General features: G+C 42.8%; 1 protein-coding gene across 1 annotated transcript; it reads left to right on the top strand.

The window, feature by feature from the left end:
- Window positions 1-26,806: 26,806 nt before the first annotated feature.
- On the top strand, window positions 26,807-55,568 carry FAM83A (family with sequence similarity 83 member A). The gene is made up of 4 exons (XM_077271180.1): window positions 26,807-27,489; window positions 36,480-36,647; window positions 37,697-37,821; window positions 53,092-55,568. The coding sequence occupies exons 1-4, from the start codon at window positions 27,004-27,006 to the stop codon at window positions 53,648-53,650; spliced, it is 1,338 nt and encodes a 445-aa protein (XP_077127295.1). The 5' UTR covers window positions 26,807-27,003; the 3' UTR covers window positions 53,651-55,568.
- Window positions 55,569-72,089: the final 16,521 nt, after the last annotated feature.

Here is a 72,089-nt window from a genome sequence, read left to right as displayed (position 1 = left end):
ACCTGCAGCTTTCCGGATAATCCCCCACAATGTACTGTGCACATATATATATTTTTTTTTTTGTGTGTGAAAGTTGATTAACCAGTTTCTTGTATTAGATGCATCTGATTTTCGTTACCTGTCTCATGGGGCTAGAATGTTGCCTTCAGCCCTTGTAAATGTACAAATAAACCGAGTGACTAACCACAATTTTATGTTCTCTGTAATGTCTATCGTCTCATTATACTGATTACTCCGGGTTGAGTTGATATCATTCGGGCTGGTTTGTATAAACGGTACAATTACTAGTCTGAAAAGGAAAAACACCAGTAATAGAACAAATTATAGAGGAGCTTTCACCGCTCCTGATATATTGACAACTGGGTGTTATCATTTGTGGGGATATCCCTGCCCAGCCCCCAAATTTGTCCAATCAGTAATCATAAGAGAATGAGAATATTTCTAGAAGGAATTAGAGGGACGGTACAAAATAGAATTTTTGGAGGAGAAACTCTCCAATCAAAACTCTTTTGTGAACTCCTTATGGATTTGGGGGAGTTTCTGCTGCAAAGACTTCTAAAAAAAAAAAAAAGAAAAAAGAAACATCAGTGAACAGAGCCTAAACTTTTGTTCAAAGTGACATGGACTTTCATTTTTCCCTCCAAGAGTTTTTGAAAACCTCTTCAGGAAGAAAGAGAAAGCTGATAAAACTCTCCATGTAATTTATTTCTATCCACTTTGCTATTCTTTAGAGTTTTTCAGGAGTATTTAAAGCAGTATTTGAGAGTTTCTCCTTCAAAAACTGGAAAAAAAAAAAACTCAGTGTGAACATACTCTCAAAAGAGTTTTATACAACTGATGTCTTTGGTCCAGGCCATCAGTGTGGGATCTGCCGAGGAATGAAATAAGGGATCTGCTGAGGAAGGAAATAATGACCCCATGATCACTGCTGATCAGCAAAATCGAGGGGTCCAGGCTATGCTAAGCGTCACAGGTTCTTTCACTGCAGGTCGTCTGAAACTGCCCTTACACTGACTCAAGAGTTCAAGGGAACCTGTCATCTGATTCATGCTGCTCAAACCACAGCGGCATGAGAGCCAGTCGTGTATGTTTTACTTGGAATGCTGATGTGTTTCAGAGCAAGTCTACTTTAAAAAAGCCGGGGACCTTGTGTATCAGATGACTAGTCTGAGGCAGGTCCCTGGTGGTATCCACCTTACTCCCCTAGACTGGTCTCTCCCTATCCACTGTCCGGTTTCCGTTAAGAGATAAACTGAGATATGCCACATAGGGAAAGGTATAGCATAACAGCATGTCAAGAAGTCAAAATATATTGCCTGAATCTCGAAACATATGATTAATACTGTATATCCGAAGCTGCACTCCTTATAGAGGCGCACTAGGTGCAGTACTTGCCTAGGGCTGCGCAGAATAACACTAGATTTTGGCAATCATATCATCTGATAGTAATACCTTGCGACAAATGATAAGTTTACTCCTCGTGAGTGACGAGTATAATTGACCATGTTGAGCAGTGCCTGCACGAAAAGTAAAAGGACGATGGATTGATCGGAGGACCACCTGCCCTTATTTTCTGATGTTATGTACTTGGGTTTGTCTGTAAGCTAACATATTGTTTCGAGCCATGGTGACTTGATGGATGAACGATCTGTAGGAAGAGCAATCTTGTGCAAGCCTAGATAGGTCTCCATCGTTATCTTTCATCGGACCAAGCCATCGGGGTGATTGGCCTTCTTTTTCGCCTTGTTCTTTCTATTTTTCCGACCATGATGTCCTTCTCCAGAGATAGCTTAGTGATAATTTCTTCCAGGGACATGTCTGGCTTGATTTGGTCCTTCTCCAGCACCACATTTTGAAGGTGTCGATTCTTCTTCTGTCTTACTTCTTTATCATCCAGGTTTCGCATCCATATGTTACCATAGAAAAGACCAAACCATGTACAGCCGTGTTTTCATCACCAGTGAAATGTTCCTCGAATTGAAGACCTTGTCCAGTAACTTCACTCTGGATTTGCCCATAGCTATTCTATTGACTTCAGTGTCATCGCTCCACCTTGAGTGATCATCGATCCCGGGAGATTGAAGTCCTTCCAACTCATAGCCATCCATCTCAAATGTGTCCGGATCTTACCTGGCAGTTGAGGATACTAAATTATAGTATGTAATCAAAATTTAAAATCATTCTTTATGATATTTTTTTTTCTTCTTTTACTTTTTTTTAAGTTATAAAATAATGCTGAAACAAAACTTTTACTTTTTATTTTTTGCAATAAATACATTGTATTAAAGGGTTTGACATGACCATAGATCAAGAAGATCCACAATCCACAAACTAGTTGATAGCCGCTCTAGTAGCCGGATGTGAATAGTGCATGGAGCATTAACCGTGCAGCTCCTTTGTTTAGTGGCCAAGAAGGTGCAGTACCTAGATGCGGCCACTATAATTTAGGGAGCGCTGTTTACATGCCGCAGTCAGAACAGATAACCGCTGATCAGTGGGTGTTGGTTTGCGTGTGTCCCCCTAACCTGCACCAATCTGATATTGATGACCTATCAATGTGGTAGTCCCAGACAATCCCTTTAACCCCTTACTAACATCGGCATAATAGTATGCCAATGTCGGTATCCCTCCCTTTGATGTGGGTTCCGGAGGTGAGCCCACATCTTTTCCGGGACATGTCAGCTGTTTTGAACGGCTGACATGTGCCTACAATAGCCGCGAGTGCAATCACGATCTACCCGCAGCTATTAACTAGTTAAATGCCACACTTGGATTTTTTTTTCCCATTTTCTTGTACAAGACATGGTAAAACCAATGGTGTTGTTTTAAAAGTACAACTCGTCCTGCCAAAAAACAAGCCCTCACATGGCCATATTGATGGAAAAATAAAAAAGGTTATTGCTCTGGGAAGGAGGGGAGTGAAAAACGCAAAACCGAAAAAAAAACAGGTCATGAGAAAGACATAAAATAAGTTGACCTAAATTGTTATATTCACAACTTTAACAACCTGTACAATAAATGCATAAACTAATATATGATGATCTTCAAACAGCTGGAAAAAAAATGGCAGGATGAGTTTTTTACAGACGTTTTAGCAAAATAAAAAAAGTATATATATCCTCCTAACACTATGAAAAAGAATTCAAATTTATGTGCACATATTGAGTATTTGCAATAGGTTTTTATGCAGCAAAAAAACAAAGTGTTAACTGGAAAAATCCTTTTTAAAATATGAAATACATGTGTTTTTGATGCTTTATTAATTGCATTTTTTTCACATTCATTTGAACGGGTGAAAAATGCTGCAAAAACGCTGAAAGAATGGACATGCTGCAAATTGGAAAAAAAAAAAAAGCTTTGGTTCAAATCTGCAAGGAAAATATAATCGAGTCCATGAGATCTCAGAAATGTCATTCACTTTCCCTGAACTGTAAAATGCTGCATTTTTTTCCACTGGGAAAACAGGTGGCAAAAATGCAGTATGTGATTAAACCCTAAGGGTATGTGCACACGTTGTGGATTTGCCTGTGGAATGTTCCTCTCTTGGCAGAAAACACAGGTAAAAATCTGCGCCGATTTGATGCGTGTTTGATGCAGATTTTCATAGGGTTTTTTCATGCAGATTTGTATGCGTTTTTGTAAGCTAAATAAAGATATATTATTTAACAAAAAAAAAATTGTGATGCAATTTTTGTCCAACCTCTTCATTTACATACTCCATTGAAGACCATAACATCATCACATACCATGTTCACATATAATGTTTACACACACAAAACAACTATAAGTGAATATCTATAGATATATCTATAGATAGAAAAAATCTGCATTAGGCCGGGTCACTCTTGTGAGAAACTCGCACGAGTCTTGCACCTCAATACCCGACACTGCCACCGGCACTCGGACCGGAGCGTTCAGCTACATAGAAATACATGCAGTCCGGTCCCGAGTGCCTGCGGCAGTGCCGAGTATTGAGGTGCGAGACTCGTGTGAGTTTCTCGCAAGTGTGACCCCAGCCTTAAACACAATATCTGTTTAATTTAAAAAGAAAAAAAATGGCGTGGGCTCTCACACAGTTTTCAAAACCAGAAAGGGAAAGCCTGTGACTGGGGGCCGATGTTTATAGCCTGGGAAGGGGGTAATACCCATGGAGCTTCACAGGCTATTAAAATCAGCTTACAGCTGTATACTTAGCCTTTACTGGCTATTAAAATAGGGGGGTCCCCCTATAATTTATAACCAGAAAAGGCTATGCAGACAACTGCGGACAGGTGTTTAGAACCTAGGAAGGGACCATGGATATTGAAAGCTACAAACACCAGCACACAGCAACCCCAGAAATGGCGCATCTCTATGATGCTCCAGTTCCGTCACTTAGCCTCGATCTTCCCACTGCCCAGTAGTGGTGGTATATGCGGTAATAGTTGGGGGGTTGATGTCACCTTTGTATTGTAAGGTGATATCAAGCCTGGCTTAGTAATGGAGAGGTGTCAATAAGTCACCTATCCATTACCAATCCTATAGTTGTTACAGGGTTAAATAAAGACACAGCCAGAATAAAGTATTTTAATTAAACAAAGCACTAAACACAGTTTGCCATCTTTATTATTCTGCTAATCCAGGCGATGCACTCGATCTCCTGCAAAAAAATAAAAAATAAATAAACCAACACAAATACTCCCTGTTCCGATGTAGTCCATTTAATAATGAGTGTCCCACAACGGTCTCCCGTGTAGAGCGGTCACATCAGGGGATGTGACTGCCCTACTTGGCCTCCAGTGACACACTTGCGAGTAAAATAAACTCTTCTAAAATTCTTCAGCTTCAGGAAAAAACACTTATCCCAAAAAAAAATGTCCTGAATTGGCTTCTGCCTAAAAAAAAAAGTTTTTGAAAAAGTAAAAAAAAAACTTATTTGGCCAAATAACTTTTTTAGCAGGTATTCTCCACAACAGAAAAATAATCCACGTGAAAAAACAAATGCAACTCTGGCATTGTAGGGTTTTTTTTGTTTTTTTTTTACGGCATTCATAATGTGGTAAAAAATTACCTAAAAACGTGATTCTACAGGTCGGTGCGATTATCCTAATACCAAACTAGCAACAATGTTTTTTATTTATTGAAGTGATTAAAGAAAATAAGATTATTTTTTTTTACTCCGCCATTTTCTGAGTCTTGCAACATTTTTTGGTTGTTGTTGAGGGCTTGTTTTGATTGCTTATTTATTGGATTTTCTTAGGGAGGTTTATTTATTTACTTTTCTCTTAATGGTGTTTACCGTACAGGAACATTAATTTTAGGTTTGATAGATTGGACTTTAATGGTTGCAACGATACCAAACTTTCTATTTTTTCCTTTATTTTCAATGTGGGATGGAGGGGTAATTTGAGATTTGAGTTGATTTTTTTATTTAAATTTTTTTTATTTTGTTCTTTAGTTTTTGTTTTAATTCTCATTACTTTTTAGTCCGCTAAAGTATTGCAGCATATAGTAAACTTCATGGTCTCCCATGAAGCTCAGCCCGTGGATTGGTTTACACAACCGATTTCTCCATATATGTGAAAAACGGACCTTTTTTTCTGATTAGAGTGACATCAGTTTTTCTCAATTTGTGGAGAAAAAAAGTTTCTCCACCTGCTCCATTCTGTCCGTCCATGAAATTCGGACCACATTCACGTCATCCAAGTGAAGTCTAATTTTTTCATGGACCCATTGACTTGCATTGCCGATATAGATTTGACACTTGCATCAAAATCTGACATCTCTTCGGTATTTTCTCCCTCCTAAAGAAAAAATCGGACATGTGCACAGCCCCACAGAATATCATGGGTACGAGTGCTGTCCATAAGAACCACAGATGGCACTCGACCGAGGAAATCTGACTGTCGTAGTAAGACAAGGGTTAAATGGTTACCAGCTGAGAACGGAGCTCAGCTCTGGTCGCTGCTGTTAGAGACTAATGCTGTGTAACATAACCGACACTCGCACATGTGGACGGACCTCCCTCCATATTTGCAGACCCCTGCCCATGACTTTTATTCACATTCTAATAGGGGAAGGGGTTAATCTTATTAAAAATCCATAGGGTTGTTAATTTGGTTTACTGCTCTTTGTCTAGATTACCAGCCCTTGCTGCAGTGCTTACAAGCTCTTTTTAATAGAGCTTGTAAGCACTGATCTAAAGATGGCTGAAACGCCCAATCCGGCAAAATAAAATGTTCCTGCGTTGCGAAGACGACGCAGCTTCTGACAGCGCACAACTCGGAACAGCGATGCAACCTGATCTGACCTGTCAATCTTCAGGAGTGCAACGCCCTGAGCAAGGAAGGCGGCAGACAGGGGTGCAGCTGCTCGGAGATAAAACTTTAGAACGACCCTTTAATTTATATTCATGTCTTTTTCTCCTAAATCTGGACTGATCAGTTCATATGTTTCCCATTTTTTAGGATTTCTGGGTTACTTTGTATCACTCGTTTTGTACCTGTTTTATTATTTTTCTTCATTTACATATAATTTTTAGAATTTTTCAGATTCCATGAATAGGGTCGTGCAGTCCCAGACACAGACCGTGGATTGGAGTGACCCCATAAATCAGTCATGATGTGAATGACTACCTACAGCGCTACTGCTGTGTGAGAAATAAAGGTGGCGTGACAGTTATATGACACATGATTAATGAAGACGATGGTCTTAAATTGATAGGAGCGCTTCTCCCTGAGGGAGAATCTACAACCTGTCTGTAGTACAGTATACACATCCCAATACTGCTAAAGTGACTGATCAAAATGAAGGAAACAAAACAGATTTGGCCATTGTTGAAACATGTTTCATATCATCGTGTCATTCAGGTCTAACACTATATTCATTTTTTTTTTTTTATATCTGTTCATAAGTGTGAAAGTTGCTTTTTCTGATACAATGCTGTAAGTGAGAAATGTGTGTCCTACTGTCCTTTAATATTATGTAAATCAGGTTTTTATGTGTTTTATACAACCCTTTTTGCAGTCTCATTATCAGCACAGACACGTTAATATACAGTAGATAACACAGGATTCACCATTCACAATAGGTGATGTCACAGCTCACCTCCTCCTCCTCCTGTACAATGACTGATAACCCCTCTATATACAGTAGATAACACAGGATCCACCATTCACAATAGGTGATGTCACAGCTCACCTCCTCCCCCTCCTGTACAATGACTGATAACACCTCTATATACAGTAGATAACACAGGATCCACCATTCACAATAGGTGATGTCACAGCTCACCTCCTCCTCCTGTACAATGACTGATAACCCCTCTATATACAGTAGATAACACAGGATCCACCATTCACAATAGGTGATGTCACAGCTCACCTCCTCCCCCTCCTGTACAATGACTGATAACACCTCTATATACAGTAGATAACACAGGATCCACCATTCACAATAGGTGATGTCACAGCTCACCTTCTCCTCCTGTACAATGACTGATAACACCTCTATATACAGTAGATAACACAGGATCCACCATTCACAATAGTTGATGTCACAGCTCACCTCCTCCTGTACAATGACTGATTACACCTCTATATACAGTAGATAACATGGGATCCACCATTCACAATAGGTGATGTCACAGCTCACCTCCTCCTCCTGTACAATGACTGATAACACCTCTATATACAGTAGATAACACCGGAGCCACCATTCACAATAGGTGATGTCACAGCTCACCTCCTCCTGTACAATGACTGATAACACCTCTATATACAGTAGATAACACAGGATCCACCATTCACAATAGGTGATATCACAGCTCACCTCCTCCTCCTGTACAATGACCTTTGTGCAGATTACAGCATGCTTAGATAATGCTTTTATCCAAACAAATAGGGTTTAGGTCTGTCTATTTCTGGTACTGTCCATGAGAAGTGCAGATAGTGAGTCTGATATCAAAATTAAGGCAAGGTTTGAAAATTGCATGATATATGAAAAAAATAGAAAAAAACCTTTTCTTTTTTTCAATACATTTAACAAAGAAACCTGATTTAAACACAAGGTCATTTTCTGATGACACGTTCTTTTCATGACCCAGGCTGATTGTTCCCTGCATCGTCCCTGATTACATCCATAACTGTACAGGAGCGACCTACATTCGTCACATTACTACAGTGTTGACGCCGTTAATAAAGAGTTGTCCGGGAGTATAATCTTTATATAAACTGATATAAGGCTATGTTCACACATTGAGTTTTTTTCTGCAGCCAAAATTGCTCTTTTAGCTGTAAAGCTACTTACAAAAATCTGGTTTTGCTACAGGTTTTTTTTTTTTTGCTGTCTCTCCTGTATGGTGATAAATGTTCTCCGAATTTGCAATATTCGCCGATTAATCCATCGAATATTCGCCAAACATAACCGAACGCCATTCACGTCAATGGGAGGCAAAAACAAACACATGCACAACACCTTAGAGCGACCCCGAATGCTGCCAAAACACATCAAATGAGGGACAGACATCAGGAAAGTGGCCTCAATTCACTCTTCACTTACAGTACAGATTTTAGCATGGTGCTGCCGCAATCAGGGGTCTGGGACGGCAGTTACAGCTTTCAATTGAACGTCACAATAAGACGAGGAGGGTGAGGGATCGGTGTAGGCTTCCTGTGCTGGGCGGCGGCGCAAGTGCAGCGCCCCAGAGTCCTGGTCGTTGCAGTACTGTGGCTCCGCCGCTAAGGGGGGCTATGGTGCGTCCGATGGCACTGAAGGAGTTCATCTGACCAGGTATCACAGACACCAATACATTTCACCGCCGGGCCTCCAGGGGGAGCTAAGGGTTCTATTCATTAGGCCACTCCTCACATACTGGTAAAACTGGGGGTCAGGCAGGAAGTTAGAGAGAAAGCTGACTGGGTTGGAACCAGGCAACACCTTGTGGCAGAGGGTGTTGTGAGGGAAGATTCAGTAGGGCCCCTGTCGGGGGTGGGATCCTGACAGAGGCCTGGCAACTGGACAGAACGTAACGGGACCGTGCCTGCTCAGTATAGCGGCGGTGCCCAAAGAAAGGAATAGAAGCGAGATATATTGTGCTGAGTGAGAAACGAGATCAAAGCAAGAAGGAGAATACCAGTAGGAGTCGTGCTGCAAGACCGAGGCAACATCCTACTGAGGCGCACAACCGGCGGCCGGAACGCCGAGGAAGTATTACTATATTCAGCTTCAGGCAATACTTCAAACCAACGGCAGGACAGTCAGTCAAAGGCGGGCTGTCTCACCTATATCACCTATGCAGTCTTGGGGGGCAACTTGTGGAGAGGGGCGACTCTAGGGTCCCGGAAGAGCTCCGAGCCTACCCGTCATACGGGTGCCGTCCTAACCGTAACACCAGGGAGGGACGGAGGATTAGCAGAACATCATCTAATCGAGTTGTGAGGGAACTTAAGAAACGGACACAACAGTTGTGGGGACTTTCCGTAAGCACAGCAGGGAAGGACCGCAACACATAGCGCTAGCAGGTAGGCACAGATTTCCACCTGCAAGGAGAACTCTGGAGGTGCCATTGGACCGGCCGGACTTGCGCAGCCTGGTGAACCGTATTCCGGACTGAGGACTCAGAGATCTTCAGTAAAGAGGTAAAGAGACTGCAACCTGGTGTCCTCGTTATTTACTGCACCACACCACCACCACCATCCATATCTATCATTTACTGTACGCCCCTTCAGCAGGGTCACGGACCGGGCCTAGCCACCGTGACAACCCCAGAGCAGAGACTCAGAGGCCCGGTACCGGGTACCCCTCGGCCCTGCGGCAGTGGGGGCGCTACAATTTGGCGTCACGAACAGGATTTACTTAAGCCTGAAGAATCAGGTCATGTGTGCCTTAGAACTGTGATTTACTGTGCTTGGACTGTACTTTATTGCAAGGGCTGTGCTGTGCCATTTGCCGCCAAAACCGCCGCCATTACAGCACTAAGGAGAGCGCAGGAGAAGAAGAAGGGCGTGGAAGTGGGCGTGAACAAGCTGAAGAGCGCGAAAGACAATGGCCGCCCAGTCTAAATATTTCGGCCCCTTGTGGACGTGTCTGTCAGCAGCCGAGATCCGCCTCCTGATCCTCAATGGTGGGCAGAGACAGAGAAAACGAAACCGCCCACGAAGGAGAGAGCGGGAAAAGGACCAGGAAGAAGGAGTCAGCAACATGGAGGACGCCATGGTCAGCCGCCCGGAGCCGGAGCGTGGGGTCGGAGCCGAGGACTCCCCCAGCTACCCGGAGGGGCACCGCAGCCAGACCTCCACAGTTGACGCTGACCTCCTGCAGACCGGAGCAGACGAGCTGATCCACCAACTCCTGCAGACGCAGCTGAGCACTGAGGCCGGGTGGAAGAAGACCATCATCGGGAGCCTCACCAGACATCTGTCGGCAGCCTCATCTGGTCCGGAGCAGGAAAGACGTTCCAGCGCTCCAAAGCCAGAAAGCAAGGCCCTGCCGGAAAGCGAGATGCTGCAAGCAGAGATGACAACGCCACAGCGCAAGGCCCTGCAACTGATGTTCCAGACCCCAGCGGAGACGGAGCAGATCGGCACCGGAGGAACCGCATCTGAAGCAGGTAGGAAGAACGACCCTGCCCTGATGACTGACGCCACTCCCGTGACTGCTAGTGCCACAGCTGCTGACTCCGTTACAGTGACTGATCTTGCAACAGCCGCTACCTCTGCTGCAGCAAATGCCCATACTCAAGCTGCGCAGACTTCCATTGCTGCGCATGATTTAACCGTACATGAAAGACGGATTAACGGCGTGTGTCCAGCACTGGGTGTAACCCTGGACCTCACCTTTCCCAGGCCAGGAAGGGTTAAGTGCCAGGTGCAGCCCTGGAAGCCGTCCAACTAAACCTCGGAGAACCGAAGATTGTAAATAGTTAACTGTTTGCTTCCCTGCTTTTTGCTGTTTTAAACCCAACTAGGGTTAAACTCTTAAAGGGATCCCTTTGTTTACCCGGGATCCCTTCTTTTGCTTTTTGCTTTTGTTTCCTGTTTATTCGTCATTGAAAGAACTGCTGGAATCATAAACAGTGCATGATACAAACTGCTTGTAAATAGTTTGCACCTTCTTAAAGGTGCTCCCTACTGGTTTTACTTAAAGAAGGACTCTTTGCGAAGATACCGCACCGGAGTCCTTACTGTGTACGGACTGGTAGCTGGAGAAGCTGCGCTACCTCATAAAGACTTGGTCCCCTCTTAAAGGGGATGTTCATATGTCGCACTTACGAGTAGTATTGCCTTAAGATGGTTAGATGGCAAAAATGTTTTGAAGGAAAGTTAATGATGATGCTGATATGTAAAGGTTATATGTAACTAACTCGTTGAAAGAAAGAAATGTTTAATAATGTGTTTTGAAGTAAGGTAACTATTGGAAAGGTGCAGTAGACCCGTAGGGGTAGACATGAAGTCCTGCATAAGTAAAAGTTAGAAGAAAGATGCAGCAGACCCATAGGGGTAGACATAGCGTCCTGCATGTTTGTCAGTAAGAAAAGTAATGATGGAAGTTTAATGTTTGATAATGTTGATAGAAAAATGAGGACAGAAAGTGAACCCGTAGGGGTTAGTGGCGAGTCCTCCTAGGAGCCATCCAGAGATGGCTCAGTGCTCTCAAACTGAAAGAAATGTTATGTTCTATACTGTGTATAGTAGTTGAAAAGGCAGTAGGCCCGGGCTGAAAGGGGCGGTCCTGTAAAGAAAGGAGAGGCAGTAGGTCTGGAGCCGTTAGGACAGGCGGTCCTGCAGATTTAACGAAGGAGAATGAAAGAGAAAGAGTTAATTAATATTATAATGTTTATAAGTAAAGTCTTTAGTGGATAGGAAGTATACGTCCTTAAAGGCAATGTTCACTTATTATTCAAAAGTTTGCACTGAGTAGAATACCCGGTTGGGTAACAGGAGTTGTTTATAGCCTGTAATTTATAATGTTTAACCATGTTTGTAACGCTCAAGTGTCCTTACCTCCCATAAAGGGAAGCTCTGTTCAAGCTTACTTATTGTTATTGCAGTTTCAAAATTGTATGTCTTTTTGCTAATCTGTATTGTTTTCTTCCCAGTCCAGGAGTACTGGATTTAACCGGGGGGGAGTGCAGCGCCCCAGAGTCCTGGTCGTTGCAGTACTGTGGCTCCGCCGCTAAGGGGAGCTATGGTGCGTCCGATGGCACTGAAGGAGTTCATCTGACCAGGTATCACAGACACCAATACATTTCACAGCCGGGCCTCCAGGGGGAGCTAAGGGTTCTATTCATTAGGCCACTCCTCACATACTGGTAAAACTGGGGGTCAGGCAGGAAGTTAGAGAGAAAGCTGACTGGGTTGGAACCAGGCAACACCTTGTGGCAGAGGGTGTTGTGAGGGAAGATTCGGTAGGGCCCCTGTCGGGGGTGGGATCCTGACAGAGGCTTGGCAACTGGACAGAACGTAACGGGACCGTGCCTGCTCAGTATAGCGGCGGTGCCCAAAGAAAGGAATAGAAGCGAGATATATTGTGCTGAGTGAGAAACGAGATCAAAGCAAGAAGGAGAATACCAGTAGGAGTCGTGCTGCAAGACCGAGGCTACATCCTACTGAGGCGCACAACCGGCGGCTGGAACGCCGAGGAAGTATTACTATATTCAGCTTCAGGCAATACTTCAAACCAACAGCAGGACAGTCAGTCAAAGGCGGGCTGTCTCACCTATATCACCTATGCAGTCTTGGGGGGCAACTTGTGGAGAGGGGCGACTCTAGGGTCCCGGAAGAGCTCCGAGCCTACCCGTCATACGGGTGCCGTCCTAACCGTAACACCAGGGAGGGACGGAGGATTAGCAGAACATCATCTAATCGAGTTGTGAGGGAACTTAAGAAACGGACACAACAGTTGTGGGGACTTTCCGTAAGCACAGCAGGGAAGGACCGCAACACATAGCGCTAGCAGGTAGGCACAGATTTCCACCTGCAAGGAGAACTCTGGAGGTGCCATTGGACCGGCCGGACTTGCGCAGCCTGGTGAACCGTATTCCGGACTGAGGACTCAGAGATCTTCAGTAAAGAGGTAAAGAGACTGCAACCTGGTGTCCTCGTTATTTACTGCACCGCACCACCACCACCATCCATATCTATCATTTACTGTACGCCCCTTCAGCAGGGTCACGGACCGGGCCTAGCCACCGTGACAACCCCAGAGCAGAGACTCAGAGGCCCGGTACCGGGTACCCCTCGGCCCTGCGGCAGTGGGGGCGCTACACAAATATCAGTTTTGTAGACTACTATTGTCAGAAAAATTTAAGGATAGTAACACGGGTAGTTGAGTCCAAGGAAGTGGAGGCCTGACGGTCTCAGAGGCCTACTGCTACTGGCAACACGCATGAAGGAGACCCAACCAGTAGTGTTCACATTTCCAAAAATTATTGGCAGACACCACCAAAGTGGCATCAATTTCACCACAGTAGAAATAGTATAATAGGGACCGACAGGTCTTGCATTACACCCAATCCAGCAGATGGACACCCAACCAGAAGTGTTCACATTTTTAAAACTGAGGGCCTGACACCACCGGAGGGGAATAACTGTCACGAGAATAGAAATAGTATAATTGGGACCGAGACGTCTTCCACTACAGCTAACCCAGCAGATGTAGATCAACCATGACTGTTCACATTTCCACAAATTTGTGTTAACAGCAGCAGCCATAGAAGCGACACTAAAGATATCACAGAGTGCAGTTACGTGACACTAATGCATCACACTAAAAAATGCAACATCTCCTAGTCTGTACAGTCTGAGATTGGGGTGCAAAAGTCCTTGGAGATCCATGACTTGTTCATCTTAATGAAAGTTAGGCGATCTACACTTTCTACACTTTGAGCTGCGCTTAACCTTTCAGGACACCAACAGCAGCGCTGAAGACACATTATGAGAGAACGCTGGGTAACTGGCCCGATAAAACCTCCAAGGCGTGTGAAGACCAAAATGTGAAAGGGTCCAAACCCTCCCTGATGGTATTAATATTTCGTTCTAGATACTCCTGCACCATCCTCTCCATTCGTTCACCACGTGTAAGACTTGGACTCTGTTGTGCTGGTGTACGAGTTGGTCTAAAAAAAGTGTCAAAGGACTCACAGAAATTGCTTCTTCCACTTCCGCTGCTGCTGCTAATGTTTTGGCGTTGACGAAATGACATGCCGGAGCTTGGAAGTCTCGAGTTGCGATGCACACTGTGTGCTTCACTGCTGTTTTGGGGAAAAGCTCTCTTAAGGTTGATTTAAAAGCTTGTTTCGATACTCCAGCATTCGCTGGTCCCTTTCTAGGGCAGGAATCTGGCTAAATTTGGTTTTATAATGTGGATCTAACAAAGTGGCAACCCAGTAGTTAGCAGTATTGCTAATCATAAGTATATGGGGATCATGTTGCCGATATTGCAGCAAGAAGGCACTCAGGACTATGTTGGGCTCTACCATGAGCTACGAGCCCATGCTGTGTTGGTGGCTGGGTAACAATGAGGCTCGTTTCCTCCGTCCCCTCCCGCCAACCACGAGCAACAGAGAGGGGAGGATTATCCTCTTCATCTGACAGTTGCTCGCTCATCACCTCTTCCTCCTCCATTTGTTCCTTGGATCTTGCACCTTCGATGACAGTTTGTCTGTTATCACCAGCCCCCTGAAATCACAATAATACACACATCCTTGGCACCCACCTGTGTGATGACAGTCTTAAACTTATAGACAATATTATTTATCCCTTCCACATCCTCCTCTGCTTCCTTCTCTTCTTCTGGGACCACCATCTCCTCCCACAGGCTATTCAAAGTCTGCTCCAGCATAAAGATGACCGGATTAGTGAGGTTGATGATGGCACCGTCAGCGCTAACCATCTTAGCAACCATTTAGTAGCCAGAGTCACCCAGTGTCCAGTCAGCGAGATGTAACGCCCTTGTCCTTGCTTACTCGTCCAAGTGTCTGTGGTGAGATGCACCCTGGCAGGCAGAGATTTTGTCAAGGAACGTGTGATGTTGTCTGCGACATGCTGGTGTAGCGCAGGCACAGCTTTCTTAGAAAAGTAATGGGGACTGGGTAATTTGTCCTGGGAGACTGCGGCCGCCATCAGCTTTTGGAAACCGTCTTAACAGGCGGAAAGGCAGCATTTCGGTAGCCAACAAATTCGAGATGGTGTAGTTCAACCTCTTTAGCTTTGTCATGCATAGGAGGAAACAATCTTTTACGTGATCACAACTGCGGGACCGAGAGCTTGCTGCTGTGCTGAGAGAGGGTGGAGTACAGTGAACCGGACAAACTGCTGGACCGTGAGAGAGGTGCGGGCGGAGATGTTATTGTGGATTGAGAAACTTGTGGTGTGCTCGTTCTCTGAGATTGGTCAAAAACAGTAGGCATGTACGCTTCCGTTGCAGCTTAAGGCAGCCTCTCTGTCAGCGTGACTAGAGCGGGTAAAGAACCCGAGGTTCTGCGGTCGAAGACCTGTATTTCCATAGTTGGCATGGTAACAGAGGAGGAGGAAGAAGCCGCAGATGCGATTGATGGGGTGGCTCCTCTTTGTTAAAAACCTCATGCATACGTCCTTTATTTCTTGTGATATTTGGTTTTTAAATTTATGTTCAATAAACTTTATTGATTTTATTTTCTCATGTTAGTGGTTTATGGATACTTCGTGTTCATCTTCAGGTTATATATGATGTAATCCACTATAAATACATATATATGTGTTAATGGAGAGACAAGCAAAGACATGTCTCTAGCCAGCTTTATTATCCTTTTATGCTTTTCGAATATTTGTCTTTATATTTCCTTAGGTTTTGCTGCATTTTTGTTGCAAAATCCTGATACCTGCGTTTTTGCACTTACCCATTGCTTTCTGTGGGTGAAAAAAACACTGCAAAAATGCTGAAAGAAGTGACATGCTGCCGCTTTCAAAAAATGCAGCGGTTTTCTAATCCAGTGAGGAAAAAAAAAAAGTGGTCGGTCGGGCCTTCCGTGTGATTGACAGCTTTGCCTTCTCTTATGCCACAGTCCTTTGCTGCCAAAATTGCTACATGCAGCCTGTATCCCTGAAGAAGAAAATATAATTTGTGTGCGTGTGTTTGAAATAAAATAATAATAAAAAATAATAAGAATTTAATTATATAGGAAATATAATGAAGATTAACAGAAACAAAATATTACCAATCACTAATCTCTGTCCTGTAACGCCGCTCCGCCTTAGAAGTCGTCGCCACTCTGATCACCCAAGATGGAAGTTTTCAATCCTGAAGTGCAGATCAATGGTGGATCATATAAGGAACAATGTGTAATAACACAAAAAATAATAATGATCGCTGCACCGTACAACACCATTTATCTGGGCGCCGTACGGCACAATTATTTTAATGTCCGCAGACATTTTTCTTTTTTTTTTTTCATCCAGCAAGACATAGAGATATACATATATATATATATAATTTTATACTAATGTTGCAGTATGAGGCTTTGTTTGCTACAAGATTAATTCTAATATTTTTAGCACTGTTTTGAGGTGCATACAGAATATAGAATGCACACAGAGAGTGCATACAGCTTATAGAATTTTTTTTCTCTGCAAACTATTTTTTGTTTATATTTTATTCTGCTCAAGATTCACCCCAAAATCACCCCTTGAATGAATTATCCGGATGCTTAATATGTCTAGGGCTTTTGTTTTGTTTTATGTAATAAAAATGTATTTTACATTTTTTAAAAAAGGATTTAAGGATTTTTTCAGATTTTTTTTTGCCATGGGGAACTTTTATTTTTAAAAACTTTTTATTATTTTGCAGGTGTTGTTGTACATGTTTCTATTTTAATAATATGTCCATACAAATCTCAGGGGAGCTTTTTTTTCTTTATTTAATTTTTCATTTTTTCCCAACTTTCACTGGGGCACCCATAAAAGCATTCGTTACAGAGGCAAAAAGCCCCCTTCTGTGCCAGTCATCATTGGCAGACCTGATCTTGGGCTGATTAGTAGGACACAGCAGCTCTGTTATGGCAGCAGGCACTCAGCGATTATGTGATTGTCAGGTCCTACAGAAACATTGGCAGTGCCGTTGCTTCTGTCCTCTCCATAGTGCACACTGACAGCTATATAACCGGCAAAAAATAAGACAGAAGCGGTAATAAACCCCTCCTGTTTTCTCCCCAGGTTTCCCCTCTGTGTCTGACAACCTGAGGTCCAGGACCATGTACTGTAAATTTACGGCATTTGATTAAAAATGTAAAATGTCACCCATTGTGGATAATTAAATTGGACTCTGCACTCTCATTTGGCCTCCATAGCACAGCACAAAAACAATCACTTCATTATGTCTTTATTCTCCATACATTTCAGATGTTTACATAGTAATTAAACGCCTATTCTGTACTTGCCTTTTCCTCCTTTGGCCAGAACATGACCTCAACCTGTTTTCCCTGATCCGCTCCGAGCCCCATAGGCATTGTAGGTGTACTCAATCTCCAGAAGTGAGTAAACTATAGCATGATCTGTCACTGTCAGTCCCACAGCTCAGAAAACAAACCCGCCTATATATCTATTGGATGTATACATGTCGCACCTAGCATATACTGGAAAGCACGTGGAGCACATGTACGTGTGGTACCTATGTGGCCTCTGCTGGGCTCCATACATAGCACTGAAGCATTTGGATATGAGCAGGAGGCTGATTTTCTCCAAAAAACGTGATCACCTGTCTATAATGCAATGAAACTGAGCTGTGATACCAGACTCAGACCATCGTAGGGTTTGTCCAGTTTCACAGATTTATGGCATGGCCACAGGTAGTAGGTAGATGGATATAAGTGCTAAGGACCGGCCACCTTTCCGTTCCCGGACAGCACACAACTTCCCAAGATAGAAATGGATCCAAGTGTTGGACGGCTTATCTTATGGATGGATGAGAAATGTAATTTGTGACATGGTCTCTGTGTCATACAGTCTCTATAGGGTATATTCATTATGTCAGATTTCTGGGACTTAAGGTTGTAATCCAGCTCCGCTCTCTTCTGTATCAGAAGATAAGTGGGGCTGATAATGCCACATCTACAGACATCGGCCGGCTCTGTTTACGCACACGATGTGGAAGTGAGCAGAGCCAGAATATCCCTAACGACACGGTCCCTAACGAAGTCGCCCGCTCTGCTTACCTCTCAATGTGGAAGAGAGCGAAGCCAGATTATCCCTGAAGACGTGATGTCACCTGCTCTGCTCACCAATGTAAAGTGCCCAGTCGAGGTAGCTGTGGGTGAGCTGCTGCTTCCACTCGCTCTGGCACTCTACAAACAATACGTGTCCCCGTCCCGGTGTGCTGCTATGTGTGGGAGGCATCACGCTTACTTCTGGCCTGTAGGCCTCCATTTTCTTCAGGTTTTTCTCTTCTGGAACCTTGACGGCAGTCAATTCAGGGGACACACGATTAGTAAAAACAGTCAAACTTTTACTGAACAAATGGCAGTCTTTACAAAACGGCATATAGGATACACAGGTAGTGGACACAACTTCAACTGTGGTTTTCGGTATGGGCAGAGTGTCCCTTGTGCTATCTTCCCTAGCACTAGGAACCCTTCTCCACCTCTAGCAGAGCACCTGGATTGCAATACCTCCCGCCTCTTACAGTTTGGGTCCATCTTTCCCTGTAACTTCACAGGATGAGTGCGCCCAAGGCCCACAACATCTATCTCGGGGTTTCCCCAGGCTGGCAAAATTAATCATGTTGAAGTGTGTTTTTGGCAATCTACTGCCCCACCTATTAGGCCCACGTTGTCCCTAACATCCTATTGCGTGAGACTGCTGCTGTCACTTCACACTACCGTCCTCTACAGAACAGTCACTTCCTGAACTTAGCACTAACTCTCAATTTCCCCTCCCCAAACTGGGCCAGCCATTACAGTTAACCCTTCCTAGGCTAGACTGCAGCCCCAGATAACAAGCATGAATATAAAATACATTTAACCCCATAAAGTATCAGGGAGCAGACCATCAGCTTCATAACTCCTACACCTCCTGATATCGAAGAGAATGGAGCCATATTATCCCTGAAGACATGATGTCACGCGTTCTGCTCACCTCCTGATATGGCAGACAGCAGAGCTGGATTATCACTTTAAAAATAAAAATCCATTCTAAGCAATTGAATTGGTTTTCTCCAAGTCCCATCTTGATGACAGGGGCACCAGCAAAAATGTCTGCAACATATCTAGTAGTACTGATCTTTTTTTATGTGACAAACGGACCTTTGGGCCTCCTCAGCCAACATGACCTTGGTGTGAAAACTTCATCCTGGTGAGATTCCTGGTCCTTGTATGGACCTTTATTCCTGAACCAGCCGTGGGTCTCCTCATCCAAGCTATAGCAGCCTCATATATGCCTATAAAGCTGGTAGTTCGGGGTTAGAGACCCATGGCAGTCCAGATATTGAGGTCCGTACACGGATTGTGAAACTTGGAGACATGATGCCAACCTAAGTCAGTCTTCTGTTCCTTTCATGCTTATTATGACTAATATCGAGAAAGCACCCATATAATAAGGTAACAATACCTAGATTGAATCCAAACTCGCTAAATCCAGAAATCCTAGCTAAAGTTTACAGACCGAAGAATGAACACTAGGACTGGCGCACCTCAGCATCACAGAATCCTAAGGTGGGCCTTGGTTCTGACACAAAACTGACTGATTTCTTCCTTGTGTATAGCATTAGACTTTATTTAACAATAAGTAATAAAATAAAAACCTAAAAACGATATACAATCGTAAACAAAAAAGTACAAAAAATAATATACAATAAAAAAAAAATAAAGTACAAAAAAAAAAAGTAAACTGGTAAAATCTGGTGAGCTCTGCTCTCAGCACCTCCAACATCAGAATACCAACAATATCAATTCATAGAAAACTGATGACAATTTGCATAGCAATGTGTTCTGCGGGCGCAATCAACAACTCAACACAATGTTCTGCTTTTAAGATTCCTAGAATCATTTCTGTAATACAAGAGTTACGAAATCCTGAGGATAGATTTACACAAATCAATCACATCCCTACATGCATACACTGATATCTACACACAGAGGTGTTCACAAGGAGTGGAGGCTATAGGGACACACCTTGCAAACTTATCGCAGATTTAATTTTATGCTTATCGTATTTCATATCTCTGAATCTTCTGAGAATGGGACAAAATGAAAAAGAGAACATGGTAATGTATGCTAATCTTAGCCATCAAAGTCTGACTCTTTAAAAGATTTACAGTGGGTATGGAAAGGATTCAGACCCCTTTAAATTTTTTCACGCTTTGTTTCATTGCAACCATTTGGTAAATTCAAAAAAGTTCATTTTTTTCTCATTAGTTTACACTCTGCACCCCATCTTGACTGAAAAAAAGCAGAAGAAGTAGTAGTTTTTGCAAATTTATTAAAAAAGAAAAAATGCAATATCACATGGTCATAAGTATTCAGACCCTTTGCTCAGTATTGAGTAGAAGCACCTTTTGAGCCATTACAGCCATGAGTCTTCTTGGGAATGATGCAACAAGTTATTCACACCTGGATTTGGGCATCCTCTGCCATTCTTCCTTGCAGATCCTCTCCAGTTCCGTCAGGTTGGATGGTGAACGTTGGTGGACAGCCATTTTCAGGTCTCTCCAGAGATGATCAATTGGGTTTAGGTCAGGGCTCTGGCTGGGCCATTCAAGAATGGTCACAGAGTTGTTCTGAAGCCACTCCTTTGTTCTTTTAGCTGTGTGCTTAGGGTCATTGTCTTGTTGGAAGGTGAAACTTCGGCCAAGTCTGAGGTCCAGAGCACTCAGGAAGAGGTTTTCATCCAGGATATCTCTGTACTTGGCCACATTCATGTTTACTTCAATGACAACCAGTCGTCCTGTCCCTGTAGCTGAAAAACACCCCCATAGCATGACGCTGCCACCACCATCTTTCACTGTTGGGATTGTATTGGGCAGGTGATGAGCAGTGCCTGGTTTTCTCCACACATGCCGCTTAGAATTATCACCAAAAATGTCTATCTTTGTCTCATCAGACCAGAGAATCTTATATCTCGAAGTCTGGGAGTCCTTCATGTGTTTTTTTTAGCAAACTCTATGGGGGCTTTCATATGTCTTAGGCCTCTTTCACGTCAGTGTCTCCGGTACGTGTAGTGACAGTTTTCTCACGTACCGGAGACACTGACACACGTAGACCTATTAAAATGAATGGGTCTATGCACATGTGCGTGTTTTCACACGGACCGTATGTCCGTGCTGAAAACACGTCGACATGTCCGTTTTCTACCGGCAGCACGGACCACAATACGGACAGCACACGTGCACACGGAGAACAGTGTGCACTCTCCTCCATGTGCACGTACTGCCCGCAGGAGAGACAGCGCTACAGTAAGCGCTGTCCCCCCCCCCCCCCCCGCGTGTGGTGCTGAAGGCGGCATTCATCTCTTCTTCCCCAGCGTTCGTTGGAGGGAAGAGATGAAAGATCTTCTTTTTTTTGGGGGGGGGGGGGGTGAAAAATAAATTTTGCATGTGCCCTCGCCTCCCCCCTCAGTGCGCCGCCTGGCCCCTTGCCGCAGAAATACTCACCTAGCTCCCGCGACATCTCCTCTGTCCTCTCCGCGCTGGCAGCTTCTCCTGTGTGAGCGGTCACGTGGGACCGCTCATTACAGTCAGGGAATATTCACTGACTGTAATGAGCGCTCCCACGTGACCGCTCACACAGGAGAAGCTGCCAGCGCGGAGAGGACAGAGGAGACGTCGCAGGAGCTGGCCGGTTGAGTATTTCTGCGGCAAGGGGCCAGGCGGCGCACTGAGGGGGGACGCGGACGCACATGCAAACTTTATTTCCCCCCCCAAAAAAAAAACAAACAAAGATCTTTCATCTCTTCTCTCCAACGAACGCTGGGGAAGAAGAGATGAATTCTGCCTTCAGCACCACATGCGGGGGGGACAGCGCTTAGTGTAGTGCTGTCTCTCCTGCACGGTCCGTGTGGTCCTCAGGCGGCACACAGGCGGCACACGGATGCCGCACGTATGTGCCACTTGAGCACACGGACATACGGACACGGATATCTCCGGTACCGTTTTTTTCCGGTACCGGAAATATCAGGACGTGTGAAACCGGCCTTACACTGAGGAGAGGCTTCCATTGGACCACTCTGCCATCAAGGCCTGACTGGTGGAGGGCTGCAGTGATAGCTGACTTTGTGGAACTTTCTCCCATCTCCCTACTGCATCTATGGAGCTCAGCAACAGTGATCTTGGGGTTCTTCTTTACCTTTCTCATCAAGGCTCTTCTCCCACGATTGCTCAGTTTGGCTGGATGGCCAGGTCTAGGAAGACTTCTGGTGGTCCCAAACTTCTTCCATTTAAGGATTATGGAGGCCACTGTTGTCTTAGGAACCTTGAGTACTGCAGAAATTCTTTTGTAACCTTGGCCAGATCTGAGCCTTGCCACAATTCTGTCTCTGAGCTCCTTGGCCAGTTCCTTTGACCTCATGATTCTCATTTGGTCTGACATGCACTGTGAGCTGTGAGGTCTTATATAGACAGGTGTGCACCTTTCCAAATCAAGTCCTATCAGTTAATTAAACACAGCTGGACTCCAATGAAGGAGTAGAACCATCTCAAGGAGGATCACAAGGAAATGGACAGCATGTGGCTTAAATATGAGTGTCTGAGCAAAGGGTCTGAATACTTATGCCCATGTGATATTTCAGTTTCTCTTTTTTACTAAATTTGCAAAAATGTCTACATTTCTGGGTTTTTTTTCAGTCAAGCTGGGGTGCAGAGTGTACATGAATGTGAAAAACAATGAACTTTTTTGAATTTACCAAATGGCTGCAATGAAGCAAAGAGTGAAAAATGTAAAGGGGTCTGAATACTTTCCGTACCCACTGTATGATGACACAAAAACCATGAATCCCACTAAAAATCTTTAGGAAATTTCAACACCAAATACAGCTGTGCTCAAAAGTTTACATACCCAGCAGAATTTGCACAATAAGGAGGCACTTGAAGAAAAATAAGCTGCATGGTCGAGTCGCCAGAAGAAAGCCATTACTGCGCAAATGCCACAAAGTATCTCACTTACAATACATAAAACTGCACAGAGACAAGACTCAGAACTTCAGGAGCAAGGTAGTTTAAAGTGATGAGACCAAAATTTAACTTTTTGGCCACAACATAAACGTTACAGTTGGAGAGAGGTCAACAAGGCCTATGAAGAAAGGAGCACTATTCCTACTGTAAAGCACAGAGGTGGATCACTGATGTTATGGGGCTGTGTGAGCTACAAAGGCACAGGAAACTTGGTGAAAGTTGAAGGAAAGATGAATGCAGCACTTTATCAGCAAATAGTGCAGGCAAATTTGCACTCATCAGCCCAGAAGCTAAGCATGAGACATACTTGGACGTTCCAACATGACAACGATCCAAAACACAAGGCCAAGACAACCTGTCATTGGCTACAGCAGAACAAAGTGAAGGTTCTGGAGTGGCCATCTCAGTCTCCTGACCTCAATATCAGTAGGCCACTCTGGGAAAATCTCAAGCGCACAGTTCATGCTAGACACCCAGGAATTTACAGGAACTGGAGGCTTTTTGCCAAGAAGAATGGGCAGCTTTACCATCTGAGAAAATAAAGAACCTCACCCACAACTACCACAAAAGACTTCAAGCTGTCGTTGATGTTAGAGTAGGTAATACACGGTATTAAGAATGGGGTATGTGAACTTTTGATCAGGGTCATTTGGATGTTTTGGGATTGTCATGATTTAAAAAGAGAAAACACAGTACTTTGACAATAAATGGCTCCACCCAACCACTAACCATGAGTGGAGAAAAAGTTTTGGTGTTATCATTCATATTCCCTGAATAAAGGCCAAGAAAGCAAAAATTCTGCTGGGGTATGTAAACTTTTGAGCACAACTATATGTTCTACACCTTTAAGTATCTCTAAACTTCGAACACCTTCAAGAATTTTCGGACACCTCATAAAACCTCACTTATCTAACACTGCTATGAATCTTTAGGGCTTTCAAAACCTTAAAATCTCAATGAATCTCTGGCACTTTAAAAGGTTTCTGGTACATCTAAGAACTTTGAACCCCACTAAGAACCATTGACAATCTGGAGAATGTTCCAATACTTCCAACCAATTTCTCATTTACCGTATTTTCCGGCGTATAAGACGACTGGGCGTATAAGACGACCCCCCAACTTTACCAGGTAAAATATAAAATCTTCTTAAAAGTCGGGGGTCTTCTTATACACCGTATGTCGTCTTATAGGGCCGGTGAATATGTGCCTTTTGGGGGGGGAGTGGTCCTGATGACGACGAGGGGGCGTCTCACAGGAAAGTGAGTATCCCCCATTACCTCATCGTAGCGCTGCAGCGTGGGGTCTCTGCTGGGAGCGGCGGCTGCTACTTCCTCTTTGTGCCGCGTGGGTGCTGTGGGGCGGCGGCTCCTCTTCTGCAGTGTGGGGCCTCTGTGCTGTGGGGCGGCGGCAGCGTATCTTCATGCAGTCGGGGCTCCTCCGGCATCTCCTTAAAGCCAGGAGGCCCCGCCGGCAGCTCCATCGGTGCAATGCGGTGGCCTCCGGGAAAATGGCCGCTGCTCAGATTCAGATCTCGTCCCGAGATCTCGGGAGACGAGATCTGAATCTGAGCAGCGGCCATTTTCCCGGAGGCAGCTCAATAGGTGCGATGCGGTGGCCTCCGGGAAAATGGCCGCTGGGGGCGGCGCATGCTCAGACTCAGATCTCGTCCCGAGATCTCGGGACACAAGATCTGAATCTGAGCAGCAGCCATTTTCCCGGAGGCCACCGCATTGCACAGATGGAGCTGCCGGCAGGGCCTCCTGGCTTTAAGGAGATGCCGGAGGAGCCCCGACTGCATGAAGATACACCGCCGCCGCCGCCCCACAGCACAGAGGCCCCACACTGCAGAAGAGGAGCCGCCGCCCCACAGCACAGCAGCTGCCGCTCCCAGCACAGAGACCCCACGCTGCAGCGCTACGATGAGGTAATGGGGGATATTCACTTTCCTGTGAGACGCCCCCTCGTCGTCATCAGGACCACTCCCCCCCCCCCACATACACCCGGCGTACAAGGCGATACCCGGCGTATAAGACGACCCCCGACTTTCAAGAAGATTTTCAGGGGTTAAAAAGTCGTCTTATACGCCGGAAAATACGGTATTTGTATTTATTTATTTTACTCACTAGCGTCATTAATTCCACAGTGCTTTAAATGCATTATCATGCCAATGAAACTCAAAAACCTCAGAAACTTGAAAGGACCTCCAATACAAATTACTGTCTACACCTCCTAGATCCTCTAGTTCTTCTTCTTCTCTCCAACAAGCTGAGAATTACCCTGAACATTTCAAAGAACCCCTGACAATTCCAGCAACCTCAAAAAACATGAAGAAATTCTAACAGCTCCAAGAACCTTAAAGATATACAAGAATCTCGAATACTTCCAAAACCAACAGACCCCTCAAAACCCTTCCTAAAATTCCTAAAATTCAAAAAAGGTTCAAAAGCCAGCCACATTCATTAGATGGCTGTCAGATGCATCTCCCATACACAGGAAAGCTCTTTTGGCCGAACACTCGTGTGTTCTTTGAGGAAACCATCTGCAGGCATCTCAAAATAGGACATGCTCGATTGGCATTTCTTACGACGATCAGTTAGCTGCTGTCATCCCACCCTTTCATACTATAGTTTATTGACTGGTTTGGCCAACATTATTATTTATTTATATAGCACCATTGAATCCATGGTGCTGTACGTGAGAAGGGGTTACATACAAAATACAGATATAACTTACAGTAAACAAATTGGTACAGAAAGAAGAGGACTTTTCTACAGGATGATGGGGAAGGAGACAATAGGTTGGGGGGTTGCTGTAGCTCTGAAGATATTGAGGTGGCATCGTTAGTTTAATGTGTACGGGGGCCTTAAGTTCAAGAATCCATAAGGAGCTTCATCTGAATCTGTAAAAAAAAAAAGGATTCAGATAAAACTCTTGGCAAACATCGTCATTGATCATTGTAATTTATATTGAGGTCAGCATGGTGGCTTATTGGTTAACAACGCAGAATTGCAGCGCTGGAGTCATGGTTTCAAATTCCACCAAGGACAACATCTGCAAGGAGTTTGTATGTTCTCCCCGTGTTTGCGTGGGTTTCCTCCGGGTTCTCCAGTTTCCTCCAACAATCCAAAGACCTCCTTGAATAAAATAAATATTTGTGTTTCTACGTAACCCCGCCTCATCTACAGCACCATGGAATCAATGGTGCGCTAAAAATAAATAATAATAAAACTGTTCTTTAAACCAATATTTTATATTGTTGGGCTTTTCCTCTTCTAAAAAAAAAAATGAATTATCCAAAATGCCATTGTTTATGCCTTCCCATTATTTTCATTTCTATTGAATGGTGCATACTTTTACAATAACCATAAAATGAGACAGTTTGTCTCATTATATAGATAATTACCGCTTTGTAACACTGTCACCTTGACAGGTTCTCTACTCGAACAGTTGTTCCATTTTTTTTTGGCTTTCGAAAAAAAAAAATTGCTGAATATTTTTGACACCTTTGTTAAAAGCCTCCAGCTGGAGCGGCTCATACCTGTGCAATCATCTGCTCCATTGACTTGTTACATGACTGAGCTTAGTGTTATCTACATGACAGTGAGAGTGACAGAGCTAAAAGGGGAGTAGCTGGAGCTCCGGTGTAGCCCACAGGTATAAGGTGTGTCTCCACCTAGATGAGGCAGGTTACAGGGCTGTCACTTCCTCGCTCATCCCAGCTCCGTTGTCTCTGTAAGAGGATTTTTTCACAGTTAATGGGACCGCTTGGATGAATGTTCTGCTGGATGAGTGATGGTGAGGATCTGCTGAACAATTATTCCTAAGAGAATCCTTCAAGAAAGTTGGTAGAAACCTTGGAAGAATCCTCAGAAGTAATCAACACCAGGAAATATGAATAGGTGTAAGACAGTGGGGAAAATCAAGAAAAGACTTGAAGACGCCAAGAACAGGTGGGCAAGGCTAAGCAAGCCAGAGTTCTGCCATAATGAGAGTGCCAGGTTGGCAACGGATGCCCTCTTGGATGGTGGATCTGATGACTACCAAAAGATCCTTGCAGAAGAAGGAGAGGTGGACTTCTTATCGAAGCAAGAGATCCAATACATTATGGACAATGTGAAGGAACCGTACTATGCCTATGAAAGCCACGCGGAAAACAGCGATAACGGCTCTGTTCAAAATGGGAACCATTCCCACCAGTCCGAGAGTTATTACCCTATAAATTCAGAGAACAGCGAGACCACCACTCCACTCCACAACTGGAGTTCAGAGGAGAAACCTTACCTGAAGGACAAGTCCAGTGCCACCGTGTACTTCCAAACCGATAAGACTAATAATATCAGGGAGACCATCAGAAGGAGCATACACCGAACCGGTCAGGTAGGTATCTAGTACGGCATTAATATTAGCATGTATCGGGCCTGAAGAAGCCACTTAACTCTTTGAGTCTGTACCGTTAATGTAGGATAACTCATCAGTATATAACTGAAGTATATCACTTTCTGTTAACTCATTTCTGTAAAAAGTATTTTTTTTTAATTTTGCTTGAAATTTCAGAGCTGAATTATTCCTTTCACTCTTCTGTGTAGGTCCCTTAAATTCAGATGACCGTTTATTCTGCCAAAAAGGGAAAGTACTCTCCGTTTTTTATCCATGTTTGGTGCTTATGTCTTGCTTTACCCTTTAACATGGCATCCATTGTTCTGACATGCAAAAAAAATAAAAAAAATTAACAGCTAAGGTTAAGTTTCCATGATGGGTATTTTTTATATTCTTTATGCTACGTATTTTTGTCCTGTTTTTTTTTTTTCACCCTGCCGAAATTGACCTGCGGTGCAATATTGAAATCCGCAGCATGTCAATTCCATTTTGCATTTAGTATACGCTTTATTTTCCCCTTAGACTTGAATGAGATGAAAAAAGTCCACAGATAAAAAAAAACATTTTCAGCAGCAGAAACAGTCAAAAATGCTTCAAATCCATGTGACTATCAACAAAGTTTCACAAAACCTAAATAATAAGAATTTTCCAAAGCATAGCAGTAAAAAAACATGTAAAAAAACTCACAAAAAAATGCAATAAAAAAAAATTGGTGCATAAAATCTGCTGCATCAAAAATGCACCAAATACTCATCATGGGAACTTAACCTTACACAATGAAAAATGGACAGGGCTCAGGTGACACATATATGGGGTCTGTATGATGTCCAGATTTTTTTATGGACTTATTGATTTCAATGGGTGCTTGATCATTGGCTCGGATGAAAAAATGAACATATGGACTTTTTTTTTTACAGGCATTTGGTTATATGATTGCCGTATAGACTAGAATGGGTTAGAGCTCTATGTGATAAAAATACGAGTAGAACTCGTAAGGGAAAATGGACTTCTGATTGAGACCCTTATTACCACATATTGCTTCCCTTGGATATACATTAGCAGAGGAAGATTCATATATACGGTATACATATATATATTTATATATATATATATATATATATATATATATATATATATATATATATAAAATGCTAATTGATGAACTCCGCTCTGCTACCTCTAAGACCTAATTTTTCGTTTTCATTGAACCCGTCGGAGTTGCATTATTTAATACTTACTAATAGTTCGACTTGCAGTCCTATGTAAGACCGCATGTAACCTTTTATAATATAATATGATTTGTGCTAAATGATAAACTCAGTCTAAGGCCTCATTCAGATATTCAGGATCTTTTGTCAAGCACGTGAAAAATTGTTCAAATAAAGTTTATTCTAAGTTTCATTAGTTTTTCTTGGATGAGAAAAAAAAAAGTTTCTCCACCTTTCCCCATCTAGCAATCTGAACACATTTCATTGGCGTGCCATCAAATTTCTTTTTTTTTTTTTTTACGGACTTGCTTTACCGATTTTGATCTGACATTCCGACCAGTATCAGACATGTGAACAGACACGTCGATGATAATAGGTACGGGTTCTATCTGTCAACAATAGACATGTGAATGAGCGCTTAGGAGGGAGGACAGATTTAGCCCTGTTATATTTCTACATATTATTAACATTAATGCTTAGAGAACCCGGCAAACAACTAACAATTCCACAGGGAACGCTGGGTGACAACCCGTGAGGGAGCTACAACAATGACTATGTTGGTTGTCAGCTTTTCCTAGAAACAGACTCCTAAAAGGTTGATGATATGATAAAGCTTCATGACACAAAGCTTTCTCGTTGGAGCCTCAGCCACAATAACTCCTCCGCATGCCCTGCAGGGACACACCATTAACTAAACGTGAGGTCACTAAGATGTATAGGTCAATGCCATAAGAGTGGGGTAAAGCTGGAGAACAGGTTCCTACAGGATGGTTATGAGATCAGGATAAATCATGGCTCAGACCGAAGGTCAGCTCCCCAGCAACCACCTCCTACCCCCGGGGTACGCTGCCCTACGACTCAGGGTAATAATAATGATCTTGATGGATTCCATTGAGTGATAGGATCATGTAGACACAGATCAAAGCCGCCAACCTTGTGTGACCGAAGACCCCAAACCGGTCCTATGACCCCGTCTCTGGCACTTAATTAAGTTGAAGGTGATGGATATACAACTTATCTCACAGCAGAGCTGAACTTAACTCTTTGTCGTCGCATTACTTGCACTTTGTGACAACTATCTCAATTTAAAGGGAAACTCCATTCTCAACCACAATTTGCACACAATATAAAATGAACATAAAATGCAGAGTCATTTTATAAATTCTTTGCTATATGCATTATGTAGTTGTTTCCTTGTCTGTTCACAGCTAAAGCTAAATTCAGACAGCAGTGCAGTGTGGAAGCCCAGATAATAGAGTATGAGTTAAAGGGGACCTGTCACTAGGTTAAAAGGGGACAGTATTTGCTCTTATTTTATTTCCGCTGCTCGCAGGAGTATTATGTTTTTGTTGTTTGTTTGTTTTTTTAAATCTGCCATACAGTTCCAGAGATATGGGCCTTTATTTAGTGCTAATTGTTATGGACATTGGGAAGGGGGTGTGTCTCACAGGATCCTCTGGGGTGTGTCATTAGGCTGCTCTGCATAATTACCCTGTGAGCACCGCCCCCTGGGAAAGACCACAAAAATTAGCATGAAATAAATAGGCCTGTATCTCTGGAACTGTATGGCGGAATTTAAAAAAAACAACAACAACTGAATACTTAGGGGCGCAGTTGGAATAAATTACTACAAATAATGGACACTTTTGACCTGGTGACAAGTCCTCTTTAAGGACACGTAGGATTCCTGTACCGGAGATTGGTGGGTGGTCAACTGACATGTATTCATTACACAACTTTTCCCCCACCTGGCACAGATAATCCCTTCACTCCTCGGTGAGGCAGCGTTGCACATTAACAATGTTTGCTGTACATCCTTGAGGATTAACATCATTGCTTTTATTCATCTGTTTGCTTTTGTTCATAGACATGAAATGACTTGTTGCATAAAAACTGCATTAAAGGGATTAAAAATCCACTGTCACGTACCCTATTGGGAAAGTCTGTGTTAATAGAGAGTGGGGGTGTCTTGGGTTATGGACCCTAATTTTTTGCCCAGAGTGGAAAACTGTTAAGAAGAGTGTTTCTCACTCTGGAGGACCCATCCTGTTCTGTATTACACATACAAACCATTGATATGAATGGGACTGAAGTAATACTTAATTTCTCCTGTGGAGGTGCTGCAGGGAAGCTGAACACTTACTGTCAGTGTACCTTCCAGATCACAGGTGATCGCAGCAGGATTCTATGTGATTAATTCATTGTCATGGGACCATTCTTTAAGTATAGATTGCTCAAAGTGAGGACACCCCATTTATTAAAGGGAGTATGCAGCTGTAACGGTCAAGTCTTACCCTGTGAAACCTACTCTAATGGATTATTATGGGGAGTTACAAGACGTAGTAACCCATTTATAACATCCATATGCCCAAATGCATGTTTGCCCACCATATAAACTTCATTCTATACTAAAGGTTTCGATACCCCCATCCAAACCTACCAATTTGGGCAGGACTGGCTGACCCTCCTGACTCTCCCCAAACAGTCTCTGAATTCTAACACCCAATCTTTTTCTTCTCCAGCGAGATAAGTTGATGCCAGAGGAGAAGTCTGGCAGCGTCTTACTTCCCCCCTCGCCATGAAAAGCATTCGTCAATATGGTGCAGTGGGAAGAGATAGATAGCGGCCAAAAAAGGGTTCAGTTGACAGCTGCCTAAGGTATTTGTTCATCTTTAGGCTCAATTCCCATGCCAGGTGCAGAGTCCCTAAAGCATGTTTGTTGAGTGAAGTGGTCTTTTTTTGCTGCACTATAGATCGTCATTCTCGGCAGCACATCGTCCTGTGTAAACAAGACTCGCGCTGCCAAGAACACTGGCAGCCTATGCACACTATAACAGATCATTCAGTGCTGTCTGCCTGATGAATAAATAGTGACCAATCGGTGTTTTGTTTTTTTTAATGCTGCCGGTCGGTGGCAAATTTTTGTGATCATAGCAGTATTCTTTACTGTGAGTGTCTGTTTATTCGACTACGCTGCGGCTTTAAGACAGGAAATGATTCAACAATAGTTTCTGCCTCATGGCGATTTCCAGCCTTTTCACTTTGTAACCCATGATGCGATAATATAATATGTCCTTTCATGTACAGAACCCTTCATTTTCTACGAAAGTGTGCTCTTCTGCCTTTCGTGAACGTCAACATGCGTCAAACCAGGAGGATATGACGATATTTTTAGGACATTATTATTATTATTTATTTATGTAGCACCATTAATTCCATGGTGCTGTACATGAGAAGGGGTTACATACAAAGTTATAGATATCGTTTACAGTAAACACATTTATGATGACAGACTGGTACAGAGGGGAGAGGACATGAGAATGAACAGCCACCAAAATTTCTGTAAAAATTGTCTTCCGGTAGGATGGACTTCTTGAGGGGTCTAGATCATGGATGTCTTGTCTTCTCAAATTGGTGGTCTTTTGTTAGGAATTTTGGATATCTCCAAGTCTTCAGGTAGTCCGATGTACTTGTCACAAATCATATCATGTGATTTGTACTTGATTTAAGCTGTGGAAATCGCCACCCTCACCCTTTATTCCATATGAATGTCAATACCTATGGAAGTGTTTACAGTATATACATGGATGGTCTGGGTCTGCCAGACCAAGAGACCATCTTTTGTTTGCAACTCTCTCCTTTCCCTTATAAATAGGGCTTTTAAGTGAGCCCCTCTGTGATGTCCATATGCTCTATAGGGTTTATGGAAAGGGATTATTCTTATGAGGATCTATCACATGAACGAAAAGTAAGCATAGACCATTTACTGTTCATGTAATTCTCTACTCAATCCTCCCAACACTTCATAGATGGTTGGAGCAGCCATTAACGTGCCCATATGGGCTGTCATATCCCTTGTCTCCACTGAAGGGGACTCCAGTATCCGTGATATTCTTGTCACCTTACATCTTCGATCCCAAACTTTGATCCTAAAACTAGGAAAGCTATGGGAAATTGTCCACTGATGTTATTTTAGGACTGTATGAGAGGACCATAAACTATGAGGAGGTCGATATTAAATAGGGAATCTGACCTCCACATGGCCACAGGAAGCCAGTGACAAAGCAATAACTCAACCCCAAACCTGTACAGTATGACGGATGAATGTACGGATGTGAAACAATATTGTAGTCGGAATGAATGTATGACGTTCGTGCAAAGTGAAAGAGGAAATAAATCCGTAGTGGTGCCGATAGAAATGTGTTCCAGGCCATTAGTACTATACAACGAGATCATGTGTATGCTACAACCTGGTTTATCCATTCCTGACCCCATTGCTCCTGGTTGATGAGAACGTGTGTGAGACTTTCCTTTTCTGCATATATAAGCTGGCCGTACACAAGCTATTCGATCAGCCAACCGGTATATGTCCCTGACTCACCCATGCAGATGAGTGGTCGTCTTGGCCAAGCATTCATGTGTTTCAATGGGGGCAGATAAGGAAGCTGCTTCCAGATACTTTTGACAGAGGCTAATCTCCCTTGAAAACAAAACGATCTGATGTTGAAATTCCAACGGGAGGGAGTAAGGAGACCCTCATGCACTTTAGATGCTCAGTTGGTCCCATATAAATTGGGGGCATGCCAAAAGATGGAGATACCATTGAGAGGCACAAGCAAAAACTGACCTGAATGCCAACATGCAGAACCATAATGTTGGGCCCATTTCGACTATTGCCTATTTTGTTCCCCTGTTCCATGTACCCGACTAAATGTTTTATTGTAAAGCGAGTCTCCTGCAACTTCCAAGAGGCTCCTGGTAAAAAGAGTCACCTCCGGACTTCTGGAAGAGTTGTTAATTCTTCTAGGCAGCTAAAAAGACTCCTGTAAAGTAATTATCCTTCAATCCTTAGTTTTATTATTGCTGTGATGCCTAATCTAGGGGCGCATTCAGTCTGCTGAAAAGGGAGTGGATGGCGTGTGCCCTGACCGAAAGTGAGCACAATTATGCAAATAAAATTTCAAATGATCTTTTTGTGTGATACAATTTAAGTTAACGAGAAGCTTATATAAAAAAGGTTTTGTCAGCCTTTTTTTATTTAAAAAAAAAAAGCTAACTTTTGAAATTGCCAAAAAACTGTTAAAGAAATATTTATAAAAGCTCAAAAATGACTAAAAAAGTATTTACAGAAAACATTAACAAAATGTGTCAGGAAACGAGAAGAAAAAAGCTGTAGAATAAAAAAAAAAAATGCCAGCATTTCCTAAAAGCAGGTTCCAGTTCAAAACCTCAATATTTTTGATAGCTGGAAAAAAAAGAGTGAACATACCCTGAAAATACTGGAGTGATTGATCGGTTCCAAGTGAGGTTGACTTCTGCTGGACCTTTAGGGTCCATTAGAGCATGAGAGCCACTAATGGGCCAGTTAAGATTCATGTCTTCTGAACCTGTTGATTTTGGCAGGATCGACCGGACCATCTATTGTGAACGGAGGCCTCATAACGCTTTCCTGATAGATAATCATAGATCAGAGAATGATCCGGCATATTTCATTACAACCCCTGGTATTAAGGTGGCTGGCAACTTGGTCTTCTCCAACACATGTGCAATGCCCACTAGGGCCATGGGGTACTCGGAACCGAGTCGGACGATTCTTAAAAGGGTGGTCACGGGTCTGTGGCCCTAGGCGCGCAATAAAAGTGATGAGGGAATGTTTGTAGGGGATTTCACGCCACCTGTGGTGTTTGGCAATAGGTAGCCGACTCTGCTTAAGGGGACCGCTGGGGCCGATGGTGTCACAGCTGAGATGGTTCTGTTCCCCACAGGTGGAGCAAGGCCCCAGGGCTACAAGTACAGTCTATCAGGGATTGTGGACGTTGGGGTGCAGAACTGAGGGTGTGGAAAAAGGACTTGAGAACACAAAGACTGGCAGATGCAGTCCGGGGCACTAGCGACAGGTTGTCAGAGATCTGGGCAGCCTGAAGGCATTTCAGGGTCCACCTAGAAAGGTGGATTTGGAGGCCTTCCCGCTGCGCTGCTCCCTAGGTCCTTGGTGTCTTAAGCTCCCCACAAGTTCCTGTTACAGTCTGTCCATGAAATGGAACATTTCCTCGCATGGCAGGCAGCTTGAGCCTGTTCCAGGTGTCACTCCCTCGTGGTGACTCTGGGCTCTCGTATGCTGCTGTGCCTCAGGGTGTCAGCTGGGGTCAGGACATGCATGTAGAAAAGCCGGGGAGACACCATCACGTGTTTCTCAACACAAGCAATGAATAGCCAGGTCTTTCACTGGGAAGGAACAACCACGGGAAGAGCAGCATCCAATAAAGGAAAACCACCTATGCCAAAACATGGTATCCATCCACAGACAGCTGTTTCAGGGTATTTGCCCCTCATCAGTGTGGATTAGGAAACTGGCTATTAGGAGCAGTGCTTAATGAAAAGCTGGGGTCAGGAGACCTGCAATCTCAGTCCTTCCGGTTTTAGTTGCTGGGCCTGCAGTTCCCACACAACCACGGACTCCGGTGTTGGCGTTCAGTCCTGGGGTGAGCTCAGTCACAGCTCCAATCCCCCAGATTCTCTTCACTTGCCCCTTCCTCCTTCACTGTCTGCTCCCCAGACTCACACTGACTCTGACTCCTCTAACCCCACCTCCAGGCCAGAATTTATAGGGAAGTTCCCCTAATACAGGTGTTAGAGCTCTCCCTTCTGGTCTGGAGTCTGGAAAGGTGTTGTATGCTGAACTTACCTTGTAAGGGGACCCCTCTTTGCTCCCAGGCATGACATCACCCTGTGAGGGAGGCAATGCCACTGTGGCAACCCGATTCCTGGGTTGCCACACATGCATGCTCAGTGAGACCAAATAAGCATGTGAATGGGGCATCGGGAGAGAGCGAAGTCGACTGAATAAATGTCTGAGCAGGGGTTTATCAGTGCCTTTAGCCAATCAAGCTAATCAGGTTCCATAACAAGTACCCATCACATGGCCGTGGCCATTGTCAATATGCTAATTATCCGGATCAGTATTCTTAGTGCTCGTCAGACCAGTCATATGTCCTGCATCTGTTCTTTGCTACAAAGGACAGCACAGGGAATGTGGGACTACCGGTAAGGCCGACCAAAGACCAGAAGGGTAACTTGATGCTCCTGGGCCGCAGTGCAAAATCAGTATCATACCCCTCCTACCATTTATAATACTGATGTCTTCTTTTGTGGCAAAAGGTCAACTGACGGTACAATTACAACTGTGAGCTCATAGCTACGCTATACATAATACACCCCTCAGCAGCTGCAGAACATCATACTACACACCTCGGCTGCTGCAGAACCTCATCATACACAACTCAGTTGTTGCAGAACCTCATCATACACCCCTCAGCTGCTTCAGAACATTATTACACTGAAGAACATGATGATTCACATCTCAGCTGCTACAGAACCTCATAATACACCCCCTCCGCTGCTGCAGAACATCATGATACAAACCTCAGCTGCTGCAGAACCTCACCATACACCCCTTAACTGCGGCTGAACATCATGATATACCCCTCAGCTGCTGCAGAACATCATACTACACATCTCATGTGCTGAGGAACATCATAATTCACACCTCCGCTGCTACAGAACATCATAATACACCCCTCAGCTGCTGCAGAACATCATGATACACACCTCAGCTGCTGCAGAACCTCATCATACACAACTCAGTTGTTGCAGAACCTCATCATACACCCCTCAGCTGCTTCAGAACATTATTACACACACCTCAGCAGCTCCTCTGTCTGCAGCCTTTCCTCTCATTTGTTACCGTACAAGTCACTAATCCCATTGTCCTCTTGTGTCCAGGTCATCGCTATAATGATGGATGAATTCACCGACGCCGAGATCTTCTGTGATATATTAGAAGCTGCAAACAAAAGGAACGTGTTTGTCTACTTACTCCTCGACGCCAGCAAATTACAGCCCTTCACGGACATGTGCGAGAAACTGCAGGTGAAAGACCTGCACCTGAAGGTACGGAGCGTCGTCTGCCATCATTACAATGTCCTCATTGAGCGTCCTCTTGTGTATACAATGCTATATAGGACGTTTACTGATGCTCCAACTTTCAGTGGTGTAACTACAATGGAGGCTCGGCAGGTGAAACAGGCCTCAGAGGGAGGCAGGCTTAAACAAATGTGCCCCCTATTCCATCCATTCAGAGTGAGGCCTAAAATGGGCGAAATCAATTTTGGGAGATGTGGGAGTACGTCCAAAAAGGAAATATTCCTTCTACCGGCCCTGTAATCTCTCAGCAAATATAGAGGAAGAGAGGAAGAAAATGGACATTTACCAAGAGAGAGAAATGTCCCAAATCTGTTTAGGGCTCATTCAGATGTCAGTGATTTTCTCTTACAGGAAAATCAGTCCGAGTTTTAATTTTTTTTAATCAAAGTTTCATCAGAGTTTGGTCAGTTTTTACTATGAGAGTCTGGTTAGAGTTTCATCAGTTTTTCTCGAGTGTGAACAAAAGATTTCTCAAGCGTCCCATGAAGAGTACTCTCTCATTTTTTCATGGACCCATAGACTTGCATTGGTGAGCTTGATCAGAGACTCTGATACAAATCGGACAAGTCTTTGTGCTCGGGCCGACAAAGTTTTGGGAATGTAAATGGCCCCATAGTCTATAACAAGTTCTGTCCGTGAAATGCACATATTGAATTCGTAGGTGAAAAAATGTGAATTATGCCTTAAATTGGCCATGCATATTAGAATTATGGGGATGCCAACCAACTGATGGTTGGGAGAGATGTCTCGATTTTGGACTGCTGATTGCATTGTTCACCCTGAGATAAGTCGCTGGCCGACGTGTCAGTCAGTGGATTTCTCATAGAGAACACAGTACAAGTTCTCCTGTATTCGGGAGAGTCGGCTCAGATGGCTGTCGGGCAAACGATCTTTTGGCCGACGGCCATCTAATGGCCAGCTCAACACGCATTTCTGTTTTGCACTACATCTAATATACATCTACATCTGCCTCCATGATTGACCTCCAGACTAATCTCATCTTCTCATACTTGCAGAACATATCTGTCAGGAGCGTAACCGGAGAAGTTTACTGTGCAAAATCGGGCAGAAAGTTTTTTGGGCAAATTCATGAAAAGTTTATTATATCTGATTGGAGGTTTGTCCTCTCTGGATCATACAGGTATGAGAACTTTGATTTCTATATTCATTGTAGAATTTGTGCAAGTTGATTTGTAGCACCAGTTCCAGCGACTATGCCGGTAATCTGTGGTTGCTGGACAAGAGCCATGAGAAACGCCACATGCATCCCGGCATACAAGGCTCTTTTTTTTTATTAGCTGTGATGCACCAATCCCGAATGATCCAAAGAAGAGTTTCGGATATAGTAGCTGTAGAGAAAAGGCTTACGCAAGAGACATACAGCTAAATTAATGGTACAGTTGGACCTTGAACCCACAAGATTGTAATTTAATGTGATGTTCCAACCTCTTCAAATGATTGTATATGGTTAAGATTAAGATATGGCATGACTTTCTGATCAGTGACTGGTGGGCATCTTCAGGTTTCTGCGGATCTAACTTGCTGATAGGGCTATGTCCCCGGCGTTTGGAGTTGGATTATGCTGTAGCTTCCGAGCACTGACTGGTGACTGTTGTCGGATCGCGGTGGTTGTGAAATATTTATTTCATGGAGTGCCACTTCATCCCTCGCATGACAGCCTCTATGAAGGGGCAACACGACTGGAGCACACAACGGGGCAGGTAGCGGCACATGAAGCCCATGCCAATTCAGACCTCAATCAATCTCTATTCCCAAAAAAGCAAATATGGTATCTTGATTTTTTTAATGACTTTTTGCCAATATCACACCTTGAACAATTTCTGAAAATAAACGAAAAACAGAAATGTTCAACTCTCCTGTGTTACAAAATCGGAGCATGAGGAGTAGATAAAAATACGGTTATGGGTGTAGTGGTGGGAAAAGTAAGCAGAAGTGGGCATCCTCTGCAACCAACTAATGAGACATGGAGCCACCTGACCAGGGCTTTTTTCCATGACTGCGACAGCAAGTCTAATAATTTACCTTCAAAGATTTTTTTTCATCTTCGTAAATGGGTATAACTGCAAAATGCTTGTAAAAAAAAAAATCAAGAGCAGAGTGATTTTTAATTCTATAGTTTACCGCTCATCACTAAGGTTACCGGCCACCTCCCAAATATATCAGAGGCTGTGGGTTTCCTAGGCAAGGAGCACATGAATTCCAGCTTTTTGTTAACTCACTTGTAAGCGCTGCTCTGAAGCTGTCCAGATTGCTGGATCCGGCTTGCAGCATCAAGGGAGTACACAGCTCAGACCTATGATGACTCAGCCATATCGCTGGCCCTAACTGTCAATCATCATCAGCACACCACTGCCTGGCAAGCAGGAACCTGGGAGGCTGGGGAGTGGTGCACTCTTGAAGATCAATAACGAGAAAACCCCTTTAGGGTGTTTTCAAACGGAGTCTCTGTGCTGAGTTTTTTTGAGCGGAAACTCTCCAAAATTCTTCTCAAAAATACAAAACTTTTGAAAATCTTGGAGTGTCTGCTCCAACACTCAGCAAAAAAGTCTCAGGGTGAAAACAACCTTGGGGAACTACCTGTAGGTGTTAGAGAACCTTAAAAACCCCTGAAAACACCTTTAGGATGTGCTCACACTAAGTCTTTTTGCTGAGTTTTTAGAGCGGAAGCTCTGCAAAATTCTCCTCAAAAGCTCGAAACTTCTCAAAATCTTGGATTTCCTCTCCAAAAAAAACTCATCAAATAGACTTAGTGTGAACACACAATTGGGGAAATGCCCTCAAGTTTTGGAGATCCTCTCCGAAAACCACAAGGAGTACAAAGTCAATAAGTTTTGATTGAAGATTTCAGCTCTAAAAACGAAAAAAAACAACTAATCACGAACAAACCCTTAAGCGTAATTAAAATTTCTTCGATATCTTCAAGGTCAAAAGGAGATATTTTTTACAACTAATATGTAGATTCTCAGGTCCCATTCATTAGATTTGGCATCGGCTGGATTATCTTCAATTTCATCTATGGAAATCGAGATAATTTAATGCAGGATAAAACACAGCCCTAAAAAAGTGTGAAAAAAAAACATCAAAGGTCTTTTGTAATCTGGAGCCAATGGTATAAAACACCTATTATCCTGCACAGAGTTCCTGGAGAACATGTATAATTAATGAGGCTCAGAGCTGTGCGTGTGAGAGCTGCAGGTGCTGGGCGTGGGCTCCATGTAGGGCCTTGTGCCCACTCACAACCTCATGTTTACACTTTTCTCACCTGTATCCAGCCAAGATGCCAAATAGGCTCCAAGGTGACCAAAAGTTTTGCCAAAAGTGAATCTACAGTAGCAAATATTTTATACTCTTACACACGTGAAATCTGCGGATCAAGTCAAGAATATGTTTCAAAAAACGTCCCATTAGGTTCTCGCAAAATTTCTGATTGAAATCTGGATATTTAGGTCCCGATTGATTATCTCATTCGCATATTTTTTTCGACTAATTTTTGGTATTTTTCGCCTGTTTTTAATTTACGCTTTACTCTTCTTTTACTTTGTAGTTATTTTAAAACTACTTTATGTATTCGCCTCTTTTTGTATTTTTTTTTTTATGTCCATCATTGTGGGAGACGTTTTTTTTTTCTTAAAATTCGTTACATTTTTATGCAAATGTTCTTCAGTCTCCCCAGAGTAACTTTTATGTAGGTCTTTAATTTTTGTGCAAATTTTACTATATTTTTGTTCAAACGCTTAAAGACAAAAATAAAAGGCATTTTTGATTTTGCTCAAAATTCATGAACCGATTTGAAGAATTTGGTGCAATAAAACTTCAATGAATACCACGAGACAAAAAAGGAAGAGTGACTTGAAAAACCCTTACAAATGATAAATTGGGACTAAAGTGTCCATTTGTCGTCAAACTATGGGGAGTTGTTGGTTATCCTGCTTGGTTATGTGTACATTTTGGGTCCAAATTAAGAAATTTACTCTTTATAGGTCTTGAAAATAAACCCCAATCTCTCATTGGTAACACTTGTGGCCAAATGAATCCATGGCTAAATGTAAGAACTTTGATGATTGTCGTAAACTTTTAACAGTTAACATTAGAAGTTACGTTAGACAGGACACGACACGGATGGTGAAAAATTGCTGCTTAGACCCACCCAATCCTGAAAATGTGGTTCTAAAAATACTCATTAGAATGGAGGTAGATAGGTGATAATTTGCCCATTGGAGAAAACACCGTTAAAAACATATAATTGGGCTAAATCTTTTGTTTGGGATTTTGTATTTTGTTTGTGCCTTAATATATACATTTTTTTTTTTCCCTTATCAATCTAAATTCTATATTTAAAAAAATTCCCTAGGGTATCGGCCACTGTTGCCATTTAGCAGTGATGACTGAGCATCTGCAGTGCTTACAAGCTCTTATCTATAGAGCTTGTAAGCAAAGTTGAAATACATATTTTTTTATTTTTCTTAGTGGTTTCATATATTTTTCTCTTATCAATCTAAATACTATATATAAAAAAAATTCCCTACAGAACCGGCCACTGTTGCTATTTAGCAATGATGACTGAGCATGTGCAGTGCTTACAAGCTCTTATCTATAGAGCTTGTAAGCATGGCACTGATGCTGTCTGGGATAGCTGGAGCTCCTGAGGAGGCAAACCTGCCTTTGGCTATGTGCACTCTTTGTGTAAAGCAAGATATGACACCCAATTATTTTGTGATTGTCCCAAGTTTAATAAAAAAAAAATGTATTGAAATCCTCACACAAGTACGGCTTTTAGTATTAGTGAAACTTAATTAAATTAGTGTGCACACACAATACTTAAAGTCACCTAATTGTGGCTATCTTTGAAGAACTAATCAATTAATTAACATATATACAAAATAACATTATGATTAAAGTGTTGCCTAGGATCAGAAAATCAAGGCTACTTTTTTTTTTTCAAAAACAGCGCCACACCCATCTGTAGTTTGCGTTTGGTATTGCATCTCTGCTCCATAAAATTGGTGCTGACCTGCAACCCCACAAACAACCTGTCTACAAGTGTGGTGCCCTATTAGGAAGAAAGCAGACTTGTTTTTATGACCGTTATTACACAGTCCGTAATGTACTTTTTATTTAGAATTTTTACTGAATTTCCCGCTTTTTATAAATACTTTTTTTTAAATAAATAATCTGTACATTCGTTATTTGGTCAAGACACATAACCTGAAGCTAAGCAATTTACATGAGAAGTACTGGAGCCGTCAGAAACGGATACTGTAATATCATATAATCACTAGCATGTGCGCCCCGGGGAGGCACTTTAATGGATATAATAGCAGGATAGGTGTAATGTTGGTATGTCGCCGTCTCTTTAAAAAAAAAAAAAAAAACTATAGAAGTTCACAGTTAATTATGGTGTTTACTTGGAAAAGCTGAAGGAAAATGTCCTGTACGCAGATTTATGAAAGAGGTGAATATTGATGAGCTGTTCTATATCTGTGCCCATCTTTCCCAAATCATCCAGAGTATTGCTTCTTATACACGTAGAAAACAGATAAAAAAAAATTACTGCACAAAAAGTGTTTTCCATTCAAGTTTCGCCCAATTAGCTTCATCTGGGGCTAATCCTTAACTCTATTTGTTCTTATATTTGAATCAGGTAGAGAGGCCCTGTTTGCATAACAATATATATAACACTCAAAAATCAACCTTTAAAGTAAAATATATCTGTTCATGATAAAGGGCAGTAAATATAAAGTTTTTCTTTATTTTACTTTGCTTCTTGTGAGATTATTAGTGTCTAACTTTTTTTTATTCTTGTTAATGGGAAACCGTGTCAATATAGGTTGCAGGAGTTTTAATTCTTTACAGAATAAAGGGATTGACCCAACCGAACATCTCTACCGGTGCCCTTAAACACTGAATAAAAGTTATCTAAAATGGACGATTTCCACTATAACGAACGATTGTTGACTATTTCGGGAAAAACAAATGATTGTTCGTTTTGATTGATGACCAAACAAATGTTCACTATTGTTCAAAACACTGTTCGGGCAAGTTGGATATTTATTTCCATTTGTGACACACATGGTCCCCCAACTTGGTCATGAGTATCAGTTTCTAACAGGTATTCTGCAATCTCAAAAAAATTTGGAATTATTTTTTTATAAAATATTTTTTTTTGTCAAAATGAACCCAGCGGTTCAAATGGGATTTGTATCGCAAAGTAATGTAAAACATGGTAAATTAGACCCTGGTGTCCATACCTTACGTTTTATAGTCCTTGGTTTCCAGCAGGGCTGTGGAGTTGTTAAGCCAAACCTCTTACTCCAACTCCTCAATTTCCATGACTCCGACTCCACCAAAATGGTCTCCGACTCCAACTCCATGACTCCGACCCTGTCTCCACAGCCCTGACAGGGCGTGGAGTGGGTAAGCCAAACCTCCGACTTCTTAATGTCCATGACACCGACTCCGACTCCACCAAAATGGGCTCCGACTCTGACTCCACAGCCCTGGTTTCCAGAGGTCACTTACTTTCCTTAGGTTATGTTCACATTTTGAGGTGTTCAAAAGCGATTAGTTCAAGATGAAATCACGACAAAAAATGCTCCTTTTAGGGGGGGGTATTTTGAGACGTATTTATTTCCCTGAAGCATTTTTGAAGAGTTTTTTTAAGTATTTTTTTTCCAGTAGTGTTCTTTGCACCCTTTTGACTTGATGTGTCAAACGTTTTTTGACTTTTAAGGCAGTTTTTGGAGCAGATCCACTTCTTAAAAATGCAATAGGAGTAAAGCTTAAGGGGGTATAATAAAGTTTTGATGTTATCCCAAAACCTTGGGATAGGGGATAACTTCCCGATTGCTGAAATTTGGGTCAATCGTGCACACTGCCGCTCCATTCATTTTTACGACAGTGCCGAAAACCAAAACCAGCTGAGTGCAGCACTTGACTCTCTCCAGTGGTCCCATTAAGAATAAATGGAACAGATGTGCGCTGAGCATGATCAACCACGAAAGCATTCACACGGGGCTCTTCAGAGCTCTAGTTCTCTGAATCGTTGGGGTTTCCAGTGGTCAGGCCATCACCATTTGTGAAGTAACTTCCAAACTCCCACATTCTGTAACTCTAGAGATCTGTGTAGTTAGTATTGAGCCTGGAACTAAATGGACTAATGAGACCAGACCATTGTGGACAGTAGACCAAAGAAAATTTAGGACGTGGGCTTCCGATAAAGGTCCTGAATTCTCCTATTCTTAGATACACCAAGAATACTTCCATCATATTCTCTTAAGTCTGGTTCCGTGTTGATGTTATACGGTCTCCCATCACATCTTTCTGGCTCGGGGCTGCCTTAAGGTTGACTTTACATAAACTGGCAATATATTTTTTACAGCACCTGCCGAATACATGGGAAGCTTGTGTGTTGCATTTCTCATTCCTAGGATGGACCTCCGGCTGTAGTTATGTTTATAAAAACTTCTTCTCTGAGAACCAATTCTTGACACTAATGAAACCACCTGTGCGAGTAACCTGCCAAATTCCTCCAGAGGGAAAGCCTGGGGGTGGGAGGATGCTGCGAAATCATAATGGTGTGGACTTGTATTGGAAAGGACAGAAGATAATTAATGCTGGTTCACTACAGCCTCTGTCCTAAAATAAGTCTGGGCATGTTGTACAAGTTAGAACTTTGAACTTAGTTTCATCTAGACTTACAGAATGGTGCATTAAAGGGGTGGGGGGTCTGATGGTGGGTCCTGATGGTGGGGCCTGACGGTAGGGCCTGATGGTGGGGCCTGATGGTAGGGCCTCAGCGTGGGTCCTGATGGTGGGGTCTGATGGTCGGGTCTGATGGTAGGGCCTGATGATGGGGCCTGATGGTAGAGCCTCAGCGTGGATCCTGATGGTGGGGTCTGATGGTGGGGTCTGATGGTGGGGCCTGATCGTAGGGCCTGATAGTGGGTCCTGATGGTGGGGCCTGATGCTGGGTCTGATGGTGGGTCCTGATGGTGGGTCCTGATGGTGGGTCCAGATGGTGGGTCCTGATGGTAGGGCCTGATGGTGAGGCCTGATGGTGGGTCTGATGGTGGGTCCTGATGGTGGGTCCTGATGGGGGTCCAGATGGTGTGTCCTGATGGTAGGGCCTGATGGTGGGTCTGATGGTAGGGCCTGATGGTGGGTCCTGCTGGGCAGTAGTGAAATAATTGAACTTTTTTCTAAACTTTTTTCATTGTTATTTTTATCTTGTTTTATTTTTCAATTATGTAATTTTTGGGGTGTTTGTAAGTGTGAATATGTGTATGCAAATGTATACGTACATGTATGACAGTATGTAGTGAGTATGCTTAGATGAGCGTGCCTGTATAAAGCTAGTGTGCATGTGAGTGTGTGTATGTGTGTCGCTCTCTAGACAGTTGGCAACCCTGGACAGGTTGCAATGGGCAAGAATCTACCCCCGTGTTTTATTAACTGCCGGTATGACAGCTAGTTTCAATCTCAGAAGTTCAACCTTTAGATGCCACAGTCAATAGCGACAGCAGCATCTAATCTATTATCTACAGCTATTACATTGTGGGATGGAAAAAAACAATTTTCTACTATAAAAAATGCTTTATAATTTAAAGAAAATTAGTAAGACAAATGGACACATAATGGACATCACTGTGTCTGCAAAAGCCCAACCTTAGCAGCAATAGAATGACTCAGACCCTATGTTTTGTATAGAGGATTTCTGAGGCTCCCAATGTGAGTATGCTCTGATCAGGGTAAAGGTCATTGTGTAGGTATGGTGGAGGAGGTGAGCTGTGACATCATTTATTGTGAATGGTGGATCCTGTGTTATCTACTGTATATAGAGGTATTATCAGTCATTGTACAGGAGGAGGAGGTGAGCTGTGACATCACCAATTGTGAATGGTGGATCCTGTGTTATGTACTGTATATAGAGGTGTTATCAGTCATTGCACAGGAGGAGTAGGTGAGCTGTGACATCACCTATTGTGAATGGTGGATCCTGTGTTATGTACTGTATATAGAGGTGTTATCAGTCATTGTACAGGAGGAGGAGGTGAGCTGTGACATCACCAATTGTGAATGGTGGATCCTGTGTTATCTACTGTATATAGAGGAGTTATCAGTCATTGTAAAGGAGGAGGAGGAGGTGAGCTGTGACATCACCTATTGTGAATGGTGGATCCTGTGTTATCTACTGTATATAGAGGTGTTATCAGTCATTGTACAGGAGGAGCAGGTGAGCTGTGACATCACCTATTGTGAATGGTGGATCCTGTGCTATCTACTGTATATAGAGGTGGTATCAGTCATTGTACAGGAGGAGGAGGTGAGCTGTGACATCACCTATTGTGAATGGTGGATCCTGTGTTATCTACTGTATATAGAGGTGTTATCAGTCATTGTACAGGAGGAGCAGGTGAGCTGTGATATCACCTATTGTGAATGGTGGATCCTGTGCTATCTACTGTATATAGAGGTGTTATCAGTCATTGTACAGGAGGAGGTGAGCTGTAACATCACCTATTGTGAATGGTGGATCCTGTGCTATCTACTGTATATAGAGGTGTTATCAGTCATTGTACAGGAGGAGGAGGTGAGCTGTGACATCACCTATTGTGAATGGTGGATCCTGTGTTATCTACTGTATATAGAGGTGTTATCAGTCATTGTACAGGAGGAGGAGGTGAGCTGTGACATCACCTATTGTGAATGGTGGATTCTGTGTTATCTACTTTATATAAAGGTGTCGTCTGTCATTATAATCCTGTCTGATGATAATGAGACTGCTGAAAGTGAATCTGTACAGAACAGGCAGTATGAGTATAGTATGACGCCTGGGGCCAGGGTGAGAAGTGAAAGACTTCTAATTGTCTTTTACTATACTGTAGATCTAGTATTATAAGTCTTTTCCTGGTGGCACATTTCTGTTGTGCTGACCTGCAGAATAAATAAATATGTACATTTCTGTGCCATTTATATCATACCATGAACACCATAAAGCCAAATCTCCAAAATTGGAGAATTGGTGTTATTTTTTTGTGTCACCTTCCTGCCCCTCACCCAAAAAAATATTTAAAAAAACCAAATAAACTATATCACTTATACGGACTACAACGACAGATTTTCTTTTGGACAGTTTTGATCATGTCCCCCATAAGTTCCTTACCCCACTCGTCAGAGCCCAGTCACGGAGCGGCGGGGGAGGCAGCAGCGGAGCTGTGCGCACATGACAGGACATATCGCCCTGGGCGGCTCTGCCGCTGACATGTGGAAAATTACTAATGAGCTTTAGCTCTGCAGCCGTTGTCGGTGCATGTGCTCGGCTCGCTGGGAACTGTTTGCATGACATCTATGAAGATCGACATGCCAAGGAGCCATCACAGTGAGGGAGTTCCAATCACTTGTCTGCATTTGTCTCCGGCGTGACACATTAATTACCCCGTCAAAAACAAAAAAAGAGCCGACTTGGGTGATGGAAAATTGAATATTACAGATCGTGAGATACTTCAAGGGAAGGGATCATGGGGAACGCAGGAGGAGAAGGCCCATTAACTCTGACTAGGTCCTATATGTTGACATCAGGGCCACAACCACCGTCGGACTGGGTTGGCAAAGGCCCTCCAGTAACATTGATTCTTGGGGCCCACTGTTCAGTTACATGCAATAATAACTTTTGCTACTATGTAATATTAACTTGGCTAGGTTGTTTAATGAATAATTAAATTATATATTTTTCTGCAAACTATGAATCAGGTGTAAAAGCATCAGCACTACTTCACAGGGGCCCACCGGAGGATTCTCCTGTTCTCCTGTCAGCCAGTCCGAGCCTGACTATAACAATAGGTGGTAGGGTAGAATGTACAGTAGTTGTACTTGGATAGATGTAGAACATATATTATGTGCAAAAAGTAATCTCAGTATGGAATTCAAAAAGTTTCCCAACCAGTTGCTAAAAACTGGGGTCCCTCCTTTAAACTTTTCCAGAACAGGTCTCCTCCCCCATTATGGCGATTGGAGAAAGTGGCAGTAGTCATACATTGATCACTTATCTTTAGGGCAGGGTTTTTTTTTTGTTTGCAGGAGAACCCCTTTGAGATTATTGATTGCGGTAAAAATAAAGAAAAGGAAAAAAAAACTTCAATTAATGGCTTTACAAAAAAGAAGAAATAAAGGCCAAAAAGCCCTAATACTATGCTAACCTAAAAATAGGAAAGTTCTGACAGCTGGAATGCAGAAAAGCAACAGAAAAATGATTTTGGCGTTTAACGCGGTGATAATTTATTACTGTGATGACAAATTTGTAGTTTTATTTTTAGATTTTAGTAACTAATAAAATTCAGAGCTTTGTAATAAAAAATAAATAATCAATTTTTTGTCCGTGTCTGGATTTTCTGAGATCTGTCACTTCTTTATATTTTTCTCTGGTTGATGATCTGTGTGAGGGCCTGGCTTTACACGACTTCTTTATTGGTATCATTTTGGAGTATATATTACATTTTGATCACTTTTTATTGCATTTTTTAAGAAAGTGCAGCATTTTTAATTAATTAATTATTATAGTTTGATAGTCTGGTGCTTTACAGATGTCACAATACCAAACGTGTTTTTTCCTTTCCATTTATTTAATTTTTTTGTTTTTTTAAATGGGGAAAGATTTTTTAAAAGCATTTGTTATTTTTATCCATTTTTTTTAGTCTTTTTTTTAGTCTCGTTAGGGCAACTGAGCCTGCAATTGTTTTTATTTTTTTTTACAGTGTGCCTAAGAACTAACAGGCAGGTATTTGCTAACTGCCTTCCTCTTGTGCCCGCCGCTGATCTCTGCTGGCTCACAGCGGTCACAGACTGCCCCTGCTGATTCAGCAGCTTACCCTGATGTCAAGTTGACAGAGCAGCGGCTTCTCTTCTGCTCTGCTCTGATGATGGGATGCCATCATGCTGATTGACATGTGGCTCCCTACTTTCTAACTGCGGGGAGCCAGCTGTCAATCAGCATCATGTCAACAGTTACACCAGTCGACGGCACAGCCTGGAAGAGAAAGAGCTACTCTGTTGACATGGAGCAGCTGAATTGCCAGCTAGAGCCAACTATGGCTGAAAAAATAAAATAAAATAGACCTGGCCAACCCTTTTAAGATATAATACTAAGTGTAAAGCAAAACGTAAGCGGTATGAATATTTAGTTTCAGCTGTAACAACTTGGAACAAAGAACATCTTTATGCTCTTTAAATGAATGGCATTACAAATATTAATTTTGGTGTTATTCTGTATAAAATCTGTGACAGAAGCTCTGCTCCTCGAGGGACAATGGGCTTCATAACAACCAATCGCATCGCTTCTTTCATATTCTAATATGTTAAAAAACTGAATGCTGGATTGTGATTGGCTACTGTAAAGTTATTTTAGTTTTTTTTACATGTAAAGGAAAGTTACTGGTATTATATTACATATCATTTTGGATGAAGGAAAAGATGAAATTTAACCTGAATGTATAATATAGCAACTGGAATGTTCCTAATACTTTGCTAACACCTACCGTATGTTAATTCCTAGCTTAGGGTCATTTATATATAGGAGGATGATGCCAAAAATTGTAAAAAAAATATGCAAGTTGCTTCAAAACGTAAAGATGATCTTTTCTTTTTTTTTTTTCACAGATGATACCACAAAACGCTGTTTCTAGCAATCAGCGCTTGACCCCCTAAGGGCGCAGCCTCTTTTGTGGCTGTGGGTGATGCATCAGCAAGAAATAGTCTTAAGTTGGTGAAGTGAGAAAAATATAGGCAGAAATTAAATGACGCCTTGATATCTGCGATCCGATGACTGGTTCTCAAGAAATTCATGTTTTTCTTATATGCTGAAAAGATTAATCTGGCAGAGATCGTTTCAACTCATTTACATATTTGAAAAACATGGATTTCTAAAAACAGTGTATGGTGGTATTATTTGTGAACTCTGTGGCAGTATTATGTGGGCTTTTTACAGGGAAACTTTGATAGTGTATAGTATTACACGTATTACGTGTGACAGTATTCTGTGGGCTGAATTTTCTTTATATCCTTCCTTGTATCTTGGCAGGGTTGACAACTTAATTTTGTATTTTTTATGGAAAGCTTTTCAGAAAAAAATGACATTCTTTAAGGACTAATTGTAAAATCCTAATAAATCATTCATATTTTAATTGTCTGTAGCCCATAATTCTGATATAAAGACATCAGCTACGTCCTCTGTGAAAGTGTTGGCCAGACTCTACACTGATGAGGAGCAAACACCCCGAAACAGCAGCCTGTAGATGAGTTTCTGGCTTGATCATCCACCACAACTCTTTAAGGGGCCAGACATTAACTTATAGGATAGCATATTTGCTTAGTTAGAATTTCCAAGATAGTTTCTTTAATTCTGTGCTAATTTCCATAATTTTCTCCCGTGGAGCATTGCCAAGAAGACTCCATGCTCCACTGATCTTTGTTAGGAGAGCCAGCACTTTCCCCCACGTTGCCTCTAATATTGCCCGTTTCGCCCCATGCAGCGTGGACCCTGCATTTCCATTTTATTGCACATTTATTTTCTCACCTCTCAAACTAAATAACCAATTTATCTTCATTTTTTCTGCAGAGCAGCTAATTAGTTTCTTTCATTTGTTGACTCAATCTTTATTTTTCTTAAATGTTTTTGATTTACAACCCTCTTGTCATGGAGAAGCTATTATGTTGGCTCTAGTCCATGATAGCTATGTGCATCTGGCAGAGACTGGGGCGATGTGTGCCAGGAGTGGGCGTAGGCTCTGCAGCTGGCGATGATGATAGCTGGCATGGTGATCCATCAATCTTAAATTTATGGGTACAGGTGTATGGCGTGAATACAAGCACGCGCTAGCAATATGTTCCATTCACTAATTTGTGTTTCATCTCCTCCATGTGGGGGGAAATGATAGGAATGACTTACGTGCACTCATTATACGTTTTGAAATTTTATTTTTATTTTTTTTTATTATTGTAATTAAAAAAAATAATAATTGGACCTTTGCTTTGCCGATTCTGTATCAAACCTTGGGACGCTATCTGCACCCCTGGTACACATATACTAGAAAACAACATAGTTCCAAAGGGTACTCGTCTCTTGCAGTCAGTCTTGTTTAGGCCCGTTACCTTCAAGAATTATGCATTTGAGGCCTTGTACCAAGGCGTCATCTCCCAGGACCCATCAGTGGAAAGTCACTCTGTTCTCTTACTTCTGTTCCAGCACTCGCTATCTTTTTGTTAGGTCTCCTTTCACTTAAGGTACACCTCAGAATGCGGCTCTGCTCACAATGGACCTTAGGTCTTCATTCTATGCACTCCAGACCCTATCTGACTCTCTGGCAGGAAATTATAACTTTTCCTGCAACTCTGCACCTCCCACTCTGGGCTAGTCCCAAACATTAGCTCTTACTATCTATATTGTCAAACACACACACTGTTAGTATTGCTTATACTTTTAACGCACATTACATCATGGTTCACGTTGCATCACATTACATTTTACGACAATAGACTTGTTTCTTCAAGAGGGAAAGGTGAGCAACACGTCAATCTCCTTATATCTTCAAGAGTTAAATTATGAATCTCAATAGAGACATAACAGATCTACAGGGAACGCTTCCTAAAGCGACCATATTGGGTGGGTGCACTATTACTGTCCCCGAGAGTGGGTCATCTTTGTGATTTTGGCCCCTCTCCTCTGTGTAGACCTCTTCTTGTCATCTTCTGGAAGCTGATCTTCTACTATAATAATAATTATACTATAATAATACTTATGGCTTTGTTTTTCCCCCAAGGGTAAGTAATGTAAAGCAAGAGGCAGTTGTGTCGATAAGATTATCCCCATCTCGCCATCCCTGTTCCTACACGCTCATAATTACCAGACATTGACAGGACTATGTTGTGCTTTGACTTCTGCATTCTTGTGTCAATAGAGTAGTGAGAAGATCCGCAATCACTGAGTGGGGGGCACTCGTAGAACTGCAGGGGATACGTTTCTTTTTTCTTTTTTTTTTGTCCTCTTCTTTTGATTGCCTTATGTAAAGTTATGTGATCAAACCGATTTCAGACAACTGGAATTTGGCATTATATAGAAGTCATATAGAAGCAAAGGTAGAAGTCATGCAAAGAACACACTGGGTCTTAGGTGGATCGGAGAATGTGTATATTGCCTCCCTTCATGTTTTTTTTTTAACTTGTCAGAATTCTTTGGAAAAACAATCTCTGCTGCACAGCTTCATTTCCACAGCCTGTTATTCATTCCCTGAATGTGGCGCTGGGATGTCCTTCTGATGAACTTCCCAGCACCACACATAACAAACTTCCTGGAAGAGCTGTTTTATATAAGTTTTCTATAGTGCTTGGGATATTTCCCACATCTTCTGAAAGTATGGGAGCTGTCACAGATATTCCAAGAGAGTTGGCAACAGTGGCGTAAATAGAGTCTGGTGAGCTCCCTCGGTGATTTAGACTGTGGTCCCCCATACTGATTATATATGTGTCCCCCATCCTGGTATTTATGCCCCTCATCCTTTCCCCATCCTCATATATATATATGTCCCCCATTCTGGTATATGTCCCTAATCCTAGTATCCTGTTATACTGTATGTCCCACATTCTGCCACTGTTCTTTAATGTATAGGTAAAAATAAACCATTATACTCAACAGGAGTGTACAAAGACGACATTGGGCCCCATGGCAGGAGTATAATGCACTCCCCATAGTACTCCATATAGTTTAATGCACCCCATAGTCCTCTATTTATAGTATGATGCACCCCTAGTCCTCCATACAATATAATGCACATTCTGTAGTCCTTCATATATAATGCACAGCCCATAGTCCTCTATATGTAATGCACCCATCATATTCCTCCATCTAGTATAATGCATCCCATAGTCCTCCATATAGTTTAATGCACCCCGTAGTCCTTCATTTATAGTATGATGCACCCCTAGTTCTCCATACAATATAATGCACCCTGTCTAGTCCTCCATATATAATGCATAGCCTTTAGTCCTCTATATAATGCACTGAACATTTTCCTCCATATAGTCAAATGCAAAGCCCATAGTCCACCATATCTGTATAATACTCAGCCCATAGTCATATGTGTAGTAGTATGGCCACTGTACACTCACTGGTTTAAAAAAAAATGCTCACCTTTCATCCCCTTCTCCACGGCGCGGTGTCCTCTTCTAAAGCCGGCAGCTGCCTTCAGCGTGCAAGTGGCGGGCACACATGACATCACTGCCATGCGCCCCCGGTCACATGCACTTTCTATATGCTCCTTACTCCTAAATGTTTCAAAAATAATAAAATATTTAGACATTTACTCAACTAAGACACTAACAACGTTCTCTCTTGTGTTTTCAGCTTCACGTGGCTTTCCGGGCAAATTCATAGAAACTTTTTGACTAAATTTACTGGAGAGGTGGTAGAATTATTTGATGAGGAGTTCAGACATCTCTATGCTTCATCCAAGCCAGTAATGGGATTAAAGTCTCCTGCCCCAATGCAGCCAGTACTGAGGAAAGAGGAAAGCGTTATGAGCACCGTGACAGACAGCAGCACCCAGGAAAGCGCAAACACCACCTCCGACCTTCTGAGCAACTCCTCAACTACCAGCATCTCCCAACGTTCACAACTTACCTCATCGCCTACAACCTCAACTCCAACAACCTCAACTCCAACTCAGTCTCCACTTCACAGAATGAATTCCTTCCATGGATACTCCTCCTTGAGATCCCCTCCAACCCAAACAAATTACCAAGCAAACTACTACCAGAGGAATTACTTACCAGAAAGCCCAACACAACACTTCAACTACAATAACAACATTTACCGCTCCTTGAGAATCCATAGAGAAGAAAACAGCCCAACATCTAGGTTCACCCAAGGATGGAGAATGTTCTCCAAGCCAACAATGACTTAAGTCCAAGTGACTATACTATTATGTAGATACGTAAAATGCACTGAAATATAATATAAAAATCTAAAAGTAAGAGTGCAATGTATAGAAATCTATCGTGATGATGTTCTGCACAAGAATTAATGATTTTAAAATATCCAAGATAGTGTTCATATATTGCCACCAGAAAGTATTCTTAGGTCGATAGGTCAAAGGTTCCTATATTTTTACTTTCTTTCCATGTACAAAAATTGACTGTTATTATACTAACTACTGTGTAAGTTACTATAATGGGGTCATGACCACAAAAAGAGGACATGAAAGTCTGCACTCTTAGGCTAAATTCAGATGTCCGGATATCACAGTCCTAGAATGTGACCATGACTTCTGGACCATTTGCAGGTCTCTTGGCCATTTGCGAGGCTGTTAAGTTAGGGTCAGGAGATGGCCCCAGTCAATTTGGCAGTTGCGATCTGTACTTGGACTGTGATATACAAATGTCGGAATTCGTCCTTAGGCTATGTGCACACCTTGTCTTTTTGCTGAATTTTTGGAATGGAAACTGAGCAGAACGCAAGTTTTTTAAGCATTTGAGATGGATTTTGGATGGCTTCTATTCAGTTTCCTGGACCAGAACTCATCAAAAAGACTCAGTGTGAACATAGCCTTAGGCAGCACAATATTTATAACATTTGACAACACGGTGACTTTTAGTTGAGTTGACCCATGTAAGAGTGTTAGAATAGTGAGCTTACTGACTGTGCTTTGAAAACTATGGAAGCATCTTTTTCGCAGGGTTGTGGTCCATTCGCAGATCAATAGTCAAGCTCTTACCCTAGCTTGTGTGTAATGGGGCTCAATAGGACTATATTCACAATAAAGGTCATAAATTAATGCAATTGCACTTGTTTACTAGAGTAACTGAAAAAAAATGGCATTTGAGTTGAACATCATGTGTATAAAAGTTTGATTTTTTTTTTATACCCAAATGGTGCAGAATTCGTAAAGCAAAACTGTTTTTGTTGGCCAACAAAGAACGTTCTACTTTTATGGTATGTTCACACTGAGGTTTTTTAGGAGTGTTTGGAGCAGAAAATATTTGGAAACTCTTCAAATCAGCCTCAGAAATTCAAAACTCTTTAAAAACTTGGCATTTCCACTCGGTTTCCATTTCAAAAACTCAGCGAAAAGAATCAGTGTGAACACACCCTTAAACAGTTTTGAAATTTTTTCCCCAACAACTTATTTAAGTAAATGTTTTACAAAAGAGCTGAAGAAATTAAATGAAGCACAGGTAAACATTTGTTCGCACAGTTTTTTCAGGCGGACATAAGAACAAGTTTTCCATGGGCAAACCTCTTCAAGAAAGGTTTATTTTTGTGGAGTTTTTGCAAGTGGTTTCTTTCCTTGAAATTATTTTGAAGAGTTTTGGAAGAGGTTTTTTTTCCCATGATGCTTTTTTTCCAGCTCTTAGACTGGGACACTGCCTAGTTTGGAGCACATTCCATCAGGCTTTTGAAAACCTCTTCAGGAAAAAAAAAATGCGTGAAAAACTTCTCATATGAACAGCATGGTGGATTTCCCTAAGAATGAGGCAGTTTTACAAGTGTTTTTGAAGTGGCTTTTGAGGATGATTTTGTAGAGGGTCCACTCAAAAAATACCTCATAGAAAGAAATCCTTTTGCACATAGCCTTTGCAGAGTCTTTTTGCTGAGTTTTTAAAGCTTAAACTCCCAAGTTTTTAAAAAGGATTTTTGTCAGTTTTCATTCAGCAACTATACCCACAAGCTGTCTTATAAACAGGCAAATCTGCTGAGTTTTTCAAAGCAGAAGACACAGTAACATAGTATTTAAGATTGAAGGAAGACTTTAAGTCCATCTAGTTCAACCCATAGGCTAACCTAACATGCCCTAACATGTGGATCCAGAGGAAGGCATAAAACCCATGTGGCAAAGAGTAAGCTCCACATTAGGGAAAAAAAATCCTTCCCGACTCCACATACGGCAATCAGACTAGTTCCCTGGATCAACTCCCTATCAAGGAATCTAGTGTATATACCCTGTAACATTATACTTTTCCAGAAAGGTATCCAGTCCCCTCTTAAATTTAAGTAATGAATCACTCATTACAACATCATACGGCAGAGAGTTCCATAGTCTCACTGCTCTTACAGTAAAGAATCCGCGTCTGTTATTATGCTTAAACCTTCTTTCCTCCAGACGTAGAGGATGCCCCCTTGTCCCTGTCTGGAGAGTTTTTTTTCTTAAGCTACTGTTGTATTTTTTGGGTAGTTTAATTAGAGTTTTTAGGACATTTTTTTTTTCAGCCAAGGATTTTTTTGGGGGGACGATTTTCCAATGGTTTTTGTGACCACTTTTTAACTGTCGTTTCCCTATTGTTTTCTTCACTCCATTGAATATTGCAAAAACTGCTAGCATTTGTTTTTTTTTCAGCAAAAACTATGGCAAAATGCTTCCAAAAACTTCTCTTAGAGCTTTCCAGGTGTTCTTCTGAGCAGAAAACACAAGAAAAACGGATGGATCACTTCAAGATTCTCAATGTCCCTACTTACTACCTTGTAAAACCACAGCCAAGGTAACGGAATCAACGGGAAAAAAAAGACCCTGTTGTTGTTACCCATAGCAACCAATCAAAGCTGGGCTTTCATTTTTATATATCTCTATTAAAATGAATTCTGTTCTCTTATTGGTTGCAAAAGTCAATAAAGATGGCTAGGGTTTTTTAAGACAATTTTCATAATTTTGCCCCAATAATTTACTAAATATTCTCAGCGACATCACATTGCTTTGAAACCAGGCATTGCTTGCTGCAGTGACCAGTTTCATGGCTTAAGGCCTCCATACACATTGAATAACAGGCACCAGATCCCACCAAATTTGGCAGGATCGACTGACCATACAATGTGCGTGGGGACCTTCTGACTCTCCCTCAACAGAATTTTTAGGGTGAGAAGGGTTTCTATCCTTTTTTTGGCCCCAAGAGAAGCCAAAGAAGTCTGTCGGTGGCTCTCTCATCGAGAACCCAAGAACACTTGACCAAGTATGATGGCGTCGGGAGACATTCTGTAGTTGTTCATCAAACAATCGTTTGTCCGACACCTATCCAAGGGGTATGGGGTAAGGGTTTTACCCCATTCACCAATATTCAGACATATGCCCCAGTGTGTAGTGTAATATAGTGATTGCCAAAAACCACCAAGAATGTGCTATGGAAAGACAGTCTCCTGTATAGCAGATAGCAATTCCTGTGAACACGAGAACATATAGATACATAAAGAAATCCACTCGCTTGTCCCAGTACCCTTGTGGTCATAACTTGACCCCATTCACTTGTATTGCGTTGCAACATAAACTTTGGTGCCGTGGCCAAAACCACCATGTAGCCCCGGCCTAAAGGTGATCATCTAAATAAAATTAAAGTGGTTGCTATGTAACTATTTCTCCCCAAGCATTGTAAAATGCCCTCAACTAAATTCACCAATTTTGGACAATGATTAGAGATGATCAAAGTGATCGGTAATTCATCAAATTCTTTACGAATTTCCTGGTCCAAAATTTTTGCGAATCCAGTAAAATAGAGTCCGGCAACATCAATGACGTGTGCCGTAACACACGGAAGTTCACGGATCAGCTGTTAAGTCTGCGGGAAACTGAATGAGGGTTCAATTTCTTCACAGCACCACCACTGGAGAAACAAAGTATTACATCGCGTCTGTTAAAATCAATTGTAGTGCACACACGTGTCCAATCCTACTCTGCTCAAAGGGGAACATACATAGAGGGCATGGAGTGTCAATACCGCATCTAGATTGGGGAACCAGAACTTGCAATATATTTATCACTCTGTACATAGGAGAAAGACTATTACCTACTAATCAGGCAGCTATACTTATACATATGGTGATAAACAAGAATAGAATTTATCTCTACACTATATATACTGTATATATAATAAACGAATATAAGTAAATCTAAGATAAAATTCAATACGTCAATGAAATGTATGTCTGCCCTGATCGTACTGTCTGTAAATGTCTATAATAAAGTGTGTATAGTAACGTTGGATTCTTTCCATAATTTCATAAAGTACATCTAATCCATCTCATAAACAAGCAAATCAATGTAAAATCTAACATACTGTATACCGATGTAGAAGAGCAAATTATCATACTATCCCAATGAATGCATAGGACTGGATTCACATCTTTGGAGTCTGTTGACCATTTATTCCAACCTTCCTGGAGACCTCCCAGAATGCCGGAAGAGTTCACAAATTTCCCAGGTTCTGCAGAACCTCACAGAAAGAAGCTTTTTGTCAGGTTTCCTGTGTGTGGCATTAGGATCTTCATCAGAAGGAGTCCCTGGTTTGAAAAATGGGTCATGATCCCAGTCATGTCTGTCATCCCACAATCAAAATTTAGAGAGGTGGGCATCATACTGTGTTTGTGTGGTGGCTTCTTTGGGGCATCACTCTGGGTGGGTGGCATTGTTGTGGCATCATAATCTGTAAAGAGCACTGTGGGGGCATATTACTCTCTGACGGGCAATGTGGGGAATCATAGTGTCTGAAGTATGTAGAAGAGAACAAAGCATTCCTATTTTGTTGAAAGTGAAGAACTTTGCACTAGTGGCGAAGATGTTGTGTTAATCCGATTTATTGCTTAATATATCTCCACAAACCATGCATGACGTTTGGATCACAATGACCTTCATCAGATGTACAATATATCAACATTTAATCAAAATACCCACTTTTCTCCCTGATCTATCATACTGTGTGAAGGGCACCACTGTGAGGGCATCTTACTGTGTGATGGGCACTGTGGGGGCATCATACAGTGTGATAAGCACTGTGGGGGCATCATACAGTGTGATAGGCACTGTGGGGACATCATACTGTGATAGGCACTGTGGGGGCATCATACTGTGTGATAGGCACTGTGGGGGCATCATAGTGTGTGATAGGCACTGTGGGGGTATCATAGTGTGTGATGGGCGCTGTGGGGGCATCATACTGTGTGATGGGCACTGTGGGGGCATCATAGTGTGTGATAGGCACTGTGGGGGTATCATAGTGTGTGATGGGCGCTGTGGGGGCATCATACTGTGTGATGGGCACTGTGGGGGCATCATAGTGTGTGATGGGCACTGTGGGGGCATCATACTGTGTGATGGGCACTGTGGGGGCATCATACTGTGTGATGGGCACTGTGGGGGCATCATACTGTGATAGGCACTGTGGTGGCATCATACTGTGTGATTGGCACTGTGGGGGCATCATACTGTGTGATGGGCACTGTGGGGGCATCATACTGTGTGATGGGCACTGTGGGGGCATCATACTGTGTGATGGGCACTGTGGGGGCATCATACTGTGTGATGGGCACTGTGGGGGCATCACACTATGTGATGGGCACTGTGGGGGAATTATACAGTGTGATAAGCACTGTGGGGGCATCATACAGTGTGATAGGCACTGTGGGGACATCATACTGTGATAGGCACTGTGGGGGCATCATACTGTGTGATAGGCACTGTGGGGGCATCATAGTGTGTGATAGGCACTGTGGGGGTATCATAGTGTGTGATGGGCGCTGTGGGGGCATCATACTGTGTGATGGGCACTGTGGGGGCATCATAGTGTGTGATAGGCACTGTGGGGGTATCATAGTGTGTGATGGGCGCTGTGGGGGCATCATACTGTGTGATGGGCACTGTGGGGGCATCATAGTGTGTGATAGGCACTGTGGGGGTATCATAGTGTGTGATGGGCACTGTGGGGGCATCATACTGTGTGATGGGCACTGTGGGGGCATCATAGTGTGTGATGGGCACTGTGGGGGCATCATACTGTGTGATGGGCACTGTGGGGGCATCATACTGTGTGATGGGCACTGTGGGGGCATCATACTGTGTGATGGGCACTGTGGGGGCATCATACTGTGATAGGCACTGTGGTGGCATCATACTGTGTGATTGGCACTGTGGGGGCATCATACAGCGTGATGGGCACTGTGGGGGCATCATACTGTGTGATGGGCACTGTGGGGGCATCATACTGTGTGATGGGCACTGTGGGGGCATCATACTGTGTGATGGGCACTGTGTGGGCATCATACTGCGTGATGGGCACTGTGGGGGCATCATACAGCGTGATGGGCACTGTGGGGGCATCATACTGTGTGATGGGCACTGTGGGGGCACCATAGTGTGTGATAGGCACTGTGGGGGCATCATACTGTGTGATGGGCACTGTGGGGGCATCATACTGTGTGATAGGCACTGTGGGGGCATCATACTGTGTGATAGGCACTGTGGGGGCATCATACTGTGTGTAGGGCACTGTGGGGGCATCATACTGCATAAACAGAATTGTAAGGGGTTATCATAGTGTGTTTAATGTTAGTTTTAGAAAATCATAATTTGGCAATGTATTGTGGAGGCATCATAATATGTATGCACTATGGGGGCAGCATACTGTGTGAGATGGCACTATGGGTGCTTTATACACTACATGGAGAGCAGTGCGGGGCCCTTATACTGGTCGGGAGGAACTTTGGGGGCATCATGCTGTATGAGGGGCCAGCGTGGGGGAACCACAATGTATGGGAGTCATTATGGAGGCATAATAAACTATGTGGAGGGCTCTGTGGGAGCATCATACTGCATGTGGCTGGGCTTCTTTGAGTTAATATATTGTGTCGAGCCGCATCGTGGGTTCATCATACTACATGGGAGCAATGAAAAGGGTGTTGTAGTGGGTGAGAACACTAAGGGGCATCACCGACGCACTATTTCTATGCAGGCACACAGAAAGGACTGGACGGGGTTAGCAAACAAAATATTTGGCGTTGCAATGTGGGTGCCTCATTTCGGAAAGTCATGCCTGAAAGTTGACAATTCTGTGGTCGGCACAGACTAACACCAGTGATATAATTTCTAGGCCCGTGACCCCAGTGCAGAGTCAGAGTTCCCCACCCACCACATGCTATCATCTATAATACTGGTCTCCTCCTCTGGGGCACCCGAACATTTTAGACCCATATGAGGTCCAGGACATGGTTTTTTCTTTTCTAAAAATAAGACTGCAGGAATCCTACTACATACATAGCAAAACTCATAGATTCCGAAAATAAATGTCAAATCCATTTGCAGCTTTATTCCATAATATTGGGGACTATAGGTATTGCGTAGTACAGGACAATCTAGGCCTTCCAAGCAGTTCTAGAACCACGAGTCCTATCATGCCCTGCTGGCCTGGGGACTTTCCTATGATTTCCACTGAAGAGAATGTTGTGCCCCGAGGCCGTGTGTATAAATCACATCTGTCATGGAGATTATAAGGCTCAATATTCTGACATTTATATAAAGACACGCTGTTAACATGTGGCTTACACTGAGATCTAACCAAACATGGAAACCACAACATGACTCCCATAAAAAGCATCATCGCCCACATCATTGGTGGCGCTCTAGGTGCCCCACTCATGCTATTTCCTTCCTTAAAGGGGTACTCATATTAATAGACTATGTCAAAAATGTCTGAAAGTTGCAGGTTCCACCCTGGGACCTTCACCTATCTCCATAAAAAGCCCTGTCCCAGTGGAAATTAATTAAGAAATGCTTTAGTTTTTTTTAGTTTTTTTTTAAATAAAAATATATAAAAGTTTAAATCACACCCTTTTGCTAATCAAAAGTGTAAAAAATTAGGCAGAAAAACAAATTTGGTTTTTCAGCATCCATATGAGGCCGCACTGCGAAAATATAAAACTAATAAACTGAACTAGTAAACCACATAAAGAAAGAAAAATGAAAACTCGAGTATTGCTGTTATTTTGTTCACCGTACCTCTTACATCCCCAAAAAAGTACAACAAAAATCCCTTAAAACATGGTTTATGCCCCAAAATGCTAACATTAAAAATAACAACTCGCCGTGCAAAATATAAGCCTTAACTTTGGTTTATCAACGAAACATTTTTCTTCAAAAAAGTTATGGGTTCCAGAAAATGGTGACTAGAACCAATATGCCGGTATATATACCTGAATTTTTTTTATTAAACCACTAAAATAATAATAAAAAAACCTATACTGGTATTGACATCTTCACTCTGACCTGGAGAATTATATTTCCAGGTCATTTTTTTTATAAACACACAGGACAGATCACCAATAAGATCCATTCTGCTGCCTCGCCACCACCCGAGCTGCCGCCTCACCACCACCAGAACTGCCGCCTCACCACCACCAGAGCTGCTGCCTCACCACCACCAGAGCTGCCGCCTCACTACAACCCGAGCTGCCGCCTCACCACCACCAGAGCTGCCGCCTCACCACAACCAGTGCTGCCGCCTCACCACCACCAGAGCTGCCGCCTCACCACCACCCGAGCTGCCGCCTCACCACCACCAGAGCTGCCACCTCACCACCACCAGAGCTTAGCTTCCGCCGCACCACCACCAGAGCTGCCGCCTCACCACCACCCGAGCTGCCGCCTCACCACCACCAGAGCTACCGCCTCATCACCAGCAGAGCTGCCGCCTCACCACCACCAGAGCTGCCGCCTCACAACCACCAGAGCTGCCATCTCACCACCCGAGCGGCTGCCTCACCACCACCAGAGCTGCCGCCTCACCACCACCAGAGCTGCCGCCTCACCACCACCAGAGCTGCTGCACCCCCGACCTTCTGTCTCTTCCCTGTTACTCAGTAGAATGTAAGTCCGCAAGGACAGAATCCTCTCCCCCCTGTACCAGTCTGTCATTGTAAATTTGTTTACTGTAAACGATATCTATAACTCTGTATGTAACCCCTTTCTCATGTACAGCACCATGGAATTAATGGTGCTATATAAATAAATAATAATTAATAATAAATAGGTTATTTTGTGATCCCCCTATAAGAAGAATGGTGGTGAGTGATTGCTCCAGAGTCACCTCCAGTCTTCTGCTGGAGCACCGAGGTTTAATATTGTGCCAAAACCTGGGTCTACTGGAGAAACCTTTTGTTCTCTGACGGGTCAGTTCAAACTTGATGTTTGGTGTTGTAGTTTCCTAATAGTCGCATCGGACCCTTGTCTTGCATTCTACATGCTGCTCAATGTCAAGCTGCCCCAGAGAAATCAAAAGCAACGCTACAGTGTGAGTCATCTCCCCTATTAGGTTGTTCAGGAAATAGAACATGGCAGTTTTTTTGTTTTGCCAAAAACAGCGCCACACCAACCTGTAGGTTGTGAGTGGTATTACAGCTCTGTTCTATTCGCTTTAATGGAGCTGAGCTGCAATACCAAATTCAACTGATGAACAGGTGATGCGCTGTTTGTACTCCCTTAAAGGGAATCTGTCACCGCCGACTTTGGATATGTAATCTGAGAGCATCATGATGAAGGGCCAGTGACCCTGATTCCAGTGATGTATATCTTACTGGGCTGTTTGCTGCAGTTTTGATAAAATCCCTGTTTTCTCTACACACCAGTTCTCTGTATGGCGAGTTCTGTATAACCCCACCCACACCACTGATTTTCAGTTTTCGACACCATTAATAGGCAGAACGTTGCCAAACAGAGGTGGGGGCGTGGTTACACAGAGCAGGGGGACTACGTGGCATGAGACAACTAGTCCTTTAGTGATAATCTCCTGCTGATAAAACACTTTTTTTTTTTAACTACAAAAAGCTGCCCAGTAAGTGACATATTGCTGGAATCAGAATTTCTGCTCCTACATCATGCAGCTCTCAGATTAAGTAGTAATAGATTCCCTTTAAGTGCAGTCATATGAGAATTGACTAATCCAACCATGACAATTGTCAGGAGAAAGGGCGATTGTTATTGTTATGAGCATCGGACCATAACATTTGGAGCTGAAATTTGTTAGTCACCCTTACAAAGGACAATCTCTACATGAATGGTCAAAATTTGGAAAAAAAATTGGATTTCAGGGGACGGTAGCATTGGGGCCAGGACTGATTGACAAGCTTGTATGTACACACTACGCACACATGACACATAAATGTGCCCGCCATCTGACACCGGTACGCTTCCTCCATGTTACGTAACACTCAGGACACTGTGCATCGGAGTTTTTGACAGATCTCACCGAGCAGGCTCCACAGCGTAATACCCGATCCTTTCTCTTTTACTCATCGCCTGTGACATACTGTGACTCATTTCCTACACGCTGACGTATAACAAGATCCATTGTACACCAGTGATCAAACTGTGCAGGATGACATCGGTCACCTGTCACAATCTATTGATGAACTATAAACTGGCCAACTAAACACACGAAAAGCCTCCATTGAAAATGTCTAAAAAAGTTAATGTTTCAGAGTTAAATTTCTTATAAGTTTTGCTATAGCTTAGTCTGTCCAACCTCTGTGTGAAGACTTCCATTGAAGGAGAACTCACCACCTCTCGTGGCAGCCTGTTCCACTCATTGATCACCCTCATTGACAAAAAGTTTTTTCTAATATCCCATCTGTATCTTCTGCCTTTCAGACCCCGGACATGGCAAGTTCATGGACTTTTTAAAGAGGATTTATCATTCGCTCAAAATTTTTAGTTAAATGCTCTGTAAACATCTTTGAGCTCTCCTGATTCTAATGCTTTTACTTGTTTTGTGCTGCGTCACTGCATTGCAGAGATATTCACGTGTGTTGCTTTTGGAGGGTAGTATGTGAGATCTCTGCTTGTGGTGCAACTGGGCGTTTCTTCAGAGTCTTCTCCAGGTGTGTGATTTCACACCTCCCTCTCAGAAGCTGCTAATCACAGCGTGCCAGATCTAAGAATGCTAGATCCGCTGTTGAACTGACAGTGCACATCCCCCAAAGGAGACTCTGAAGAAACGCACAGTTGACTTTTGATTTCCTAATCCCACTAACCACTTTGTTTTACTGCTATGACGTCAAGCAACTCCCCATGCCTCAATTTATGAGCCTTTTAAAACTGACCATCAATGTGATAGCTGTTGGCAAAAAGATAATTCACCTTGGCCGAACGTCCATGTTTTTTCAATGGGGAGAGAGGAGAAAGCCACTGCCAGACATGTCTGGCATCGGCTTATCTCCTCTGAAAGTAATTGGATGAGGCATTTAAATTCCAACAATTATTCTATCCTGTGACAAGATCTACCTGGGAAGAGTCGAGGCCCCCAAACACATCAGATTTTGGACCAGACATGCCAAAATCAGAGGATTTGGATGACTTTTAGCTAATGTATATGTGTGAAACGAGCCAATGAGAGGGATAAACAGATACATACATTAAGCCTGGGAAGCCCATTGTTCAGATCTCCACTGATCAGTAGAAATGAAGGGGGTCTTAATCGTTCACTCATCCTCACTCATGTGACCACAGTGAAAGAAATTTGTTTAGAGTGGAGGAATTAGGGTCACACTAGCGTAAAATATGAATGAGTGCTATGCGAGAAAACATAGTGGAGTTTGGAGTGTGACTGTTTCAGGTTGTGGACAGGTGTCTTTTATACTGATAACAAGGTCAAACAGCTGCCATTACTACAGGTAATGAGTGGAGGACAGAGGAGCCTCTTAAAGGGAACCTGTCACCTGAATTTGGCGGGACCGGTTTTGGGTCATATGGGCGGGGTTTTCGGGTGTTTGGTTCACCCTTTCCTTACCCGCTGGCTGCATGCTGGCCGCAATATTGGATTGAAGTTAATTTTCTGTCCTCCGGAGTACACGCCTGCACAAGGAAATATTGCCTTGCGCTGGCGTGTACTACGGAGGACACAGCATGAACTTCAATGCAATATTGCGGCCAGCATGCAGCCAGCGGGTAAGGAAAGGGTGAATCAAACACCCGAAAACCCCGCCCATATGACCCAAAACCGGTCCCGCCAAATTCAGGTGACAGGTTCCCTTTAAAGAAGAAGTTACAGGTCTGTGAGAGCCAGAAATCTTGCATGTTTTTAGGTGACCAAATACTTATTTTCCACCATAATTTGAAAAATAAATCTTGCCACATCAGACAAGGTGATTTTCTGGATTTGTTTTCTCATTTTGCCTTTCATAGTTGTGGTCTACCTATGATGTCAATTACAGGCCTCTCTCATCTTTTTACGTTGGAGAACTTGCACAATTGGTATATATATATACAGGATAGTCCATGTCAACAGAAGCGTGACTAAGGTATATATGGGTGTTTTGTGCTTTTAATTGCACTGCACTTTGACTGGTCATTTATGATCTGAAGGGTTATTCAGGACATCATGGACGCTTCTTCTTGGACTTTGTTAGGGTTTTTTCTGGTCAGATTGTTGACAAATATTGATGATATATATATATATATATATATATATATATATATATATATATATATATATATACATACATACATAAACCCTAACAAAGTCCAAGAAGAAGCGTCCATGATGTCCTGAATAACCCTTCAGATCATAAATGACCAGTCAAAGTGCAGTGCAATTAAAAGCACAAAACACCCATATATACCTCAGGCTACGTTCACATTTGCGGTCAGCGCCGCAGCGTCGGGCGCCGCAGCGGCGCCGCATGCGTCATGCGCCCCTATATTTAACATGGGGGCGCATGGACATGCGTTGTGCTGCGTTTTGCGCCGCATGGCCGCAAGCGTTGGACGCAAGAAACGCTTCAAGTTGCATTTTTTTTGCGTCCAACTTTCGGCCAAAAAGGATGCATGCGGCGCAAAACGCAGCGTTTTAGCGTGCGTTTTGCCGCATTTTTGTTTGCGTTGTGCGCTGCGGCGCCGACGCTGCGGCGCACAACGCAAATGTGAACGTAGCCTTAGTCACGCTTCTGTTGACATGGACTATCCTGTATATATACAGCGGGGAAAAAAAGCAAGCATACATACATACACCCCTCAGTGTTGTGAAATTGGATTCTGGGCTCCCCCGGTGGCCACTTGTGGAATTGAACTTGTGTGCATCATCCCCTCTGTTCACCTGCTCCTATCAGGATGTGGGAGTCGCTATATTACCTTGCTCCTCTGTCAGTTTCTTGCCGGTCAACAATGTAATCAGAAGCCTTCTGTGCTTGTTCCTGCTACTAGACAACTCCCAGCTAAGTTGGACTTTTGTCCTTGTGTGTTTTTGCATTTTGTTCCTGTTCACAGCTGCTGTTTCGTTACTGTGTCTGGAAAGCTCTTGTGATCGGAAATTGCCACTCTGGTGTTATAAGTTAATGCTAGAGTCTTAACCCCTTCACCCCCAAGGGTGGTTTGCACGTTAATGACCGGGCCAATTTTTACAATTCTGACCACTGTCCCTTTATGAGGCTATAACTCTGGAACGCTTTGACGGATCTTGGCGATTCTGACATTGTTTTCTCGTGACATATTGTACTTCATGTTAGTGGTAAAATTTATTCGATATAACTTGCGTTTATTTGTGAAAAAAATGGAAATTTGGCGAAAATTATGAAAATTTTGCAATTTTCCAACTTTGAATTTTTATGCCCTTAAATCACAGACATATGTCACGCAAAATACTTAATAAGTAACATTTCCCACATGTCTACTTTACATCAGTACAATTTTGGAACCAAAATTTTTTTTTGTGACGGAGTTATAAGGGTTAAAAGTTGACCAGCAATTTCTCATTTTTACAACACCATTTTTTTTTAGGGACCACATCTCATTTGAAGTCATTTTGAGGGGTCTATATGATAGAAAATACTCAAGTGTGACACCATTCTAAAAACTGCACCCCTCAAGGTGCTCAAAACCACATTCAAGAAGTTTATTAACCCTTCAGGTGTTTCACAGGAATTTTTGGAATGTTTAAATAAAAATGAACATTTAACTTTTTTTCACACAAAATTTATTTCAGCTCCAATTTGTTTTATTTTACCAAGGGTAACAGGAGAAAATGGACCCCCAAAGTTGTTGTACAATTTGTCCTGAGTACGCTGATACCCCATATGTGGGGGTAAACCATTGTTTGGGCGCATGGCAGAGCTTGGAAGGGAAGGAGCGCCATTTGACTTTTCAATGCAAAATTGACTGGAATTGAGATGGGACGCCATGTTGCGTTTGGAGAGCCCCTGATGTGCCTAAACATTGAAACTCCCTACAAGTGACACCATTTTGGAAAGTAGACCCCCTAAGGAACTTATCTAGATGTGTGGTGAGCACTTTGACCCACCAAGTGCTTCACAGAAGTTTATAATGCAGAGCCGTAAAAATAAAAAATCATATTTTTTCACAAAAATGATCTTTTCGCCCCCAATTTTTTATTTTCCCAAGGGTAAGAGAAGAAATTGGACCGCAAAAAATGTTGTGCAATTTGTCCTGAGTACGCTGATACCCCATATGTGGGTGTAAACCATTGTTTGGGCGCATGGCAGAGCTTGGAAGGGAAGGAGCGCCATTTGACTTTTCAATGCAAAATTGACTGGAATTGAGATGGGACGCCATGTTGCGTTTGGAGAGCCCCTGATGTGCCTAAACATTGAAACTCCCTACAAGTGACACCATTTTGGAAAGTAGACCCCCTAAGGAACTTATCTAGATGTGTGGTGAGCACTTTGACCCACCAAGTGCTTCACAGAAGTTTATAATGCAGAGCCGTAAAAATAAAAAATCATATTTTTTCACAAAAATGATCTTTTCGCCCCCAATTTTTTATTTTCCCAAGGGTAAGAGAAGAAATTGGACCGCAAAAAATGTTGTGCAATTTGTCCTGAGTACGCTGATACCCCATATGTGGGTGTAAACCATTGTTTGGGCGCATGGCAGAGCTTGGAAGGGAAGGAGCGCCATTTGACTTTTCAATGCAAAATTGACTGGAATTGAGATGGGACGCCATGTTGCGTTTGGAGAGCCCCTGATGTGCCTAAACATTGAAACTCCCTACAAGTGACACCATTTTGGAAAGTAGACCCCCTAAGGAACTTATCTAGATGTGTTTTGAGAGCTTTGAACCCCCAAGTGTTTCACTACAGATTATAACGCAGAGCCGTGAAAATAATTTTTTTTTTTTTTCTCAAAAATGATTTTTTAGCCCCCAGCTTTGTATTTTTACAAGGGTAACAGAATAAATTGGACCCCAAAATTTGTTTTCCAATTTGTCCTGAGTACGCTGATACCCCATATGTGGGGGGGAACCACTGTTTGGGCGCATGACAGAGCTCGGAAGGGAAGGAGCGCCATTTGGAATGCAGACTTAAATGGATTGGTCAGCAGCCGTCACGTTGCATTTGCAGAGCCCCTGATGTACCCAAACAGTACAAACCCCCCACAAGTGACCCCATATTGGAAACTAGACCTCCCAAGGAACTTATCTAGATGTGTTTTGAGAACTTTGAACCCCCAAGTGTTTCACTAAAGTTTATAGCGCAAATCCGTGAAAATAAAAATTCTTTTTTTTTTTCACAAAAATGATTTTTTAGCCCCCAGTTTTGTATTTTCACAAGGGTAACAGGATAAATTGGACCCCAAAAGTTGTTGTCCAATTTGTCCTGAGTACGCTGATACCCCATATGTGGGGGGGAACCACTGTTTGGGTGCATGACAGAGCTCGGAAGGGAAGGAGCACCATTTGGAATGCAGCCTTAAATGGATTGGTCTGCAGGCGTCACGTTGCATTTGCAGAGCCCCTGATGTACCCAAACAGTACAAACCCCCCACAAGTGACCCCATATTGGAAACTAGACCTCCCAAGGAACTTATCTAGATGTGTTGTGAGAACTTTGAACCCCCAAGTGTTTCACTACAGTTTATAACGCAGAGCCGTGAAAATAAAACATCTTTTTTTTCCCACAAAAATGATTTTTAGCCCCCCAAATTTTTATTTTCCTAAGGATAACAAGAGAGCTTGGACCCCAGAAGTTGTTGTTCAATTTGTCCCGAGTACGCTGATAACACATATGTTGGGGTAAACCCCTTTTTGGGCGCACGGGAGAGCTCGGAAGGGAAGGAGCACTGTTTAACTTTTTCAACGCAGAATTGGCTGGAATTGAGATTGGACGCCATGTCGCGCTTGGAGAGCCCCTGATGTGCCTGGACAGTGGAAACTCCCCAATTCTACCTGAAACCCTAACCCAAACACACCCCTAACCCTAATCCCAACGGTAACCCTAACCACACCCCTAGCCCTGACACACCCATAATTCTAATCCCAACCCTAATCCAAACGTAAATGTAATCCAAACCCTAACCCTAACTTTAGCCCCAACCTTAACTTTAGCCCCAACCCTAACTTTAGCCCCAACCCTAACTTTACCTCCAACCCTAGCCCTAACCCTAACCCTACCCCTAACCCTAAACGTGACTGAAATACGTGGCACTGAAATACGTGGCACTGAAATACGTGGCACTGAAATACGTGGCACTGAAATACGTGGCACTGAAATACGTGGCACTGAAATACGTGGCACTGAAATACGTGGCACTGAAATACGTGGCACTTAAATACGTGGCACTTAAATTCGTGGCACTGAAATACGTGGCACTGAAATACGTGGCACTGAAATACGTGGCACTTAAATACGTGGCACTGAAATATGTGATACGTGGCACTTAAATACGTGGCACTGAAACACGTGGCACTGAAACACGTGGCACTGAAATACGTGATACGTGGCACTGAAATACGTGGCACTGAAATACGTGGCACTGAAATACGTGGCACTGAAATATGTGATACGTGGCACTTAAATACGTGGCACTGAAATACGTGGCACTGAAATACGTGGCACTGAAATACGTGGCACTGAAATACGTGGCACTGAAATACGTGGCACTGAAATATGTGATACGTGGCACTTAAATACGTGGCACTGAAACACGTGGCACTGAAATACGTGATACATGGCACTGAAGTACGTGGCACTGAAATACGTGGCACTGAAATACGTGGCACTGAAATACGTGGCACTGAAATACGTGGCACTATGACTGTCAGAAAATGTTCATTAAACGGTTAGGGGTGAGGTTAGGGGTAGAGTTAGGGTTAGGGTTTGGATCCCTTTATCACAATGATGGTGGTGGGTGGCTTTTCAGTGTGTTTTCTGTTTTTTTTTCGATAAAAATGCATGCGTTTTTAACGCAAACAAACGCATGTGCTTAAAAACGCAAGAAAATACTGCAGGTTGTATTTCTGAAAATTAACGCATGCAGAAAAAAACCGCATGCGTTTGAAAACGCGACCAAACGTGTACAAAAAAAACGCATGCGTTTTCAATGTTAAATATAGGGAAAAAACGCATGCGTTTTTTTGTGCAAAAAACGCTGCAGACAAAAACGCAAGTGTGAAACCAGCGACGCTTTTTATAGCAAAAAAAGTTTTTGCGTCTCCACATTTTGAGAGCTATAATTTTTCCACATTTTGCTCCACAGAGTCATGTGAGGTCTTGTTTTTTGCGGGACGAGTTGACGTTTTTATTGGTAACATTTTCGGACACGTGACCATTTTTGATCGCTTTTTATTCCGATTTTTGTGAGGCAGAATGACCAAAAACCAGCAATTCCTGAATTTCTTTTGGGAGAGGCGTTTATACCGTTCCGCGTTTGGTAAAATTGATAAAGCAGTTTTATTCTTCGGGTCAGTACGATTACAGCGATATCTCATTTATATCATTTTTTTATGTTTTGGCGCTTTTATACGATAAAAACTATTTTATAGAAAAAATAATTATTTTGGTATCGCTTTATTCTCAGGACTATAACTTTTTTATTTTTTTGCTGATGATGCTGTGTGGCGGCTTGTTTTTTGCAGGACAAGATGACGTTTTCAGTGGTACCATGGTTATTTATATATGTCTTTTTGATCGCGTGTTATTCCACTTTTTGTTCGGCGGTATGGTAATAAAGCGTTGTTTTTTGCCTCGTTTTTTTTTTTTTTTTCTTACGGTGTTTACTGAAGGGGTTAACTAGTGGGGCAGTTTTATAGGTGGGGTCGTTACGGACGCGGCGATACTAAACATGTGTACTTTTATTGTTTTGTTTTTTTATTTAGATAAAGAAATGTATTTATGGGAATAATATTTTTTTTTTTTTTTCATTATTTTGGAATATTTTTTTTAATTTTTTTTTACACATTTGGAAATTTTTTTTTTAACTTTTTTACTTTGCCCCAGGGGGGGACAATACAGATCGGTGATCTGTCAGTTTGCATAGCACTCTGACAGATCACCGATCTGCGAGAGGTGCAGGCTGCTTCACAGTGCCTGCTCTGAGCAGGCGTCTGTGAAGCCACCTCCCTCCCTGCAGGACCCGGATCCGCGGCCATCTTGGATCCGGGTCTGGAGCAGGCAGGGAGGGAGGTAAGACCCTCGCAGCAACGCGATCACATCGCGTTGCTGCGGGGGGCTCAGGGAAGCCCGCAGGGAGCCCCCTCCCTGCGCGATGCTTCCCTGCACCGCCGGCACATCGCGATCATGTTTGATCGCGGTGTGCCGGGGGTTAATGTGCCGGGAGCGGTCCGTGACCGCTCCTGGCACATAGTGCC

The sequence above is a fragment of the Ranitomeya variabilis genome, chromosome 6, assembly GCF_051348905.1.
Source record: "Ranitomeya variabilis isolate aRanVar5 chromosome 6, aRanVar5.hap1, whole genome shotgun sequence".
Taxonomy (NCBI): domain Eukaryota; kingdom Metazoa; phylum Chordata; class Amphibia; order Anura; family Dendrobatidae; genus Ranitomeya; species Ranitomeya variabilis.
The sequence above is the reverse complement of the archived record's forward strand: the minus strand, read 5'-3'. Positions and strand labels throughout refer to the sequence as shown.

Coding starts and splice junctions, on each gene's coding strand:
- FAM83A (XM_077271180.1), top strand. CDS start 27,004: ATGAATAGGTGTAAGACAGTGGGGAAAATCAAGAAAAGACTTGAAGAC. Junction 27,490..36,479: donor GCATACACCGAACCGGTCAG/GTAGGTATCTAG, acceptor TCTTGTGTCCAG/GTCATCGCTATAATGATGGA. Junction 37,822..53,091: donor GTCCTCTCTGGATCATACAG/GTATGAGAACTT, acceptor TTGTGTTTTCAG/CTTCACGTGGCTTTCCGGGC.